The sequence below is a fragment of the Impatiens glandulifera genome, chromosome 3 (genome assembly GCF_907164915.1).
Source record: "Impatiens glandulifera chromosome 3, dImpGla2.1, whole genome shotgun sequence".
NCBI lineage: Eukaryota > Viridiplantae > Streptophyta > Magnoliopsida > Ericales > Balsaminaceae > Impatiens > Impatiens glandulifera.
The window spans coordinates 11,023,180-11,094,316 of record NC_061864.1 but is presented as its reverse complement, the minus strand read 5'-3'; the positions used below and the strand labels follow the sequence as shown (position 1 = coordinate 11,094,316).

Below are 71,137 nucleotides of genomic sequence, written 5' to 3'. Positions count from 1 at the left end.
AAGAAATAATAATAATAAAATCAGTTTGTACAGTTGTTGAGAAGAAATGTCACACTCATAACTTATAGTCATTTCTAGTAATGGAATTTTAGAGAAATTTGAGCAAATGACCTAAAAAATAGGGTGAATTGCTTTTGGTGAGTGTGAATAAATTAAATAGCGCTTGTGACCATTTTTTTTCTAACAAAAATGTCTCTATTTCGTCACGCATCCTCAGGTTGCGTGATGCAATTTTTTTATTTTTTTATTTTTCAAAAAATTTTAATTATGAAATTTTTTGGACGAAAATGCCCCAGTTGCGTCACGCAACCCCAGGTGCGTCACGCAACCGCGAGACGAAAAAAAAAAATCCGGTTGCGTCATGCAACTGGAGTTGCGTTACGCAAGGGTATAATTTTCATTAAAAAAAAAGAGGGTCACTAGCGTTATTTAAATTATTCACCCTCACTTCCCTCAATTCAGCCTATTTTTAGGGTCACATGCTCAAATTCCCCCGAATTTTAAGACCCCGAAAAGTTTCTCTTTTTTTTTTCTGACGAAAATGCCCCTATTGCGTCACGCATCCTCAGGTTGCGTGACGCAATTTTTTATTTTTCAAAAAATTTTAATTATGAAAATTTTTGGACGAAAATGCCCCAGTTGCGTCACGCAACCCCCGTTGCGTTACGCAATCGCGTCACGCAACCGCGAGACGGAACAAAAAATTTGAAAAAAAATAAAAAATAAAATTCGGTTGCGTCACGCAACTGGAGTTGCGTTACGCAAGGGTATAATTGTCATTAAAAAAAAGAGGGTCACCACTATTTAAATTATTCACCCTCACTTCCCTCAATTCAGCCTATTTTTAGGATGACATGCTCAAATTCCCCACTTCTTATGATAGTAATGTTACTTTTTAATTAAAAAAAATTTTAATTTAAGAGTTTATATACATATATTAATAAATAATCTTAGAAAATATTACATATTTACTTCATAATATATATATATATATCAATTTTTTTTAAGACAATTTTTTACTTAAAAACGTCTTAAATTAAAAATATATATATATATATTAAAATAATTAAAATTATTCTCATGTATATATATACATGTATGACTATCTAATCTTGACCTGTGTAAGTCCAAATTCTCTCATACAACACACACTGACACACAGGGTGGTTGAAAATGAAGAGAAAATGAATTTGATTGCAACAATTATGGTGACAAATATATATATATATATATATATATATATATATATATATATTATATACACATATAAAAGTTGTAGGTCAAAAACGGTGGCATGTATAAATTATTAAATAGGTGCATTAATAGGGGGGATTCAATTTAAAATTGTGAGTAGATGAAATGGGAACCCCACGAATTTATTAAGTTCACATGGGCATCTTGTTCCATTGCATTCAATATTACGAGTCCTCCTCACTCACTTCTCATATTTACTAATAAATGACCTTTGTCCATACAAAGAAAAATAAACCAACAGCTAACTTTAGCTCATTTGTAATTAATCTGGAGATAAATTATCCAAATGCTTTTATTGCATTGTTATTTTATAGATGAAGGATATTATTAATTAAGGGATTCTAGATTTCGGGTCGCGGGAAGAAAGAATATATACATATAATTGGTATTCGATAATATAAATTAACGGGTATTGGTCTCCTGGGCATCACTCTTGTCATTTGAGTTATCTTAGTGAGTTGTAGATGCAGTTAAGATTGAAATAGTGATAATAATATAGATCTATGGAAAATCTTATAAAAGGAATTCATGTCTTCCATTTTGTGTCATTAAGAAAATACCAAATTATGAGTAAGACAATTAAATTGCTTGATGAGATAATGAAAGGTGTGATATGAATACTAGCATTAGTTAAGGATTGATTGACCAAAAAGAAACAATGCATTAATAATGCTTTTCTTTTGCTTTGAGAATAACTATATGCCACTATCAATCCATTACCCATTAAGTGACTAGAAAATGATGTTTATGCAAAAAAACGAGTATATATATGTTGTTGATGTTTTGTCTCAAATGGGTTTAACCTCATAATTCTCTATCCATACCAGCTGTCTCAAAGAGATTTACTTGTTATACACATAATTACAAATTAAATAAGATGAATGAGAAACTCCTTTCAAATACAAAATTAAATAAGAGCCATGAAACAAGAAAATTATAAAGGAACTATTATTGTCGCAAAAATTCATGTCATGCTGTCCTTAAAAAGATACAATATTTGTGCATATGCTATAATCTCGGTTCGATCACTAATTAAGGAATCCTAAAACAAACATAACTCAAAGGGAAAAACAATAATAACAATCAAAATAGAGGGTATTTGAACTATGATTCTAAAGTGGACAAGAAAAGAAGTGTAATATCAACAATCAATGAGACCTAGAATTGGTATAAGTTGGTACACACACATTTTAACATTAACCTCTCATCACAATTCCTTTGTTTACTTTGCTTTGACGAGATGGTCATTTATTTTTATCTGGATATTACTATAATTTATGTAACATTCGCGTAAAAAAGTCTTGAAAAACAAATTTTGGGTAGTCAATAAAATTCACTTGTATTAATATTGTTTTGATCATAGCTTGGATTACATAAACTATTTTGCAGTTAGGGTTTAATTGATTGCTTTGGTCAGATTTATTTGAATATCCATTTGAAGATTGTTTCATTCCTTCTTGGTGGTGCATGGCTTCTATCACTCTTCATATCTTGTTTGTCTTAGTTTGATTTATATATTATCCTCTTGCTAATCTTAACTCTTTGAAAATCTTCATTTGAATTATCAAGATTATCGTAAGGACTTGTTTTTTTTGTTTTTTTTTTACTATATTAATTCATAAGATAACTTATATTTAATCTCCTTTTGATTTAATATGTGATTCATATTAATAAAAAAATATAAAGGTACTGACTAAAATGAGGTCCATAAAAGCAAAGGTAAAACAGGTGGGAGGACAATAACAAGATTGTTGTAAATTGACCATAATACCCTCCATCTTGGTATCAATTCAACACAACAATGGGGGTAAAAATGGACTCTTGAAATATTTAATTTTTATTGCATCCGATATCTAACACAGGGGGCACCCTTTGTCTAAAATATTTATTGCTGAAAAATAAAAGCTTTAAAGCTGCCAATGTGTAGCCTCTTATGTTAGGTGCGATTCAATGGCAACATCCTATTTATTTTTTACACTAACTTTATCAATAATAATACTTTTCTGCAAAATATAATTGTTATTAGAATAGCCTCTCTTTTTTTAACATATTGCCCCTTTTTAAAATTTATTTGAAATAATATCAATTTTGTATTTATAATAATATTTCATTTCAAATTTCATTCTTATATATAAATAAAACACATAGAAATGTTTAGACATCAGTCAACTTTTAGAGACAAAACTGGTGAAAAATTGGGTTATTTTTATTTATTTATTTATTTTATAATCCTTAGTTTTATTCCTATTAATCGAGGTATTTCCCTTCATTTATTGACCTACCCTTTCGTCTATATTATTAGACATCCACCAACATTTTAAGACTTCTAATATTGAGCATTATCACTTTTGAGAAAAGAAAAACACATATTGACATAATTGAAGGAATTAACTAATGTATTAAGGCAAGAAGATAATTAATTACATTTGAAGGTGGATATTCATAATGATACACCAAATATAGTTTATTAATTGATTCGAATAGCTTGAAAGTTTCAAACCCTATTTGATGTTTTTCAAACAGAATAAAAATGGTTAGATACTTCAAAAAAAATTATTATAAAATATAAGAAAACAAGGCAAATTCAATAACAAAAGAGAGTGGTGATGATTGAAATGCTATGTTAACCATGATAATCATAGAGCTAAGGGATCAAAGCCCCTCAAGAATGCCACATAATCAAATCAATTAATGTTGATCTAAGTGTTTGCGAGAACCTTGACATTTGTGACCCGATGTTTTGATTTTGATGAGTGGTGAATGATTTGGTTGTCTTGTTTTTTGTTTAATTGTTAATTAATAAATTATCCCCATCTTTTCCCTTTTTGACTTGGTGCTTCGTTACACTTGTATTCTCATTCGAATTATTGCGCAAGTTGTCTTATTGTTTCAAATAAGTTGTATTCTTGTGTAATTTTTTTTTATCAACCTAAGGGTTATTGTCCACGTAGCTAGCTAGCAATCTCTTTGCTTAAAATATTCTCTATAGTTTAAACAATCATGCAATAGTACTATACCAGTTGAATTATGCAATAGTAATTTACAATACATATCCATTGGCATGAGTAATTAAAGTCATCCAAACAACCTCCCAATGGGGGTAGGAATATCATTAATACAATTAACATATAGTTTCCTCCACTCCTCAAATCCTATAAAATCTACTATCAACTTCATTTCTCAATATAACACCACTACCACCTCACATTGCTACCACAAGCTAAAGAGCTCAATTCATTATCTTTATCTTTTCTTTTTTTTTCACCGAATTTCGATAATGGGTAGCTCGAGGGTTTTTTTCGTTCAAACCTTAGCAATGGCGATTGCGGTTATCGCATTGATTGCTACTCCTCGTTTGGTAGACGCAAGAGCTTTTTTCGTGTTTGGTGACTCCTTGGTCGATAATGGAAACAACAATTACCTTGTCACTTCTGCTCGTGCTGACTCCCCGCCTTATGGAATTGACTACCCCACACGTCGCGCCACAGGACGCTTCTCCAACGGTCTCAACATCCCCGATATTCTCAGTTTAGTCCTCTCTCGCCTTAAATTTACATATATTAATAGAGTTCTACACATTAGTTATCAATGAATTATTTACATTTGAATGGCATAATTTAGGCGAGAATATGGGAGCCGAACCTACATTGCCCTATCTTAGTCCTCAACTGAACGGCGAAAACCTACTCGTTGGCGCCAACTTTGCTTCTGCGGGTGTAGGAATCCTCAACGACACTGGAATTCAATTTGTAAGTCTGCTTTTTGTTTTTTTAAAAAAAAAGGCAAAATCGTTTCATTAAACATTTAGTCGTGAATATCGCGACTACTTAGAAATTATGAGATTGTTTCACCTTAAAAGAAGAAAAAAAACCTAGCTAGTTGTCCTCTTCATATCTCATGCATAAAGAAATTATGAGCTATATATTGAATTATTGTGCAAAATGACGTGACATATTTTGATTTATAAAAAGATTATTTATCAGATTTAGTTGGGTATGTTTTCTGTCTCTACCTGATATTAATGTAAAAACATGTATTTTTCTCAAAATAAACAAAAAAATATGAGCAATGTTTTTTTTAATGAAACTTCACTCATTTGTTATTAAAAAGAAGAAGAGGGAATGCAATTATATGCATATATAGGAGTCATCAAAATCACTAGTTTAAATGATTATGCAGGTTAACATAATTCGAATTTTCAAGCAACTCCAATACTTTGAGCAATATCAAAACCGAGTGACTCAACTCATTGGCCCGGAAGAAACTCAACGACTTGTAAATGAAGCGTTGGTCTTGATTACATTGGGGGGTAACGATTTCGTTAACAATTACTACTTGGTCCCTTACTCCGCTAGATCTCGCCAGTTCGCTTTGCCAGATTATGTAAATTACCTCATCTCGGAGTATCGCAAAGTTTTGATGGTAATTAACACTCTCAATCCTTGCTCATTACAATAACTGTCTTTTATCAGTACCCCTAATTAATTTGAATTTCTTGTTTGTACTTGAATCCAAGCCTATATAGTATTATTTCAGCGAATTAAATCCAATAATGGTGAAGGAGGATAGGGTTGGTTGTGACCAAAGGACATGTTTTTATTACGATTCATGTATACTTCATTTTCACCCTAAAGTAGTTAAAAGTTGTTTCCTTAGACCTCCCCTTTATTATAAATCTAACATTAATAATTTTGTTCACATATTATTGAATTTTATTAATTAGAATTTTAGTAGAATATATATATAATGAATGAAGAAGACTCTCTTTGATCTCATTTGATGTGAGTTTTTTTATTTTTTATTTTATCTAAAAATATATTTTAATAATTTAATCAATTAAAAACTCAAATACCATATTTTTTATTTAATAAAACCCATTAAAAACTCTCAAATATCCAAACATTAAACTAGTTTTTTTTTGAGTCAGAATAAATTATATATATTTTTACTAAATAATTTGAATATTCATTAATGTGAATGATGCAACTTTTTTGTGTTGTCTGCAGTTGTACTGAAATGAGCAATTTGATATATATTGTTATTTTTATACTTACATTTCATTATTAATTATGGACATAAAGTATTCACCTAGCTAAATAATTGTCACCTGTTTCCCTGCCAACTAAACTCTAATAAAGGTCATTATTATTATTATTAATGTTTTTAAACAAGTATTAAAATATTTTTAAAAAAAGTTGGTTTTGACATGCAGAGGCTGTATGAGTTGGGATCTAGGAGGGTTTTGGTGACGGGCACAGGACCAATAGGATGCGTGCCGGCTGAGCTAGCACAGAGGAGCCGAGACGGCAACTGCGTGCCGGAGATTACGAGAGCGGCAAACCTCTTCAACCCTCAGCTTCGGGACTTGCTAAGCCAGATCAACGGGGAGATTGGTGCCGACATTTTTATCTATTCTGATGCCTTTCAAATGAACATGAACTTCATAACCGACCCTCAAGCTTATGGTACTCTCTTTTTCTTTTACTTTTATCTATTTATTTATGTATCCTTAATAATTAAATTTGAATATAGGGTTTGTGACGTCAAAGATAGCATGTTGTGGACAAGGGCCGTATAATGGGATTGGGTTTTGTACGTTACTATCGAATTTGTGTCCAAACAGAGATATTTATGCGTTTTGGGATGCATTCCATCCGACCGAGAGGGCCAACAGGATCATAGTCCAAACCATGATGACTGGTTCTACAAAGTACATGAATCCTATGAATCTCAGCACTATTCTCGCATTGGATGCCAACACTTGAGAATCCTATCACTCTCTTCCTCCTTCCAGCTCTTCTCATCTCATCTATCATTATTTTCTTAATTCTTAATTAATTAGTATTGCATTTAATTAGGTTTTTTCATCATCATTATTATTATTATTATTTGGTCTGTTGGTGTGGTTTGGCTGAGGGAGAATGAATTTGATATTATTATTATTGGACTTGATCAGGGGATTTTATATATGATATCATGATGGATATATAAAGTATTTTCTAAGTCAGTGAGTGAGAATTGCATAATAATTGTAGCTAGCTACTGGTCTCATTCACATTTGAGACAACTTTTAATTGCTTCACTTTTGTTCTCTTTTTAATTGGAGTACTTTATTTGAGGATTTTACAAAATATGATATCAGAAATATTATTATTATTATTTAAAGGAGAATTGAAGTTACAGTAAAAATCGAACTTGTAACATTTTGGTCTATTATGTCAATTTTTTCTTGTGTCTATTAATAAACTAATTTTATTTAATTCAACTCCCTACAAAATTAAGTTGAGTTTATACTATAATTATCTAATATCCGAGCCAACTATTATGATTTAAGCACGATTTCTAATAAGCCAAATTAATCGCAGCAAGTCAGTACCTTAAGCTGGAAAACAATTAATGAATATATCCTACACAATTTTTCTTCAGAGATATGCTATGGACATTCATTTGGATTGGATTTATAAAAGTTAATTATAAGTTTTGAATCGAATTCAAATATGACATTCTCCATATTTAAATTAAAAGGCTAAGAAAAGGTTGCCTTAATAGCAGAGAGCATCAATATGTAAAGTAATGAACAAATGTTTTTTTCCTTGGTTTTTGTTATGAGTACAATATATATCTTCTTTAATTTGTGTTAAGATATTAATCAGATATCTTTTATTCTATATGAATGATAATCATGTTTGGTGGAAAATAAATATATTTTTTGCTTAATTAATTCTCAATTACAGTCGTTGATGCGAAAGATTTATTTTTATTTTTTTAATTGGTTCATGTATATATAATTAAAAATGATAAAATTCGTTTAAACACGACGATACAATCCTATCAGGAGAGAAAACATAAATATAAGAAGAGTCAATAGATTACCGAGCCTGTAAATCTTAGGATGTTAACAACCTATATTTACCTTCTTTATTTTTTTTTTAATGTTTGGATATTATTGGCAAACACAAATTATCTTCTATTCCTCTAAAAATATTAATATGTCGTATTTTTAGTAGAAATTTACGAGATAGCTTATTATCAACTTGAATATTTTGTGGGTAAAACCTATTCCCTTTAAAGAATAATTATCAATTGGTTATATTTTTGTTGGTATTTATAGTCATTTAGCCTTTAAAAAATAGAGTGAAGGGTGTTATTACCAGGTCATACTCTCTTTGGTAAAACCCTTTGATCCACCATTTCATGATTTTCAAATGAAAGTATGTCATTCACTAATTATGCATATTCAAAATTATATATTATGAAATATTTTTAATAATTAAAAATATTTTTATTTAATAATTAATATTATTATTATTAAAAAAAGGTAATTATATTATTATATATATTATTAAATAAAAAAAGTTGAATTAAAAAAAATAAATTAGCTCGCAACCATAAAATTGTACCATTTTGACAAACACTAGTTTACATTAAGTTATTTATTTTAAATCAGTTCAAGATGCTGATTTAACTAATTCATTTCTATCTATTTTATTTTATTATTAATTATAAGGGAATAATAGCTGTACAGATTATTATAATTACATTGTTTAATCTTCACCTCTTTTTGTGTATGTCTATCATCTATATATCCTTTAATTCAAGATTCACAATTTGAAAAAAAAAATGAAAAAAAGAAATATCTTCGAATATTTAATCATTTCACCAATTTTTTCAACACACAATAAAAGATCATTATGTGCGGAACAAAAATTGGGCACAAGCCAACTATTATGAGTATTGAGGGGTTTGAATATTTCAGCTGATTTGAGTAAAATAAATAGATATATGTAGTAAAGATAGTATATCTCTCTCTAAAAATTGATTAAAACAAAAATTATGTGAAATCTTGAAACTAATGCCAGTAAATGAAAGTGAAGACCGGAGATATTAGGGTTTTTGGCTAGATTTCACAATTTTATTTTTTTATTTTTCAAACACCCATTTTTTTTTATCAACTGAAACTAAATAAGAATATTTTTTTTTACAATTTTTGTATACAATAAACACAACATTAATATATTAAGATTGTTGAGAGAAAAAAAGTTAAATTAGATTTAAGGACGTTTAATTATTTCGATTTTAAGCATAATATAATGCAGAAGAACTCAATCCCCTTGACATGTCTATTATTTTTATATTTATAGATTTGACACTCCATGTGCCTGTTATTTATTTTATTTTTAATTATTATTTTTAGTTTTTTTTTTTTTTAATATAATTATATAATATATTATCAAGATATAATAAATTTATAAATTTTAATTCAATTTTATTATTTTAAGTTTTGATAAGTTTATAATATATATATATAATATAATATTAAAAGTAGAACTCTTTGTCATGCCAATTTTATTGATTGGACTGGAATTCTCACTTGAGCTTCTCACCTACAAGAATAATTGATACCACACTTAATATTCAAGTTTATAAATTTTGGTATGACCATTAATCCGTTGTGCCGTCACCATTTATTAAAAAATAATTATTTTTTTAGTTTTTATCTTAATTTTGAAATACATTCTAAACTGAATATAATGTAAATATTATTAAGAATATGACTCACTTATGAATTATGGTAATATTGTTGTATAAAAAACTTTATTTTTAATTGTTTATTGGATATGATTACTTACTTTTTTAACCTTTAATTCAAGATTCAGAATTTGAAAAATTATCTCGTACAAAATTTTCAATACACAACAAATGATCATTATGTGCCTAAACAAAAAGGGAAAGCCAACTAATATTAGTATAGAGGGATTTGAATATTTGATTAGCTGTAATTTATATGTATAACTTTAAAATAAGAAGTTATAAGTGAATTTGAGTAGTCTGTGCATATACATTTAATAAGTATGTCTTTAAAAATTAAAAAAAAAATTTGTTTAGATTTGAAACCAAATGCCAGGGAATAGGAAAAGCTAGGAAATTATAAACATCCATTTTTCTTATTACAAATTGGTGAGGTTGAAGAGTGATATAAAAGTAATTAAAAAATATGTATTAATCAATAATTTAGATTTAGCTATTTAAATGAAGTAGCCTTTATCATTTGAGTTATTTATACATAATTGAACGTTATAAGTTTATATTTATCCAAAATACATTTAAAAATGTCGCTCTATCTATTATTTACATTTATAAATTTTGTCACGACTTGCTGTGCTGTCACCATTTTCTGATTTATATATATTTAGTTCTTTTGAATTATTTCTTTTAATTTTCTTCTTATTTTTTTAATATGATTATATAATACATTTTAAATTATACTCAATATTTAATAAATTTAATACAATTCAAATGTTTATATTTATTATAATATATATTATATTATTATTGTTTTGATTTATTATAATAAATATAATATCATTTTTATATATTAATTATTATTATTTTCATTAATATTATTATAATTTAACATTATAAATTAAATTATTAATTAATAATAGTATCTATTTTATATATTATTATAAAAAAACAAAATAATAATGTACAACATTTTATATTTCAAATCAAATAAACAACCATAGTTTATACAACTTAATTACTCATTGATTTTTTTAATTAATATATAACATGGACCTCATAAGCATAACAAATGCTCATATTATACATGAAATTCTAAACAGGAGACTGTATTATAACTTTTTAAAGATCACCATCCTTTTCAAAGGCATTGTACATATTTTATGTTCATCTTCCACATAAAAAGAGGAAATTAAGAATGTATTAGAAGACAATCTAAACCAAGATTGATTATTTCATAAATAAAATTAACATAATATCAGTATTTATAAATTTTAATATATATATATATATTTTTTTAGAGGTGAAGAATAAAGATATATACAATTAATTAAAAAAATGAAATTCTTTATATAAAGTAGGGTTAATAAAATGTTCAATATTTGGGACGACATCTAGTACTATAGTTTCAAAAATTTAGCTACGACATATCTTGAGTTTACTTCCATTATTATATGTAAAAATGTCACAATTAAGAACATGTTTGATCATCGGTCTAGTGGTTTCATTAGTCGAATTAGATATATAAGAAAATTAAACATTATGAAAATTCTCTCCCATAATAGAGTTATACTTTTGGTAGGATGCAAATAAGTGTCACCGTATGAAAAAGACGTTATGCGTTGGATATTGATAATTTATATATGGAGCATTGCTAGAAGTTGTTCGCTAAGATGATTACATATAATTTTTGTTGGAAAAATTTTGAGAGTCAAAGATTTTATTAAAAATCTCGTTCTTTGGATGGAGTGTTATTTATGGTGGAATCTAATGGATGATATGTACATGATAAAATGTTGTATTATAACTAGTCATGAAAAAGTTGAATCAACAACCCACTTATTTTTGTATTGTCGATAGATGACTAATATTTGAAATGTTTTGTGGAATATTAGGTGATGTCTGAGTCTTTGAGTAGTTGATGAGAAGTTTGGATTGATGCGGTTGATATAATAAACCTACATATTTGGGTTATCATTCAAATTAATTTTTGGGGGACTATCTGATTGAAGAGAAATTATCGAATTTTCAATATCGTATTACGATGATTTGTGGCTTAAACGATTTTTTACATATTTATAATATATGAACTTAAAAAAAAAAAAATAGAAGGTTCAATACTAAATTAAGAATATATATAATATTCTGTTTCATTAAAATATATTATTATTATTAAGTAATCTAATAATTTAAGCTTCTAACATTCTTTAATTTGCACTTTAATCACGCCGACTGCAGAAGACAGAAGACAGTCAGCATCTTTGGCGGCACATTGAATAAAGTGAATCCAATTGCGGATTCTGGTGTGGTATCCACCCAGCGGCTAGTGGAAATCGTATGCTCAATATTTAAGGGAAATTTCAGAATCCAGATATCTCACTGAAAAAGGTATCAATCGTGAGAATACTTATAATCGGAGAGATTGATAGATAGAGAGATAGAACGAAGATATGGACGATCTGAAATGGAGGGTTTTGCCGGTTCTAGTGTTGCTTCTTTCCTCTCTGATGTTCTACTTGATGGGCTCTCAAAAGGTTTTCATCTTTCTGCCCTGTTCGTATCAATGTATATGATGTATTTCAATGTTTTAAACTATGTTTCATGCATTATCAAGAAAAATAAAGCTACTATTGTCCTATATCCTGTACTACTGAGAGAATTTGATCAATTACTTGATTTCAGAGGAACTTGGAAGGTTATCGTTTTGCTCTTCACAAGTATGGGATTGCATCATTTGCATGCATACAGACTACATCTAATCAGTTTTTTACTTCAGACATTAAAAATTTAAGAAATTTTATCCTAGCTCTCTCAAATAAAGAAAGTACTAGCCTTCATCAAGAATATGAAACCACAGAACGTTTGGTCCGAGCTTACTTCTTCAAAAAAATAGAATGCTAAGCTGTTTCTTGCCTCCATTAAACCACCAAAAAATATCAAATAATTATGTGTTTGTAAATGGCTTTTGCTCCTAGAGCATCTTCATTTGGTTAGTATTGCCATATTTTGATGAAAATTGTAATACCCTTGTTACAGCCATCAGAGAATGGGTGCAGCCTCCTTGGTGACAGCCATTTCTGGATAGTTAGCAACAATATTGTCACTCCCAAAAGGGTCATTTCAGGATCAGGTCACCTCAATTTTCTTTAATCACTTCATGTAGAAGTAGAACAAAGTAATGTTTTTAAAAGACATTTTAACAGGTATTCATTGTTACCACAGTTTTCTAACTAGTCTGAATATGATAATGTTTGCTAAAGATGTATTCAACTATTCATTATATAAACACGATATTTTGTTTTGTTATCTTTCTGAATCAAAATTTGAAATACACAGTTGAGATAAAAGGAGGGATTATTGTATCTGTGCTTGAAGGATACAAGGCCAGGAACAAGAATCAAAAGGTGATTGATTATGGAGATTCTATTGTAATCCCTGGTTTGGTTGATGTGTAAGTTGCTCAAACCATTTAATCATTCTTTCTTTACTTGTTTGGACTTTTTAAGATTCTGCTCTTTCTTTCCATTGCTTCTTTCAGCATCTGTTTCTTCCACCATATGTTATTGTTAGGTCAATGAAGCTGTTACCGTAACTATTCATATTGACATAGAAAGACATAACAGATGGATAAGCACATAGACTTACACTCTTCTAAGGAATAGATGATTCTGTGATTGAACATGCCTAGCCTTACAATGCTCTATTAATATGCCGTGAATCGGAACTTTAACCATCTGTTTGTTGAACGAATTTCCATGTTCTTCCAATTTTAATTAAGTGATGTATATATGCCCTTTCTAGTTGTTCTTTAGACCATTCTAATAGTCCTCAACAGTATTCTTTTTTCTTTAGACTGTGTTTATTTTTCCTGAAAGGAAAAACTTCGTTAAAGCTACTGTAAACACAATGATCTTGTTGACCGTAGAAATATTACAACCAAATAAAGCACATAATTCCTGATAGTACAATGAAAGAGGAAGAACAAGGGGGTGAAGGAAAAATTGATCAGACATTAAGCTAGCCCTCACCCATCTAAAACAAGGAACCTAACGTCAGAAACACACGTCATCTCAAACAACAAAATCAGAGAGCACCGACCCCAATAATGTGGCTATTAGAAAAACAGTCACCAGGGATCTGTTTAAAATGAAGAATGCATAATTGCTAGATAGCATATTAAACTATCAACTTACACTCATCTTTGTGATAAGATTTTTTTTGTTCTATTAAAAAATAAGGGTGTGTTAACTAAAGAAGTTTATACCTTTCTGAAAAGTTCCTTGTTTCTAAGGCTAAAACTTTCTTACAATGCATAGGATTAAAATACTTTTCTTGGAAGACAAAGGTATATATGTTTCTCTTTAAAGCTCATGGAACAATGTTTTTTTTTTTATAATTTTTCATGTTCTTTTCTTGACAAAGAAGACCAGTTTATCCTTTGGAACAATATGTTCTATGTTAAAAGACCCCTGGTTCCATTCCATCTTTGTTGGCCTTTCAGTTCTTTCTTGTTTCGTTTATCCCTATCTCATGTTCCTCCATCTCTCCTTCTTGGTATTCTTCAAGTGACTGTTACATTACAATGAACAAATGAATTTATACACAAAAGAGATAATGCATCATAAAACTAATGTGAAGTTCCATGATAAGGAATGGAGTTCCACAAAAGAGAGAATGCATCATTGATTCCCTGGAGAACGAAGCAAATTACCGAAAGGGCTAATATAATTAATTCTTCACTCCCCTACAAGTTGGGTAGAACAATGTAAGCAGGCCCAATGTATGATTTAGCATGAGACAAATGAGTCATCCACAAGATGTTGATATCTCCCCTTGTCAGTTGGAACACCATCCTTACATGTTCCAAGTTTGTGCAAGGGTTCCCAATCGACTTAAATAGGCCAGTTTTCTTGCACCTATCATCTTTTCTAGTAATCTCTACAATTTTCTATGAGAAAGAAAGAAATAGTGTTGTGAACATGCTCTAGTTGCTTCAGCTTCCATACACCTAATGCCTTAATCCTTCTTAGCCTTTTGAGAAATGTGAGAAAATTTAATATATTTGAGATTCCACTATATTTTATACATGTGAAAAAAAGAAAGATAACTCATATTTTTTTGTTGCTATATCATTTAGAATATGAGTCCTCGTACAACAAACCGAGTTAACACCTGGAAGATGAAGAGCAATATAGAAATGATTTTCCCCACATTTTTTTTTTTGATTTTCCACACATATAATCTTCAGTTTTCATATTTTAGGAATAATATAGATTATTGAGATTATTATCATGGTTGAACCATTTCAGTAATATAGATATTGCCTTAATGCAGGCATGTTCATCTTGACGATCCTGGAAGAGAAGAATGGGAAGGGTTTCCTTCAGGGACTAGAGCAGCAGCTGCTGGTTAGTAAATTCTCATGTTAATTTTGGACAAAGTTTTTTTTACTTAAAAAAAAAATTTGCATAAAGATTCTTTTTTTTATAGGGGTAATAATTGTATTCACACAAAAAATTGAGAGTAGAATTAGGCTACTCTCATGCCTAATAACAGAAACGTACACCACGAAGACAAAGGCAATGCCAAAAGAACCTCGACAAGTGAAAGGGATATATCAATTGATCATGTCGTTTACAAAAAAGATTTGCTTTATATGATGACTGAGAAATTAGAAATTTATATTTATCTATTCTTCTAAGGACTACTTATATCCTATATGGGTAAAAGGAACCACATGCTATATCTATTTATTCTTTTTACACCTTTCTCATGATTAATCAAATTGCATTCTGAAAATTCTTTAGGAGAAGTTCAACTTATATTTTTTTTCCAATAAATGAATGCTTGGCAGGTGGTTTAACAACATTGATTGATATGCCCCTTAACAGTCACCCGTCAACAGTTTCTGCAGAAACATTTGAACTCAAGGTATTGCTGATGACCAGTTAATTCTTCATTATGGAATTTAAATCTTATCAGCCCTTAGGTTTCCAGTGTGTATGAATGTTTTTTTTTTCTTTTTCAAAACCGATACGTCATGTATAATCAAATTATGTTATTATATAATTAAAAAAAAAAAACTATGTTATTATAAACCTTTTGAATAAATTTTCTTTACCAAGAAGGTCATTTGTAGACAAGAAAAGGTAGCATCATATGTTCATTAGACAAGACAAAGCCTTTAATGCTTAGTTGTCATGAGATCTAAATATGTATTTTTCATCTACTGACAGTTAAAGGCAGCATCAAAGAGGATCTTTGTTGATGTTGGTATGCTCTTGAACCTTGTGTGTGATCTCACTTTTCACATTTCAAGAGCTTGTATTTGCTAAAGTCCATATTTGTAGGTTTTTGGGGTGGTCTTGTTCCTGAGAATGCCTTCAATTCCAGTATGCTGGAGGGGCTTTTAAACGCTGGTGTTCTTGGTTTGAAGGTATCTAATTGAAGTTATTGCCTTTCTATGTAATAATTTTGTTCCCAGGGCGGTTATTTACTTATTAATGAAAGTTCACCTGCTAAAAGTATAAACATGGTGCATTGCTTTTCAAAATTTGGACCTATATTTGGTTGTTTGGAACTGACTAAAGACCCTGGTAGAATTTTAGGATTTGTTTGATGTGGGTTATTTGCATTAAATCCAACATCCTATAAATTATTCCATCAAATCATTAGTTAAAATAATATACCTTTATTTTCTTATTTCTAACACTTTAAAATATCAAATACTAAAGGGTGTTTTGGTCATTTGACTCAAATGATCCACTTTATCATGAACAATATTATTTTCAAATAATCTGATTTAACCCAAATAACCCTACATCAAACAAGCCCTTGGTCATTGCAAGAAAATTCTGCTTGTCTATTTTTTTTAAAGAGAGCGATTATAAATTCTGCAGTCACACTTCCTTGGGCTAAAGTTTTCTAACAGGAAAGAGTTGTTTAAGACTGTAGAGATAGTGGTCTAAGAAAAGCGACAAAAAATCTCATCCATGGTCTATAAAATTTATCAATAGAGGCAATTATTTCCAATCAATTTATTGCTGCACCAGTTTCTTTCATACATCCAATTTGGTTTTGATTTATAGTTCAATTGGAATAAGTTTCGATATGAGAACAATACGTACTATTGGCATACTAATGGAATAAAATATTTGGACCACTTAAAAAAAAGAGAACAGATAGAGTACTATTACGATAACCTTCAGTAGAATATATGACAAGGAAAAAAATAAAAGTCATTACAGTGATTTGGTGTGGGAACACTAGACTTGGAGCATAAAATATTTGTTATCACATGTTACAAGTTATTTACAATATCTGTTCACCTTATGCTCTCTTTTTTCTGCATGTAACGGGTCATATTAAAAAAAATCTCTTTCCAATATGAAGCATTTGAAATTACTTCTTAATGGTGGTCAGTATCAAGCATAAGCTAATAGTTTTTTTTTTCCTTCTGTAGTCGTTTATGTGTCCTTCAGGTATCAATGATTTCCCAATGACAACCGCCAATCATATCAAGGTTAGTTCTTTGTTTGTGGTTTACATGTGATCGCCAATTTTCTTAGGACTGCTAAATCTGTATTCAGTTCTCAGATTTATGTCCTCAAAGATTTCTCTTATTTATTTGTGTGAAAAGATATTCTTATACAAGTGAACTTGTCTTAAAATTCCTATCTCAATGTTTTTTCTATAGGAAGGATTGTTGACACTAGCAAAATACAAAAGACCTTTATTAGTACATGCTGAAATTCAATCAGAAGATAAAGATCTCTTGGATGCGAATCATGATAAAGTTGATCCTCGATCCTACTCAACATATCTCAAGTCTAGGCCCTCTTCATGGTAATATTTGCTTCACTCCGAAAGATGGTGTAAGAGAGGTCAGAAATAGAGAGTAATGTAGCTAAAGGATAAAAACTGTGATTGAGAAAAAAAACTTATATACAACCTTTTCAAAAGTCTAAAGTCCTGTAAGCATAACTTTATAAAAATAAAATTAAGCTTGTATAAATTGAGAAACATATCATGTAAAGCATAAATACTGTAAATAAAATTCCCTATTAGCTACACACTTACACTTACTTATTCATGATAATTATTATGTTAGTAATTAATTAAGTAGTTTAATATTTATCCCCAATCAATAGTTTTATCCTAAAATCTAATTCCTAAATCAGGGTTTGGGATGGAAAGTGGTACAATTTCAAGCGTTTATGCAGGGTCTTGATAGATTTAGAGAGGGAGATGAGAGTTAGGGATATTATGAAGGAAAAGATTAGAATATGTAAACAGTAGTAATATGTATACTCTTTTTTTTTCTTTTTCGTTTTGTTGTTTATAGGTTTCATCACCTCTTTCGATGTTGGGTGCCTCGATTTTGTAAGTGCTGTTGGGATATTCTTTTATTTAACATGGGCGCATCCTCAAACAGAAAATGTCTCACGACCTCATCCTAACAAAAAAATAAATGACAAGAACATTTGCCATTTTTTCCCATGCCAATGACAACTTGTAAGGTATCAAATAGGGCTCTTAGGCTCTGTTTAAAACCATAAGTAACTTAATTCAGTTATCCACTTGAGATTCCCTATTTGCATCATATCCATGAGTACTTTGTATAGACCACCGCAAATAAATCTCAATAAAGAAGGGTGTTGTTTCTACCAAGCTATCCAATGTACTGACCATATCAAAATATTCTAAGTAAAAAAATTGCATACACCTAATATTGCTAGCTTCTCTCTTTTGATAAAGGGAAGAGGCAGCCATTAAAGAGTTATTGACAGTGACAAATAACACAAGGATTGGGGGTCCTGCTGCTGGAGCTCATCTTCATGTTGTTCATTTGTCCGATGCAAGTTCATCGTTAGACCTGATTAAGGTAATGAACTGTGTTTTCGATATCTTTTCCCTTCTTTTTCCGGACCTTATAAATTCTTTGCTAGTTTTGTTTTGTGTATGACTATATATTTTGATTTTGATTCTGATTCTAGTTGATAAACTTAACAAAATTGAAAATTCCTTCACTACTATTTATCCTCATTTAAGTAGCCTGATAATGATGCTATGTTCTCACCTAGATTTCCATGTTTTCTATAGAAAGCAAAAAGTAATGGGGATAGCATATCAGTTGAAACGTGCACACATTACTTGGCTTTCTCCGCCGAAGAAATTCAAGATGGAGATACCCGTTTCAAGTGTGCCCCACCCATCCGCGATGCTGCAAATAGGGAAAGTTTATGGGAAGCTTTAATGGTATATATTCAAAATACACAGCCAAAAAGAAACAATAGTTGTGCCCATATCTTATTGCATCTATTTTTTTTTTCAGAATGGGGATATTGACATGCTAAGCTCTGATCACTCGCCAACAGTACCAGAGCTCAAACTTCTACATGAAGGGAACTTTTTAAAGGCGTGGGGCGGCATATCTTCTTTACAGGTTTGTAAGCCATAACATGACTAAATTGCCTTCATTTTTAACAGGTTTCTCTTTTTCTATGTACTCCGCTCTTGCTCCAACTGTCTTCAGTAGGCTATCTATGCTGTTAAGAGTGAGCATAAACAAAATCATATGTGTGAAACTTCTTCCTTGCAAATGAGATCATATAAATGAGAACATAGTTTTAAGCTTCATCTTTGTTCTTAAACTAGAATGTATCTGTTATGAATACTGGGCCATTTTGGTATGGAAAATTGAATTTGTGATGTAGTCACAAACCCCGTGATAAAAAAAATGATCCGGATAATTATCTAGTTTGTGATCCAGCTTACAATCAAGTACAATGTTTCTTTTGTGAAAGAAACTCAATTTGCTTCTTGAACTTGCATGAAAATGTTGTTTTACTTCCTGGACTTGTAAAAATTGCTCCAAATTATTCCCTGCTGTAATTTTTTGGTTGACATTGTCGAACTCATAAATCAACTCTACACAACATTTGCAGCTTCTTATTCTGTTTCATTATTATTAGTCAATATTTATTTCCTTGTTTTGTGTAACTAACATCTGCACCACTATCTTAATATGTGATTATTTATTAGCACTTGGTTTCTTACAAATTTGACCAATTTGAATTCTTTCAGTTTGTTCTTCCAGTGACTTGGACATATGGGCGCAAGTATGGAGTTGCGTTGGAGCAGTTAGTCTCATGGTGGAGTGAAACACCTGCCAAACTTGCTGGCCTGGATCTCAAAGTAATGATTTCTACTTCCAAGGATTTCTATACAAAAAGAAATGACAAATCTCCAAGCAAATGGCATAAATTTGGAAGTTTTCAGCACATTCATATTGATCAAACTCCTAAATCAGATGAAAATCAATGAATATTTTTGCAGGGGAGTATTGCAGTTGGAAAGCATGCTGATTTGGTAGTATGGGATCCAGAAAAGGAGTTTGACCTTGACGAGGATTATCCGGTTCATACCAAACATCCTGTATGTTTTTCTTTTGTTTAGTTTTCCACATTTGTTTTCTGGGTACTAATCATCTTCATATTTTTTTATTCTCATCATAGAGTATCTCTGCCTACATGGGATCAAGATTATCTGGAAAAGTAATGGCAACGTTTTTGAGAGGTAACCTCGTCTACGAAGATGGGAAGCATGCTCCTGTTGCCTGTGGCAATCTGATTCTAGCAGAAATATGAATAAAGGACAGAACCTTCTGAGAACACAAGAAGAACTTATTTGATGGCTAAGACCAAGGACTTCTATATATAAGGCTGAAATTTGACAAATAAATAAACAGTCTTATGTATTTTTTTTTCTTGCCTCAAATAAGAAATGGTTGCAGCTTATTTAAGTTCTTGGACAAAAAAAGGTAACAATGACTTTCTAAATTTTACATTAAGCAATAGGCAGTGTAGTTTTTGTGACGCTTTGTTAAGTTACATAAGATTCTGAGTTTCATTCCTTAATATTTATTATGTGTTCCACTGGAAGTTTATTGGACAAGAGGGATCATCCTCAAACAAGAAAAAAAAATTGATATTTGATATTTTTGCTTGCTTTTGTTTGAAATTTGATAAATTTCTTATTATAAAATGACTTGAAAATGCAAACATTTTGTTGCGAGGCATCCAGATCTTAAGAGTCCATCAATATGCAATCTAATTCTTTTCAAAAATTAGTATGGTACAAGTAGAATATAAGATACATTATTTTTTTCCTTTTATCTTGAATATTATAAATTTAAGATTATGAAACAAAATGGGGAAATTTGACATAGTGACCTTAATAATGACATCATTTTAGAAAATGATTCAGTCCCGATAAAGTTTGTAAAATGATCATTTCAGACGAAAATACCCATTCGCGTTACACGACGCATGCATTACGTGACGCGAAAGGATGACCTGATAATGTTTGCAAAAATAATTTTTTCGCGATGTAATTTGTACAAACATTATCGCGTCACGTGAGATCATTTTTGCAAACATTATTGTATCACGCGAGATCATTTTTGCAAATATTATTGTGTCACGCAAGGTCATTTTTGTAAACATTATCAGGTCATTTATTCGTGTCATGCGATACATGCGACGCGAAGGACTATTTTCGTTTTTAGATAAGCCGAAAAAGTTATTTTTACAAACTTTAAACTTTATGTGGTCTTAGTCATCTACCAAAAAAAATGGTAATTATTAGAATCATTCCATCAAATTTCCCCGGTAAAAAAATTAAGTTTAAAAGATTTAAAGTATCTTGATGTTAATTTAAGTTTTTATTAGGGCTAATACATAAATTGATCCTTCAATTATGAACAAATTTTAAAATAAGCTTTTAAAGTATGAATATCTTGAATTCACCTTTAAATTATACATTGTTTTGAGATAAACCCTTTTAAACAAATAAAAATATTTTACACTCAATGTATTATGTCATTACTATTTTAACACATAATAAAAAAAAAAGAAATAAATATTTTTTTAAATAAATTATCTACTCTCTCTTTATAGTTCTTTAATTTTTATTATATTCACAATTTCTCTATCATTTCTTTTCAAAAATATTTTATTTATAACTATCGTTTTTTATATTATATTTTATATAATTACTCTTTCTTCTTCTAAAAATTACACAATAAAGAAAGTGAAATTTAAATTTTGAAATATTATTGAAAAGCCTTTTTAATTGAGAATATATTTTAGTGAAAAAAAATATTTCTCTTCACTTTAAAAGATAAGGAACAAAAATATTATTTTCAATCAATTTTTTTACATTCTAGTGAAAAAAAAACTTTTTATGACCATCTAAATATTAATTTAATAAAAATAAGAGTAAATTAACTATATGATTCAATTCCTAATAAGAATAAATTAATAATATAATTTAACTAAGATGGAAGAAATAGTTGCTCAATCCATAAAAGGTTAAATTATATTTACTTTCAAATAATTAAAATTATCTTCAGTTTTAAAAAAGCCCAAGACAGACCCACGGCCCAGTAGCCCATCCCTCTTTCTTTCTTTTTCAGTCGCGCCTCTTCTATCTAGTCTTGTTCATTCTTGACGGTCTTCTTCGAATCTTCGTTTCTTACTTCCTTAATCTTCTGAATCCAGGCTCTAGTTCCCGAATCTCCGGCAGAAGGCAGAACCACGGAAGTCGGTAGAACGTATCAACCTTAAAGACTCGGTCCTCACCTAAGGAAAGTCACGTCCGGGACAGCCGCATACCAGATAGGTTTTTATTAAACATCACATTTTCAGATCGCTTCTTTATCACAAGACAAGTATGGCCAAAGTCATCTGCAGAAGACTTCGCGATGGAGTATCCGAAGGTGAACATGCTCCAGCTCTCATGATAATGGATTCAATCACCTCGCCTTTTGGAACACGGCTTCTCGATCACATCCTTGCCCAACTTTTTAACAACATACTGGAGGGGAAATCACAAGCGCAGTTCAGTTGAATTCATCCATCCTCTCTGACTAAACAAGAATTTTGCAAATTAATAATCTCCATTCATTAGTAGTAGTTCTAAAATTATGTTGTTTTTCTTTCAGATGTCTCGTGATCGTCGCCTTTTCTCGCATCCCAGCTTTGTATAGGGATATATTTGAAAGAATAAGCGGAAATGGAGACTCTCTGAATACGCGGTTAGAATAATATTTCTTTAAAGTGATTATTTTTCGTGTCAAAATGTATGTGAACTCTTGGATGTAAATGTTAAGGCAGCATCCGGATATTAGATTGTTACACGGATCCTCTTGGTTGGAAGGAACGATTGGGTGAATCTGGAGTTGTTTCAAATATATATTCACAAGCTTCAAAGATGGTGAGGCCCTGCAAGAGTGTGAGGGACTCGAACAACTTGTTTTGCTCAATTACTGAGCTAGGGAAAGGTAGCACTGAAGTTACAGATGAATATTGATTTTTGGCTCAGCAAATTTTGGTCTTTCCTTTGTTTTGAAAAATTCTTTTGACCAATGATTTTGAATGCCAAAGTTTCTCTGATAGAAATTTATGTGCTCGGAAGGGTTAATAATTTGTATGCATGGATCTTATGTTTGCAGAATTGGTTGGGAATGGAAAAGAGCGTTTCTTGGTTGCCATTGACTCGGTAATCCTTCATGTTTTGACTCTGTAATTTTGAGAAAAAAACTTGTATTTCTCTACTGTGAAGCTTATTTACTAGAGCATGATCATGCCTGGTTTGATCTAGGGTGATTAGAATAACCAAGTGACGCCGGTTATTGAAAATCAGTTTTTTGGGGGGTAAAAGGACATTAAAGGTATATAAATATAATGATATTTTTTAATAAGCGACATTTTGGTGGATGATTTGAATGATGAGTAGATTGTTGATTGGATAGTGAATTATTTGAACTTTAAATAACTCACATCAAACAAGGCAAGTAGATATAACTGATACTGGAATCTTTATCTGAATACTACCATCGATATCAACCTTGTGCTCCATCTAATAGTTGGTTGCCAAACTTCTATCTGACATGATGTCCACAAAGAAATTGTGGCTTATCTTAAAAGAGGTGCAAAACAACATCTACTGCAAAACAAAAGAGACCTGTCTGAAAATTTAGAAGGGACTATATTTTATGGGTAAATTCAATCAAGTATATATTGGATATATGGATCATGCCCATAATTTCTAGGAGTGATAGATGGAAACCTCTTATTGTGGATATGGCACCAAATTGAGAATTAATCATGGAAGAAGTAGTGTGTAACCAAATCTTCTAATTTGACTATGACAATCCTTAGTAATGTTCTATAGTTGTGTTGTTTGGTTGTATAAGATATCCACACCAATTCTTTATTTATGCCATTCGGAAGACTGAAATAAAAGCACATGGTGATTGTATGGATGTGTGTCCTCAATTGACTATCAATTTAGACTAATGATTTCATCCTTGTTTTCTCATACCTGTTTTGTTTGATTGCATGCATTATGATGATTTCTTGTGTATAATACTTTAGGTATCAGACATGTTAAGACATACACCGACATCTTCAGTTGCTAGCCTTTTATCTAATCTTCGGAGCCATGGTACGTATTACTATTAGTTATTTTCTTGTAATAATTCTTCGTACAAATTAAAGTATGAAAATTTGAAATCTACCCTTCTTAAATTGGAAAAGAATAGTGGCCAAGTTTCCTTCTACTACCTTATAGGATGCCAAATATATTGACACAGCACATTTTTTAATCAGTCTATACAATGAGTTTTTATGTGCTTGAGAAATGACTTACTATGCGTGTTAACATGAAACACAATTTCATGCATGAAGTATAAAAATGGTTTGAGTTATAATTTTCCTTTATCATACTTTGTATTGCAGACAAAGTCTCTTCTCTAGTTGGTTTAGTTCATTCAGATCTTCATGATAGCAAGGCCAGTGCGGTTCTTGAATATTTATCCTCTATGGTGGCTTCTGTTGAATCTGTTTCAACAACAATGGATGGATTGCAAGGTAATACTGAAGATTACTGCAGAGGGAGGCTTCTAGTTCGGATGCAGCTCAGAACTGGAAGAGTTAGAGTACTGGTATCTCTCTTTCCACTTGTCCAATTATGATTGTATAATTTGCCAATAAATTTCTGGATACAAATTCAGATGCCTTATGTATGAAAGGTCTGGTGTAACCTAGATACAATTTAGATGTATCTGAATCTGGGCTGAAATAAGTAAAAACCTAAAAATGAGATAAAAGGGTGTTTTTAAATGAAGCCTATGTGTGCATATACAGCTTATCTCCATGCTATTGCCTTAGTCTCTATTTTAGTTACATAACCGAATCCCTTGTTTGGGAACTTGTTTTGTGTCGATATTCATATTTCCCAGTTCCATTGTCTCATCTGATATCATTTCTTTGTGTTCTTTGTGTTATAGAATGAAGATTTCTGTATTGAACAATCAGACATCAAGTTTATGGATACTGCTGTTGACAATGGTGGGATTACTACTGCTCAAAGTCTAGTTCCCAAGGTTTGTTATGTTTCCTAAGATGTGACATTAACATCCATATGCTATTGCAATTCTTGTAATTTGAAAATACTTCCTGTTTCTTTTGAATCTGAATCCTGATCCAGATATCACCCATAAATTGTGTATGATTATGTCTTTTCCAAAGATCTCATATAAAGTCCGTGGATATATGACATAAAAGGTGTTTCCACTATTATTTCTTTTTCCAATTGTCATCGCGTTGTTTGGCAGGTACAATTTAATTTGCAACTGTCAGAAAAAGAGAGGATGGAAAGGGCAAAAGTGGTACTTCCATTTGAACACCAAGGTAAGAAAGTGAAGTAAATTTCCATAAACTTTCCATGTTGAATTTCAGTTTAACTTGTTATTTATGTTTTGTCTTTTCATTATTTACATAGGAAATGGCAAACCAATTGACATCTACGATGGCCGGAGATCTCTGATAGAGAACACAATGACGGAGAACAAGTCGTCTGTACTTCCTAAGAAATTGGAAGGAAATGATGACAATGGAAAAGGTGGTGAGATAATCTATTTCCGTGATTCAGATGATGAGATGCCAGATTCGGACGAGGACCCAGATGATGATTTAGACATATGATTAGTTAGTACATGCACTTTGAAGAAGAGGATCTGAACTGGGTTGTGATAATTTTGTTGTGTAAATTATTGTTAGCTATGAACAATTAGGTTATTATTGAAGAAGGGTTTTTGCTCAAAGTGTTTGTAAAGCTGCTCTGCATTACAAAAGGGAGATGTTTGGCTTACTTTAAAAATGAACATTACCAACATTCCAGTGGGAATGAATGATATAAGGCTTAATTAGAGGGTAAGTTCTAACATTTAAAGGAGACAGTGACGCTGTGTACGTGACCTCCTTAATTAATTCAATGTTTGTTAAGACTAGCCAACAAAAGTTCATGTTATAATGAGTGATTGAGACTTCTAAATGATAACAAAGAAAATGAAATTCAGATTTAAAATATCTTGAACAATATCTACTTAACATACCTAGAATAAGATCTGTAACTCACTATAGTCCAATCATCAATTTTTAAAACTTAATTTTAGAAATAAAAAATTCCTGGGTATTGTAGATTAATAAAAGATTTGTGTTACAATCATATAGCCAAAAGAGCTCGATGATAGCAATAACATTCACTCATGAAATAGAACCTAAATCACCTTTTTAATAGATTGAAAATATTCTTATTTGCTAGGGATTTTTTGGAGTCGGTTCCTAATGGGGTAGGTATCATTATGATTGGTTTGTCTCTATGTGGGTATTGGAATGAAAGTACTATGTGTTGAGCCTTGTTTGATCTGGGGTTATTCCAATAATTATATGATTATGAAAAATTAGGTTCTTTGAATTTAATAAAGGGGTTATTTCAGTAAAAAGATTAAGGTTAGTATAAAATGATTATTTAATGAAGACAAAGAATATTTTAGTACTTAGTAGATTCTTAATCTATTTAATGAAGGACCCATCTTGATAAGTGATGGCTTACTTACTCACAGACAAATCCATAAATTGATACCCTTAAATCATACCCTTTTTTTTTATACTAAAAGCAGCAGCTACCTAATCAAGATTATAATTCTGTCCTATATTGGTCGGGGGCCCATGTACACTACAGTCACTATCATAAGCAAGGAAATAAACCAGAATAATCAGAGAGAAAAAAACAGAACAAGTTCAAATCCTCAAAAGGAAACAAGATTCTATAGCAAACAATCATACTGATTAATAATATATAATACTCCAGCCATAAATCCCAACAAAATGCACCTTTCATTGGTTTCAATATTTACTATTTACCTCTTCTCATAAAGCCTCATATACAATTCCAATATAATGGGTATGGACAACATTTAACTATATAGATAAACTCATGTGGTATATGCATTACTTTTCTAAGAAGAAAAACAAGGAAAGAAGAGAAAGCGTATCTGTAAATGGTGGGCGAGAATATATACGATTAGATTATACAAGCATTTGCCTTAAAGAAGCCTCTCTAGGATCCCATGTGCCTTCCTTTTAGCCCTTGAAGTCCCACTTGTTAAAAGCCCTGATATCAAACCATTAGCATTTTCTTCCTTCTTAATAGCCAACATCACTGATTTATCTTTTAAGCAAATCGCATATATTATTGCAATAGCGTTCTCTTTGTTTCCTTCGCTAGTTGTCTCTTTTATAACTCTAAGCAAGTGAGGAACAACACCAAGCTCAATCAATTCCTTAACTGCCTTCATTCGGGTTGAAAGACTTGCAAGAATTGCTAAAAGCTCGTCAACTAGAATACCATCCTCGATTATCATCCATATAATATGAACAGCCCCTTCTTGTATTGCCCTTCCTTTATTCTCATATAATAGGCATAAATTAAAGATAGCTGAGGCAGCATCTTTCATAACCAATTCATTTCTTTCGTCTAAAAGGTTGAGTAAATGTTTCATAGCACCCGATTTCCCAATAAGAATCTTGTTGGAATCCAAGGCTGAAAGCGTAAAAAGAGTTGCAGCAGCATTTCTCCTAGTACCATCTGTTTCGAGACACAGCGAATCGACGAGGAATGGAATGACGAGTGGATGTTCTGCAACCGGCTTCTTATTGTCCTCGTGAATTGAGATATTTAATATTGTTGTGATCAAATCCTCACGAAGATCGAGATGTGCGATCACACTATCAGAGGAAGACATAGGACTCAATAGTTTTGACAATGAATTGGGGGACTCGCAAAATAAGGCACGGAATTGTGGCATCCGTTTTGTTAGAGATCGAAGCTCTTTCGCAGCTTCTTTCTTGTCGTGGAGAGAAGATGATGATAGTCTGAGCAAGAGTGAATCCAAACGGGCTCGATGGGATCCCATTATTGCTTCATCATCAATAGTAGGAGATGTGTTTGAGAGGTCAATGTCGTTCTCCTTGCACCACTGCAAAATCAATTCTCTTACCAAGTGATTAGGGGTAAGGTTTGGATCGTTGAGCATTTTTTGAGTTAAAGGACACGTTCTCTTTCCATGCTTCAGCCACTTCTGAATAAATGGCCGGTCATAAGTCTGAAAAGGATTCAAATAACTTGATATAAGAAGAACTATGTCAGGAATAAAGCAAAGGCAATATGATTTATATGATATCTTCCTTCAGCATCAAGCTATACTATTGATTCCATTTCCTTCTTCGTGATATATGAGTAAGTAGAATAACTTTATAGCCTTGTATTGTGCAATTCAAATCAAAATCAGCTTCAGATTGCTAGGGTTTTACATGCAAATTACTCAAATATACAGTATAACTTCGATTTCAAGTCATAAGACAAACAAGTAAGTTAATCGAAGAAATGAAACCTCAATTTAAGCACGTATTATACAGTTTCCGATCATCAAAGAATTTCCGAGAGAGACATTCTAATATAATATACATAAAAGAAAACAATCAACCTGTCCGGAGGCCAAAACGACAGGTTCCATCATGAGTTCGCCGGAAATTGGGCAGCGGAATACTTCAGGAACAGCGGTGGAAACGACAGGGATAGAAGGTGAAGCTTCGGTGGAGAAAATGCGTCGGCTATCTTGTTCTGGATTTGCAGAGAAATGCAGAAGAGAATCCTCCGGTTGGCGGTTCGAATTCCTGAGAGAGGATAATACTCGAATAGCATGATCGATGGTGTCGATACTGTAGTCGGCGGTTTCAGTGATAACATCAACGAGTTTTGTGAGTTGAAATTTCAGGTCCGACGCCTGGTTGGGTGGCGCCACCGTTTCGTCGGCCATAACCACCACCACCACCGCCCGTGGTTTTAACTTTTAACTAGACTGGGAATTTAGAGAGAGAAAGTTAATATTTGAAAAAAAAAAAAAAAAGATGGTAAAGTGGTTTCTTTAGACGTGATGGGCTTGAGTTTTAGTGACAAATGTGCTCCATTTTGACTTTGATATTTTCTAATTTCTCACGTTTTATTTTCCTTTAATAATAATAAATTATTCTTTCTTTTAAAAACAGGGAAATTATACACTAGTCATCATTATATGTGACCACCCGTTCAGAAATAGTAGTAATTTGAGTTATCCTAGTCAATTCTAGTGAATTTACAAACTGTTAAATTTTCCTTTTTTAGATTTTAATTTTTATATATATATATATTTTTTGTATTATTTTTGAAAATTATGAATTAACTTTATTTATATATATATATATATATATATATATATATATATATATATATATATATATTTGACAATCCTTATTAAATATGTGCCAATAAAACAATAGCACTAAATAACAAATTTGTTACCTAGACAAAATCTTTTATTATCAAAGAATCTTACCTAGACATTATTGCAAAAGTTTTTTTCTTTTAAGTTATAAAAAGTTTTAGTTTTTTACTTAGATTAGGTTTTTAAGTGTCTTTAGTTTCTTTTTTACCATTTAAATTTAAGTTGGTACGGTGTATTTTTCAATGTGATATTTTATTTAAATGGATTGGATTTTTCATTTTAAAATTTTATAATTATATCTTCTCATCCGATTTTTTTCATTAGAATTTTAGTTCTATTCTATTAATAATATTAAGTTGTTTTGATTTTAATAATGTTATTTTGAAAAAAAAAGAAAAAAGATGTAACTCATTATTTTAATTAATAATAATTAATTCTTTAAAAAATAAAATTTTGTCTTGACAATTAATAGAGAATTCAGAAAAACATTGAAAATTATTTCTCATATGACAATTGTAATTTATACCATTTTGGAGGTAAAAATAGTAACATGATGTACAAATAAGTATATTGAAAGAGCAAAAGATTCTGGACAAGTACAACATTCAGTCAAGAAACCAAAACTAAATCATAACATAATGAACATTTCTCAATTGTCAATTGAAAGATTAGAAGCAAAATAGAAGAAATCCAAAGCATCAGTTTACATCCACATTTAATGTGCAAAATTATATACACATTTCTCATCGACATGATATACAACATATACAGCTCTAAATCACAAAATATGTGATCTGACTACAAAACTTCCAGATCCTTATCTTGTTGTTTTCATTACAGCAGGGAAGAACTTCTATGTATGTACCAAATACAAGGTGCCAACTAGATGACGATAACCTGAAACATTACCAAACATAGCTGCATCCAAAGTTTTTTTTTTTATTTGATGCGTTTATGTGGTTGAAGATGTGGCTTTGGATGTGAAGTCGCTAATCATAGTATGAGCGGCAGCTAACTCATCCCTTAGCTTGACATTATATTCATATAGATTTTGGAAATTCTTATGAATCTCTGACATACTTATTTCAGAACCATCCTTCATATCTGACAAAAAGACAAGTATTTAAATGTGGAATTTCTTAGAGAATTTGTAAAGACACTTATCCTATTGCAAAATATATTATAGACCAAATTATCGTAGAGAATGAAAGCTTTTACCTAATATAGGAGGTGGAGGCAAAGAATAATTGTTAGTTCCTCGATAATGAGAATTGCTATCAATTTCCCGAGAAGGATGATGTTGCCTCCTCTTATCATCCTTTACATTTCCAACCATATTGTTTTCCAGATCCTGGAAATGTTTTTACGTCAGAAAGTAAGAATTCCAACCTCGAAAGAAAAGTTTTCCACTAAATTATGTACTCAGAAAGAAACTTATACCTCCAGTTCCCATTTTTATTTATTTTTTTAAATGTTAAAGTTTCGTATTAACATATATGTCCTAATAATGCAAACAATGAATATACCAAGTCTTGAACACGTGAGGAATGGTATTTATTCAACAACTCCTCAAGTCTCATTTTATTGTGTCATTATAAACAAAATAAGTCCCATTCTTATTGTATCAGTTTCAGGCATTTCCAACATATCCTTAAAGCTGGATAGATGGAGAAGGATAGTGCGACAAAATGCTTGCTGAGACACTATGTTGATCTCTTATTTCAATTGTATGAAAAAGAACATACTTTTAGCAACAAAAAAAGAAAGAAAGAACATACCAGCATCTCAATCTTGGACAATGTTTGAGCACTTTGTGTTGATGCAGTTTCCTGTAGGCGAAATTTGATTGTAAAAAAATTGAAGATCGTTAAATCATTGCAAGATGCGTAATTCATGTTGATTATCACATGATGACATAACTATTACCTTCTCACTTTTCATGTTGATTTTCTTGTTAAATCTGATAGAATCCATTCTGATTAGCTGACCCCTTTTAACTGATGATCCGGTTCTCTTATGTAACGCACCAACCATTAGGCCAGTGCAACATGGCCCTTCTTGGACATTGTTGTACTTCTCTTCCAATGCATTGCAACCCCATGTAAACATCACATATTTTCTCAACTATATTTTGAATATAAATAAATATCAGTAGAGGATCATAAACAAGTAACAGCCAATGCGCTGCAGAAACTTGAAGAAGGAAAAGGATTAGACAAGAAGATGCTTTCTCATAGAAGAAGAAAAAAAGTACTTTATCCCAATTATCTTGAGCTCTTCGATGACTTCTAATATTCCTCATAGTGCTATCCTCATTACGCAGCCTCTTGATCCTGTACTCACACTGTAAACTGATAAAGTGAGAAGGCATATGAAACAACAAAATGCCTTCAAATTTAAGGAAATTATATTCAGGACTATGTTTTGCAATATATTGAAGTGGATCTATACAGAATTGCTTAGCAGTGGTTAAGCTAGCACTGTATGAGACAATGGCTCGGTGTTGCTTTTCTTATAATTTTTTCTTTTTTAGTCATATAAATAAACTTTATTATTTTGTAAGTGACTTTATCTTTCATTTATTATATTAGCCCCAGCTTTCACAAATAAAAAGAATGAACTTTCACAAATTAACAGAAAACTTTAAACATAAAAACCACAAAAGAACATAATAAGTAATCAAGAAATAATATTATGCATGTTCAAACATTATCCACGACAAGTTGCAGCAATTCAACATTATGATTTAAATTTTAAATGATATAGGGAGAAGTAACATACTTGCACCAAGAAGTAGAAAAAAATGCCAATACTAATGCAGTAAAGGCCACCAAGGTCTGCGAGAAAGCTCACTGCATTTTTGGAGAGGAAAAAGAAAGACAGCATAGATGTCAAACCTAGACTATGACTTAGTTTAAGGAATGCCAAGTATAATGATAACTATATCCACATGATGTGTTACTTTTCTCTTGCAAGATAACAAAGTTAAACATAACTAATATCCTCAAACAGTAATTTCTTCATGAATAGGTATTACTGAAAAGTTTGTATGCAATCAAATGACTTGTACATGCAAAAATGAGCTTCAACAGCATTTCTACATAAACAGTTTAAGCAGTACTTCTTTTTAAAGAACCAGTTAAATGTAAATAGAAAGATAACATTGCATAATTTAGAATGTCAAACACATACACATATATATGCTATATTGTAGGGTTTAGGGTCTCTCAAGAAGGCTAAAGATCAAGTGTTTAAGTAGTCCATAAATTTTACTATCAATTCATTACACTTGGGAAATTGTAAAATGCTACAGAAAGTGGAATCTGAAGTTGCGAAGAGAATGTCCTTTAAAGTTCACAATCCCAACAATTTTAAAGCAAAAAAAGAAGTAGATCAAAACCATCTTTTCCTACAAATTCATCACTAGACTCAACTAAATCCAACAATCTATTAGACGCCATAGAGTTAAACTCTTTTTTCATAGCATTATACTATAAATTTGATTCCTCAGAACTTATAGCTTGTGAAAACGTTTCACGGTCATTTTCGGCTCCAATATTATATTCTGATTCTTGTAAATACTTGATTTTCAAGTAGATCTTAATGTTGTTTTGTCATATTGAAAAACTTGTTCTTCAACATTTTCTTGATATTCTCAAGAACAATTTTATCTACTGGATAATGTGAACAGCTTGTGGAACACCCATTTCAACTTGAGTGGTGTGAACGACAATGGATCAGAGGAAAGAGTTTCAGAATTATCCTTTTCAATATTTACTTTCCTAATTGACCCCTCCGACACGCAGAAATTTTGCATTTTTGTATTCCACAATCCTAGTGGTATGAGATAGACAATTCCAAGAATTTTGAAATAGGTCATAAGGATTAAAGGAGGCACATATTTTTTTATGAATGCAGCTAAAGCACTAGTTCAAAAGAAACTAGGTTGACTACTCACTATATGCCTTGAAAACTGTTGATAAGACTCAACAAATTGTTAGGTAGGAAAATACTAGCTAAAAGGATAAAGAGTTCATAATTAATACAATATGGTCTATAACATGAGATCATCAATCAGAAATACTATATGAATGGGGGCATTGGTAAAATATTCATTCACTCACCAGGGCCCAAAATATTCTGATTGTCGATCTCCACAATGTAGTCAGACAGATAATTCACGTACAATGTAGTATTTATCAGCCCTTCACTAGAGACTTGTAGGGAAGCTTGAAGCTGACTCATTTCACTATATGATGTACCCGGAACAAACTCATGAAACAGAGGTTGGATGAGCTTAAGATTATGTAGATTGTGATAAATGCGGGGAAATAGATTAAATTTGAATATGTTCGGCACAGATCCCCTAAAAGTTGTTGGCATGTTATCGTCATTACTCCCATTGCTAAGTGTGCCTCCGACAAGGCTTACATGTTTTTTCACCCCATGGCTATTTGCAGTGAGGTTGAACTCGAATCCAACTGCCATAGCAGGATCATTAGGAAGATCAACAAATTGCCATGAAATGTAGGCACTATCCCGAATATGACACTTGCTGCACTTGAGATTGATTTTTGGCCCTTTAGTCGTGTTCTGGCATGTATAATTAGCAAATGTTACTAGTGGAGCGGTTCTGTAGTCAATATATCCCGGGTTCCCAATTACTAAAATACCCAACTGACGAAGATGTGCACAGCTCATGCTTGATATGGTGATTATATTAAATTCTATGTCGTTTTGGAAAGCAGCTAGATCAGGTGCATTTGAAGCTCTGATGGTATGAACTTCAATGGCTCTCTTTGATATGATTTGGTAGAGCAACCTGTTAAAGTTGTAATAAAGAGAACAAATAGATCATTATATTTTGTTAAATATCCTCAAAGGATGTGATTGCTTTTAAAATGGAAAAGATATGTATTATGTTACAAAATGATGCAACATTATCAAACGGAATGTGTACTTACGCAGCAAATAAACCGAGAAAAACAATCCAACTTGCTATAGAGAAAGCTCCACCAAGTTCTGTTTTACGCTTCACAACTATCTTCTGATCATCCTACACAAACCATTATCACAAAAGAATAAAAAAAAAGATAACAAAGCCACGGAAAAGGTAACAAAAGGCAATGCCATCATTGTTTAGAAAGAAGAAAAAGGTAATTTCATCATTGTCTAGTTTTTTATTTCATATTTTGCATCAATCGACAATTAAAAATGATCCCTTTCGAAAAAAAATAAAGAAAGATAGACATAGCTACACTATCACACAGGTAGCACCTCAAGCTACACTATTTCTATAGAAGTTTTACCCAATAGAGAAGAGTTACAATTAACTGAATACCTAATATGATTTTACCAGGTCTGGACAAATTACCTTTTTGCCAAAGCACATGCAAATAAGGGGAATTTTTCTTGAGACTTTATTACAATTGAATCTTTGTTAAATTAGTGATAATTAATACATAAGCTTACTGAGCTTATGCATAATTCCCTTATGTATAATTATAGTTAGCCAGTTTTTATTCCAGAGGTAAAAAACATCATCAACAAATAGCAAAAAATGTCATTTTACAGTGTTTCTTAATAGTTGGTCTTCTACCATGTCAATTCACCTAAGCCATAACTCCATTTTGTCACATCATAATCCAATAAATAGCATTCACATTGAATTTCTCAGGCAAATTCGATTACCACCAAAGTTAGTCATGAAAATTCATGTGAATGAATGAGTGATTTGAGAAAAGGGTTGGTACCAGCCAATGACGTGTAGAAAAACTGATGTCCAGCCGACTAATCCACCACCGGATCCGGAACCAGATCGAGCGTCCATCGTCAAGCTTTCTAAACCGAACGAACAAGCAGAAGCATAGCCAAGAAACAAGAAGAACAGCAGTAGCCTCGAGGAAAACAGCCTGCGACTGTGTGAACTTCTTGATGGAATCGAATGAAAATATAGTCTCTGGGAAGTTAATTGAATAATCCACTCCAGAATTAACTACCAGACTTTGACTATCGCTTGCAAATAGCTCGCAGGTCTTGTTGTTGTTGCCGGCTGCAATGAAGTAACCAGGGTTGCAGGCGCAAAGGGTTGAATTGTAAATGAACGAATTCGCCGGACATGAAAAGGGAGATGCCATTATTCAATTTAGCTAGAAACTAGGCAATTCTAGATGGGTAACATAACGTTAAAGACGAGAGTTTGGATCTTGGAAAAGTTTTGAAATTGGGAAGAAAGCTTGTTACTTCTGAATAGGGTTTGGTCAACGTGAAGGAAGGAAGAATGAAACGTAGCTGCCCAGCTGGGTTACCTTTGGTGGCTATGGACTGGATATTTGGTTGAAGAATCTACCTTTGATGGCTTCACTGTATATCTTCTACAAAATAAATTAAGGAATAAATGTTCTTTTCTTTTATTTAATTTTTAATTACCATTACTTGTTATTATTATTTTGTCATTATATATTTCCAAATTTAGGTATTATTTGAATTTAATATAAATAATTGAGTATAAATTATATATTCTTGTTGTACCTTTTCCAGAAGCATAGAGATAGATGTTCAAAGTTCTGGACTATTTGAGAAGAAATATTATATTCCTCAATAATGAAGAATAAGCCCTTGAACTTAACAAAATAACAAATTAACCCATGAACTAAATGGGCATGAATTAATTTTTTTTTTTTACGGGAAATTTGACGAAATGACCCATTATAATGAGTCGGTGACCAGCGCATAATTTTAAATGCGCTGGTGACCACTTCATATTTTTTTGACGAAATTGTTCTTGTCGCGAGACGCAACCGGATGCCATATGAAAAGTCCACAATCGCGAGACGCATCTCCGGTTACGAGAAGAAACCGGCATTCGCGAGACGCAACCGGCATTCTCGAGATGCCTTCGTGGGACGCAACCGGCAATTGCGAGACGCATTCGCGAGACACAATTCAATCGCAAGACGCAACCGACAATTCGATTGTGGACTTTTCACATGGCATCCGGTTGCGTTTTACGACATGGACAATTTCGTAAAAAAAATGAAGTGGTCACCCGCGCATTTAAAATTATGCGTTGGTCACCCACTTATTTACTTTCATTTTTAGGATCATTTTGTCACATTGTCAAAAATAGTAATTTAGAAAAGAATCTGAATATTATTAAGAAAAATGTCAATATAAAATAAAAAATATTAAACGATGATTCATAAAATAAATTTTATACTAAATAAAATAAAATAAAGTGAAATATAAACTTTGTATTATATTAATTATAATCATTTTTTTTTACATCAAACCCAAAAATTCACTTTCAATATTTTGTCGTTCTTACATTACTATTATTTTGGGCAATACATCTTCCATCTCTCAAGAAAGGAATATTAATTTTAAGAACTTTAAACAAAATAAAGTTTGAAATGAAAAAAGTATTCCCTTATCACTAGTACAATCCTTTCTTTACAAAATAAAGTGAAAATATTGCCACTTAAATGAGATTCACTTTGGAAAATAAATAAAGTTCATCCACTGTGAAAGGAGATCAATATTTGGGGACTTTTATTGAGTTTTAAAAAAATAAAATTTTCAATCAAATATATAGATTATTTGGATTTTTAATTAATTGAATTATTATAATATATTTAAGAATTAAATTTTATTAAAATAAAATAAATATATTTTAGTTGATGAATTAATTGACATAATAGTTAAAAAAATGTGATATATAAATTTTGAATAAAATTTTAAGATCAAACAACCACTAATAATTCAAGTTTATTTAGCTGAGCCAAAAAAAAGTCTTTTTTTTTTTCATTTAAAGTAGTTTTAAATTAATCAATCTTATGAATATAGTATTTGAAAAATTGTGTGAATAAGAAAAAAACAAATACTTGTGGAAGTCAGTCAATTATAAAAGATAAATTGATGGAACATAAAATTGAAAAAGATGATGATCTCAAATTGAGATTTTTTTATTAGATAAAGTGATAATAGTTATATTCACAAAAAAGAAAATAGACATTACAATGTTATAATTCATTTAAAGTTAAAATGAAAATACAAATCAGAAAATCCATTAAGAGGAAATGTAGGTAAAACTTTGGAAGTCCCAGCTTCAGTCCTGGGACAATTTTTTTTTATTTACATCAAAGACTATTAATTTAGATAATTTTTTAAAATTAGGTATATATTAATTTATTCAATTAAATTCAAATATTCCACTATTTATAAAATAAAAAAAGATGAGCTTTAAAGATACAGTTTGAAATGATTTATTAATTCTCAATATCTTTTCAAATTCTTATTTTTAAAGGCAGGTATCTTATGTTTTTTTAATTAGTTAAAAAAATAAATCAGACAAAAAGTCTATATAGAAAGTATCTTATTTTGACATATAACCAGGAACTCATTTAGTAAAATAATATTTTTTAAATATGACAAAATTATAGTGCCAATATTATTTGATATAAAGATTTCTTTAGATAATAATTTATATTATTGTGTGATTTTTTTTCTTTTGTTTAGCATAATTGTTTAAAAAAATAATAATTCAAACATAAGAAAATGTAATTTATTTTACAGATCATTATCTGGTTCATAAAATAACATCATATTCATAAAAATATAATAACAAATAGGTCACCTAAATTAGTGCACAAATTAAATACCCTTTTCTTTATTGATCATTTCGATTCCAAATTAAAATAAATAAATTATGAAGCCTCCAAATAGAAATTTTTTAACAGAACATGCTACTATAATTTACACTACATTAGAACCCCCAAAATAAAGGCAAATGCTAAGAAGAAAGAAAAATGTTTAGCAAACAAAATTGCCCATTATTCTGAGGTAAAAAATAATAATTTTACACTCTTTTTTTTTCCTTTCAATATTTGAGTTATGGCTAACCTGAGAAAATGAAATCAATAATCTCCCCTTCTGCTGTTGACAAGATCACTAGAAAAATCATCCTTCTCATTCTCGCACTGAGCCAAGAGATCGCTATAAGCAGAGTCATATGCAACTGCATGTCGCAAGTACTTAGCAGCTTCGGCCTTCCTACCCACTCTGTATAATGCACTGATAATCCAATTCATCCGATAATTAGCAAAATATTTATAAGAAAAATGTCATCTCATTAATATAATCAATCTGTTTAATGTATTCCTCAAAAGTTGACTGATTACTAGCAAATAAAATAACTTAAACTACCTTGCAAGCATCACTATCCCGTCATAGTAATGAGCTTTGCTTTTTGGATCCTCCGGTTCTTTCAGATGCGCCAATCTCTCCAGATGTCTAAGTCCCTCGTTTTCTTTTCCCTGAATGTGTGTGTAAAGGGCAAAAAAAAGTCATTAAAGAGACCCCTAATGCTTGCTTGTTGTGTGGCATGCTTTTGTTTTGGAATGATTTTGTCGTGATTTGCTTAAATGAATTCTTATAAAATGAAGTTCGCTTAAAATAAAATAAAAAACAAAAGGATTTTGTCTAATTGTTTTAATTTGAAATTAACGTATATTAAATAAAAGCTCAGACTAACCTGACGAATATATGCTGCACCAGCCCATATGGATGCAAGAATTAAGTGATCGATCTCTTCTGTTTCTGTTGGCTGGCCCAGAAGAAACAGCTGTCGAGAGAGTATAAACATTAAGCATATGTCTTCTAGTTAGTAAATAAAGAAACAAATCTCAAACAAGAACGACGTTATGAAAAAAAGTGACAAAGTTCTCGATTCAAACCTTGGAGATGGCGCGCTCGAAGTACTCAACTGCCTCTGCTGGCTTTTCACTTTGCAATAGTGCTTGGCCCATAAGAATCATTGGTCCAACATATTCAGGATCCTTGTCCAAAGCAAGTCTGCACGTTATTCATTTATGTTATAACTAGGACGGACAGTAATAAGGCAGAGAAATAAGGATGTTACCTTAGTAAAGAAATGGCTTTATCCTTTTGGCCTTCCGTTAGACGTTTTACTGATAACTGTTAAGTACAAAAGTAAGAAATTTAATAATAGGTTAGAGTAGAAAGGCTCACAAGCAAACACACAAATTAATACAGACATTTAGATCCTGTTTGTTTGTTTTCCATTATTTTTAAAAGTAAAAACAACTTTTCTCTTAGATGTTGACTTCATTAGGAAATACTCTTTCAGCCAATTTTTGTTATCACGTATCTAAATGATCCAGATGTGCCTACAAAAATGAGTGATGGTAGAAATTTTCTTCCATGGGGAGGTGAGGGCTAAAAAATTTTATATATTTTTTTTAGCAAATTTCCGTCGGATCTATATAAAAAAGAAAGACCATTGTGGTTTCTCATCTAAATTCTCATCTAGATACACAAAAGTATTTTCAAATAATCCCATTGTTTTGTTCTCTTAATGGTTTCAGTGTGGTGCTGGGTCTGAAAGACGCCATCATCAATCTGATCTACTTTTTTCACTTCCCCTTTACATTCTATAATTTTGTTTTTCATCATGTAATCAACTTAAAAGTTTAAGCGAACAAAAAACATATAAAGCCATATAATACTCACAGCAAGGAGTTCTGGAGGAGACAAATCCATAACAGAAATTTTCCGCTGCCCTGTCCCTGTTACTGTGACCAAAGAAGTTGCGTCTTGTTCTCTCGAGTTCCTAGCTGTTACTACAGCATCTTTGTTTGGTAATCCTAACTTTTCACGGACACTTGGATGTTTCAGTATCAGTTGCTGCCAAAATTAAATATAGAACCATGAGTTCTTTGATGTAGAATACAAGAGTTGTTTCATCAGAACTTTAAGTACACCAAAAGAATTATTGTAAAATAGTAAAATGTACTATTTATCTAAGAAATGCATATAGTACTTTACAAATACAAAGCAAAACTAACTTCAGACCATAGACGTTTTGTGATGTGCCTCGTTGAAAATCATATGAAAATATGACAACTTTTTTTTTATTAAAGGGTAAACTTTTCATTAAAGAGAAAATGGTTGTGAATGCGAGAAGCATTTAAACAGAAACAAAAAGAACTGAAAAAAAGGGAACAAAATATGACACCCTTATTTGTGTGAGCCTAATAGACTATAAATTCCTTCACATATATCTTTCTGGGCTTGTGTTGTGGTGGCCCAGTTGTTGCCTAATGTATTTATAGTCTATTTTTCTCGCAAGTTCATAGAAATAAAAAAAATTACTTTTTCAATAGATTAAAGGTAGTATTCACGTTTTAGGTACCAATACTCCCATTGGAAGTTTTAAAATGTGGAGGGCAATCAAACGACTTTAATAATGTGTTAACAACCTGAATGAGAGACAAGGAACTGTTGGTTACCCAATAGACTAAACTCCCCTGCAAAACAAAAGAAAAACAAACTCAACATATATCAGTAGGACGAAAGACTATGAGCAAACATCAGAGATTGGCAAAATAAGCTGAATAAAATATAGAACAGCAATATAGGCATAAAGCACATAGATATCTTCTCCAGATAATGTAAATGAAGAATGGAAGATCCTCAGAGAAGTGCACAACTGCACATACTTCATACTACATGCATGCCTCTTCGGATACATTCGAGTTGAAAATGCGAACAATATGCTTTTCTCTTGTATGAGCTTTCGTTTATCAATTTTCTATGTGAAGAAAACCACATCATATCTCAATAACTTACGAGTTATGTAGATTGAGAAGCACCATACCTGGGGGAGCATAAAACCAGTGAAAAGTAGAGGCACTGTCAAAAAATTAAGGTATTGGCGATACAACTGCAAGAAGAAATGCATTGTTAAAACTCCATCGAAATATTAAGTTGTAAGCAATAATATATGGAGCAGACGAAGTAGTTCGGAGATGAATCAGTTGTTTATAATTCATCAAAAACAAAGAATTTCTCAAAAATTTCGGAGTTCAGTTTTAGTACTTTTGAAAGACGTCATAAGCATCTAGTATTTACTCACTTTAGCCAGTGAGCTGAACTGGCCAGTCACCTTGCCAACTGATGACCCCTGAAAAGATATCTGACAAACACAGAGTGATAGACAATGAGTTTTAGCATCACCATACAGTAAGATGTGATCTCAGCACCCCAATAGAGTAACAAATTCCACACAACAAAAAGTGCCGGTCAATTGATAATTCTAACAGATTTGGACGAAGCTTGAAGCCCATCTCAGTAAAAAAAAGATTAATGTAACATTGTACGCAGATGTTCCATACTAAATAAACAAGCAAGCTCAATGATTCAGTAAATGTCATTTGTGAAATATTATACAATGAACGTCTTCTATAAGAATTTGAGTTGGCATTGTAATCATGCCTGAACATATATTTTTTCCAAAGTCTCGTCACTCAATTCAATTTACCATGAAAACCTTAAAAAAAGAGATGTTCACAAAACTAGATGCGACTAGGAAAATCATAATACGTTTTATTGGATGAGACTAATTAATCGGGTCTCAGATGGATGTTAGTTGTACATTATTTGGAATGAATTGGTGCATAAGAAACTATTGATCTTTGTCAATGCCTTGGAACATCAAAGAGCTGGTGTACAAAATAAACATCAAAAGGTACATCTATAGGAACAGGTAACCTCCATTTTTTTTGTTTTGAGAAAAATAATTAAATGAAGATGCGGATCGATACAAGGACTTCCCAGTCTCCCAGATAGTAACCAAGGAAGCCTCCATCTTTGCAATGTCTCAGAGCTTATTTAGACATTGGTATTTTCTCACAATCTACCACAATCACGATCACATTGAAAAATCGCCAAAATTAAAATGAAATTATTATTTTTTCACTTGGTATATGATATTTTTTTATACTTTTTTGCTGATGATGATCCAGATTATTTTCTAGATCATGATGTAGATTATAGTTTATTTTTTTGCGTCTACACCACTTCATTTGGTATAAAAAATATTTTTTGGATTGTGATCAAATCAAAGATTGTAGTGTGATTTTTGGCTTCATTGTTGATATACATATTATTTTCTGGATCATGATTCAGACTATTTTCTAAATTATCGTGATTTTTTTTTGCAAACATATGTAGATTTTTTTTGGATCATGATCCAAATTATAAATTGTAATAACAAATAGGCTCATAATACTTCAGTCATAGGTTCAAAACTAATATTGCACTAATATATGTATGCTCACTGTCATTGTTTTAAATGATAAAAATGGATATCACCAAGACAATCAAACATTCAACAGAGAGCACTGGTTTGACATACCAAAAATTGATAAGAATAAAATACTCTTAAAGAGATCAGAATACCATGATGGGTAGACTAATTCAAAAGAGAATTCGTATCAGAAGTAGTTCTATCTGCTAAACATACAAACCATGCATACCAACAGTTTTGAGAGGTCATTATGATGAACCAAAATAAATGAGAATCAACAGTTTGATGATAATCACCCATTAAAAATGATAATAGTAACTTTGCATACCATAAGCACATCAGACATGATCATAACACATATGAGCACTGACCTACATACCTGAACATTAAGAAAATGCAAACCACCAATAAGAAAAGGAAAGATAATTCCTAGAACACCATGGGGAACTTGAGTCAAATTCTCAAACCAAAATGCACCACCCTGAAACATGAGAAACATATATATCAATACTGAGGGAGTAGCAGCTCACATTGCAGGCACATTTAATCAAAAAAAATCAAGTAACATTTCTTAGCAGATCATGAAATATTATTCAAAGCAAAAATATTGTGATAGCAGCATTTACTATGAAAACAATGAAAAACTATAAAAATAATATATTGTGAATTATTCTACACCACTTTGATTTATTTCAAGATAAATAAGGATACAGAAAAATTAAATACGGAAAGTATATTTCATGATAATCCATTCAATCCATTAATAGAGTAATCTAGTACCTAAGATTATGCTACATAATATTTTATCTTTTGACATCTTCATCAAGTTAAGAGTATAAATATCAATCATGTCCAATTTGTTGAAAATGTTCTTGACTTTAGTTGTGAATTTCAGCCTCACATAGGTCTTAGAAGCCACTCACTCAGACCAAAGTACTTCACTAAGTTACTCGAGCTCCCTTGAGTCAGTGTCCACAATCAGAACAATTTCTTTTTCAATTGAGATTAAAACTAGGAACCCACTGAAATACCATAACAACAATTAAGACATACAAAAATAATCTTGCATTATTCAATAGAATTGTGATTTAGTACAAAATATAGAACTGTGATTAAAGAAAAATACATAAACACACAAATTTCAAGCTATTTCATTCAAATGCTCAATTGAGAAATCTTACCCCCTAATTTTCTCAAATTAATCTTACATTCTTCAACAATTATTATTTATAAAAATAATGCACCATAATGCCATTAGCGTTTTGATCATTAACCCTCGCTGTATGACCAAGAGACGAGTTTAGAGTACAACTTAAGGATGTAAATGAGTATGAGTTGGGTATGTAAGAAAAGAATAAGTAACAATTATAAATGAGAATCAAGGGGAGTACACTATTTTAAATGATCATATTGAATGTATAATGGAGCACGATCTGAAATTATATTGTTTAAACTACATGTAAATTACCATATGACCAACATACATTTATTTCTAACAAATAGTTTCAAGAAAACAAGAGGAGACCAACATACTTTGTCCACCTTGATCTGAACATACTGACATTCTCTTACATATTTTCCTCACTATGGAAGTTAACAATGAAACAGGAAAATACATCAAGAGTAATAGAAGAACAAAAACATGCTCCAAAGTTTTCTGCTCCATCTTATGATAACTGTAATTTTGGATCTCTTTTTTTAATCACATCCTTCCAACATAAAATAGCTCTTTAGACCAATGTTTCAGCAAACAAGTGGACATGATTCAAAGTATGAAAAACTAATAAAATAGTAAATCATCTCTCCAATGGAGGACATTTGGGTTTGTGAACCCTTTTTGTGCATCCAGTTTCAAATAACTTAGCATCTACAAAGACTAACAAAGAGAAAAAAATATAAAAGTAATGCTGCTTTGCAAGAGCTTTACCATACAAATAATGTAACCTGAACAAGAAACATAACTAACAATGAAACAAAAGAAAAGCAAATTCTGATTCTTAAGACCTTTATCTTTTTGAGTAAAACAATCACCCATAAAAATTCATATATTAAGCATCAACATACATGGTCAAACCCAGGATGAGCCTCTAGTGACATTCGTCGGATTGTTGTCATCCACAAGAGGAAGCATGGGACCTGTAATAAGGAGATATATTCATGAGAGAACATGTAAATTCTAACTTCCTTTATTCCATTTTCCTTTGATCAGTCAATAGGTATAATGATAGCAGAAAACAAGTTACTCCAATAAACAATTTACGAGTATAGGTATTAGCTGAACCTCAAACATGAGAACAGCTAAAATCCAGCGGGTTAGAGAAACACCAAACAGAAATAACAATTATACCAGGGGTTCCAGACAACAATCTCAATAAAGGTATATAAAGCATGCCACTTTATAAATAATTGGAACCTCTAATAACATAAGTTAATACTTAAATATAAATAAGCGTCGCATGTTGTGACTGTTGTAAAGCAACTTTATTACATGCAAGTCATTAATCAAAGAAAAAGAAAAGACAAGTGTTCTAAGGATGTATGAAATACCTCTAAACAATAGGCCAGGAAGTATCCTTGGTTGCAAGGAGAGACGCATCAAACATTTAGTTGTATAAAAGAAATACATAATAATAAAAATTGTATGGCAACCGGAAGTCTTCATACAGCTGTCACAGAATTATTTCTCATTTCTCCGAAAGATATTTGGTTTGCGTTTGCTTGAATTTCTTCCGAAAAATCTCTTACCACACATAATTTCCCCCTAATTAACATCGAATATGCCTTTCAAACAATATATTTATACCACATCACTCATAAAGCAAGGCATGACTATTAGTTCTCTAGAGTAAAATGTTGGAGTGTCTTATGGTCTCAAGAGCTCCCATAACAAGGACTGAATTAAACAATGGGTGGAGGATGAGGCAGATGGAAGAACATCCTTTGAGGGTCAGCATCTTGTAGCATTGTTGTTTCTTGGTCAATTCAAGAGAAAACAAAACATATTTATCAATATTGCCTCCTTTTTCGTGGTTGTTTCTCTTTTTTTGGAAGCGTGGTTGGTTCCCTTGATTAGGGTCTTTTGTACACATGTAGAGTATTGTATATGTTTAACCTTAATTTAATTTTATTTGTTTCCTTTAGATGTGATGTGAAATTTCATGTAGCACCTCGTATGATCCCAGAGAAAAGAAGATATACACGATAAGTCACCAATGATGCACATGATTCTTGGGAAGAAAAAAATTGTTCTTTTTGATTAATACATACCAAATGCATCACCAGGGAGAGATTATCACCTGAACACAAACATATGCTAGTGACCACAAATATGAAGGACACCCAATTGCTCGTCTTTCTCTGCGGAAGAACAAAAGTTGGTTGATATAGCTTCTTCCTGAGAGAGGTGGTGGTATAGGAGGAGGCACTGCAAAGAAATGTACGTGAAATCAAGGTAAAACTGTACAGGTGAAAAAGGGGCTAGTATAGGAATACACCAAACCATGAGAAATACCAAGAAACTACATCTTGTAATAATAAAAGAGTATGCAGGAAAATGATACTACTACATGTCACAAATTACAAGTGAAATCGACTGCATTAAAGGTACAATGAAATATTTTAGGGTTCTTATTGAATCCCTAAGCATCTTTGTGGGTGGAATAGCTATGGAAAAATTAGTAAGGACAATTATTTGTTGATTACTGGATGTTGGGTTCTTAAGTTATAAGAAAATAAGCACTACCATGTGTGTCATGGAAATGTTACCCCATCTTGAAATTTATGCACGACTTTGACCTCTAAAGGTTTTACATATCAGCTTAGGATCTCCAAAAGTACATGAATGATTGTATTCCTATTATCCCCTAGTCTACTGAGCTAATCTGAATCTAACTTCATATATGCCTAGATTCTAACAACTAGAGAAGAATAAGTTATCTCATATATACCCTTCGGCCATTATAATGCTTTTAGGGGCATTTTTCAAATGGTTCTTGATGACAAAGAAGCGTAAATGTTTCTTTTCCATATGTTGTTTACTATCATGGAGTAAATTATGCGGAATACCTGGTCTAGATGAAATTAAGTTCCATTTAAGTCATTAAACATAACTACTGCATATATCACCATTGAACAACCAAATAAGGCTTACATAGACTAGAACCAAACAGTTAATCATTTAGGTAGTTCATTGTAGACACAAGGTCAACTGAACATTTATCTCTGATTTGATCTAACAAAAATGAATGGGATGAACCAAAAGCTTAAAACTATAACTCCTTGTAGCTCCTTAAGAAAAGTGACCATCTGAAGACATCAGAACTACATATGTATGCACAGATACATAATTACTGAAATTAACTACCAAGAACCAAAATATAAGAGATCTTAAATACATGTACATATTACATCAATTAAAGACTTACATTTTGGGAAGAATTCTGATATTTTCTTAATCTTGCTGAATTGCAACATAAGCATAGGAAGCAATGCAATTCTAAGAGCCAAAGTTGAGGAAGCAATTACTATCCACCTGCAAAGTAAATAAAAAAGAATGAAAGATAAGATGGCAGTTATCGTGGTCATAACTTTGACAATAGTTCCTCCCTATGATCCAATGACAAAAGTTCCACTGTAAAAAACATGATTTATTATTTTCTTCCTAAGAATTTGACTAGAAGCAGTTGATTCATACCATGTCAGGAACAATAGAAAAGTACTATAGTCCTCCCAAATAACATTAGTCAGCCAATTCGTTTCAGTTACTAAAGAGCAGATTTCGTCAAAATCAGTTTAACTCATATTTGAACTTGAAGATAAGTAATAATGTGTACCCAATCATAAAAAAACTGAAAATGTATAAGCTTTATGTCTCAAGATGACATTTTGGTTCCAGAGATTGGTCGTCGTTTGATAGAAAACGATTTAAAATACTTACCAAGGGAAACCCGTTACATCATGGTAGGAATCGAGCACAGAAACTAGGACGCGAATGGGGAGAATCCGTTCCTCCACTTCACCATCGGCTGCGGCGGCGGCGGCACTAACCAGCGTCTCAACAATTCCCGATTGATCACCATCCCCGTCGTCATTAAGCTCGAGATTGGAGAACCCAGATTGAGCTGAGGGATCAAAGTCAAGATTTAGAGACTTGGAATCACCAGAAGCGGCGGAACGAGTAGATACCGAGCGTACATAAAAGTGAGAAGCAAAAAGTGAGGAAGATAGATGGGCACTTGAAGTTTTAACGCCACAATCCAAGTGAGAGTATGGAGAGGAAATAGAAGACGAGAGAGATGAAATTAAGTAAATGGATGTTCGCCGGCGGCTTCGAAGAGCTCCGGTCAGAAGCTTGGCAATCACCATTCTTGAGGCATAATTAAGCAGACAAACCGGCCCTCAACTCCCATGACTACAATACAGAGTTTGTCAATTTGTTGAATCATTGGGTCGGATATATTCCGGTTCGGTTGCGATCCGATCCGATTGTAGTAAAATGTCTTCAAAATATAAATTATTTGTTATAAATTTTAAACTTAATATATATATTTGATAAAAATTAATTCTTTATGTATAAAAATTTAATTAGTAACTAAAATAAAATAATGTCTATCAAATTATAACTAATTAATTTGACTTCTTAAAAACTATGGTTGAAATAAAAAAGTTGAACGAATTAATAAAAATTATTGAATTTTTTTTTACAAATATTTAGAAATGTAATGATAGGGGAGCGAAAGATTTGTAAAGAATGGGGCAGCGAAACACGTGGAGTGCTGATTAGACAAATATTTATTTATTTTTCTCTTTTATATTTATTAATGATATTCTCTTTCTTCTCATTAATTACATTTTCTCTCACTTTTAAATAAGATGTATCCAATAAAAAAAATTATTTTTTATTATTAAAAAAAACTTAATGATTTATCTCTTTAATTTTTATTATTATAAATATTTTTTTTTAATTATTGTAAATGTCATTATAAACTTATTTTAATTATTTTTCTCTCTCAATGTTTTCTTTTATTTATTAAAAAAAATAAATTTTATTTTCAACATGGTGGGCTAGTTGAATAACTAATATGGTGTGCTAGTTGAATGTTGTTGTATTTAGAATGCAGTTAAAATTATCATTATTTAGTTGATAAGCAATGTTAAAAAATATATAATATCAAATGATGATAATATACTGAGTATATGGTCAAAATAATAAAAAAAAATCAAACAAATCATGGTATGATATTTATAAAAAAGTCTTCCTATAAAAAAAATAAAAACAGTTCTAGTACTCTTTATTGAATGATTTATATTCTATTAGTTTGTCTTAAAAAGAGGCGGGATACAAATTCGATAAAAAAAAAAAAAAACAGTAACACAATTTGATGATATGAACATCAAATGATCCACCAACAATTGAGAGTATTATTGAGATTACAAAATAAAAAATAAAAAATCCGATACGATTAAACATGATATCTAACTGAATAAAGTGTATAATACTAATTTTTGAGTTATGCAAAGACAAAAAATAGTTCATTTGTGTTAAAAAGTTTATGAGATGGACTTTTCAACTCCTCTAAACATTTTATTTAGTAGGAGGATTGGAAAATTTTGTCTTAATAACCTAATTTATATATATTTTGTGTTAATCATGATACTTACCAAAAAAAAAAGTAAGGATATAAAGAATTTTTTTTCTTTAATTCAATAAAGGGATTATACTTTTTTTTTATTAATAATTTTATTCTCACTATTATTTAAATTCTATATATAATTATTTAATATTATTAATTATTATACGAAACATTAATATATTTTAAATTATTTAAATATTAATAGCTGAATCAATAAAAACATATTATAAAAGAATATTAATATATATTTTTGTAAGTAATCATCTAGGTGCTTATTAATTTACTGTGTTAATTGAATTTTTAAAATAATTTTTTTTCTTATTTTAAGATTCTAATTTATAATATGTTTTTAAGTGAGAATCCATATTAAGATTTTTTATCTCTTATTTTAAAAAAAATCCTATTTAAAATAATTAAAAAATTAAACAAAGTCAAACAAATAATATCTAATTATCTATGACTCTTACCCGTGAGACCTAACAAAATCACACATGGGAGGTTCATAGGGACCATTAAGAATGTATATACGGCGACTAGTCTAAAAATACAGTCTGTTACGAAACTGCTTATGTGCACCCTTATTGTGAGAGCATATGAACGATTTCCTAACAGAGAATCTCAGATGCTAAAAATGAACCATATTAACTAAGAACACTTAATATTGTGAGTTGTGACCCAAAAACACATTCCCATCTGTGCTAGTGCACTGGTATTTATCGACGCCAAAGGGTGCCAATCCCATTCCGGTAAACATGATATACCAAGTGTTGATTTCTAAGATTAGAAAGCGAGAAGATTATATTAACCGTAAGCATATAAATTAAATAATCAAAGTTGCATAAAGAAATACACAAACTTCACATGTTCTATGCTCTTCTTAATTCATCCCCTCTAAGAAAATTGAACTTTAAACATACCTTCTCTTTTCATATCTTTAATTTAGAGCTTTAATTTTGAATATTTTATAAGGACTCCATTTTTATATATATTCAATTTTAATTTTTTACCAATAATGTTAACTTGTATTTGTAATGTTTTTGATTAAAAACTTGTTTATATATTATTAAATTTATTTAACTCACTAAATAGCTAAAATCATGTCTAATAAGGTTTTAAATTGTTGTTAGAGGTTATAACAATAATGATCTGGACTAGTTTTTTAAAATAAAAATATATCATTTTTTTTCTCTTTCCTTACAAGGTTTTAAATTATATACAGTCAAGTAATGCTTCAAAAAAAATTTAATCCATTAAAAATGAAAGCTGAAGCAACACTTTCTTAATTTGGTGAGAGGAATGACAAAAGTAAAAAAGAATTAAGGTTGCTTTTAATTAATCTGTGAGGTGGGAAACTAAAGAGTTTATCCTAATTCCACCAATGTTGTCTGTCGACATCTCACCAACCATGGCTGCTAGCTAGAGGTTGATCATCAACTCTTGTAAGTTGTAACCCTAACAATTAATCTTTTTCTCTCTCTCTTTCTCACATACATAACCTAGTTAAGATGATCAATTCCTTCTCCTTATATTACCCATCATTATGAAACCCTCTTTCTCCCCCATTTTACCCATGGCTCCATTTCTATGTTCACTTCTTTCCATAGTAATACTATTCTATGTTTCTCCTACAATCTCTACATCACGGGACCCATCCCTCCATAGCCAACCCTATAAGCAAACCAGTTTTCGGGTCAGCCTGAGTCATGTTGACTCCGGATCAAACCTCACCAAGTTCGAGCGTATACAACGAGCAATGAAACGAGGACAATACAGGCTAAGCCAGCTCAACGCCATGGTCTTGGCAACCGATGGTTCATCCTCAGAAGATGTCAAGTCTTCAGTCTATCCAGGAAGCGGCGAGTTCTTGATGAAGTTAGCCATAGGGACTCCGCCTGAGGAATTCTCTGCTATAATGGACACAGGAAGTGACCTAATATGGACTCAATGCAAGCCTTGCCAAAACTGTTATGATCAGCCCACTCCCATCTTTGATCCCAAGAAATCTTCCTCTTTCTCCCAGCTATCTTGTTCTAGTAAGCTTTGTGGTGCCCTCCCCGCATCCCACTGTCGATCAGACAGTTGTGAATATTTGTACGCCTACGGGGATTATTCCTCTTCTCAAGGGATTATGGCCACGGAAACGTTCAGTTTTGGTGGGAATGTTTCCGTGGCCAATCTAGGGTTTGGATGTGGGGAGGATAACGAAGGAAGTGGGTTTAGCCAGGGAGCAGGCCTGGTGGGTCTGGGTCGAGGCCCGCTCTCTCTTGTCTCACAACTCGAGGAACCTACTTTCTCGTATTGTTTGACGTCCATTGACGACACAAAAACTAGTAGCTTGTTAGTGGGTTCATTGGATTCGAACAAGATTGATACTAGCAAGATGAGTTATAAGACCACTCCTTTGATCAAGAACCCGTCTCAACCTTCTTTTTATTACCTAAATCTCGAAGGCATTACTGTTGGTGGCAGTTCCTTGCCAATCAAGAAATCTACGTTTGCTCTAAATAAGGATGGTAGCGGAGGTATGATCATAGACTCCGGCACGACGATAACATACCTAGAAAATAGCGCATTTCGCCTTGTCAAGAAAGAGTTTGTCAATCATGTGAACCTTAAAGTTGACAAATCTGGCTCGACTGGGCTTGACTTGTGCTTTGAATTGCCAACCGGGACATCCTCTGTGGAGGTGCCGAAGCTCGTGTTCCATTTCGAGAATGCGGATTTGGAACTCCCCGTCGAAAATTACATGATAGCAGATTCAAGCGTCGGTTTGATGTGCTTGGCCATGGGGGGATCGAGCGGGATGTCCATTCTTGGAAATGTACAACAACAAAACATATTGATTGTTCATGATTTGTCCAAAGAAACCCTATCATTCATACCTACTCAATGTGATCAATTGTGATAATGATGATGATCATATCCCAGCTTGCTTATTCCATTGGAACTCATTATTATTTTCCATGAAATTAATCATATGTTTAATTTCCATCATCATGTATGCAATATTGGTAATGTACATTGGGTTGTTGAGTAACACTTGCATTTTCTTTTTTCCTTTCTCATTTCATATCATATCTTGATTGCTTGTTTAATTTATGTTATATTTTTCAAATGACATACCTCCATTTTGACATGACAAATTGAGATAAATAAATTATAACAACAATGCTAGAGCTAGCTAGCTTGCAAGAAGTGGATTAACAGTATCTCCAAGACTCCAAGTTAAATATCTAGTGATCCATTTGATTAGCAAACAAAAGAAGGGTTTTTCATTAAATATTAAAAAGAAAGGCTTTTTTAAGGTACCAAATCCATCTTGTTAGGTTTGATTCTTAAAAGAAACAATGATTATGTTCTTCTTTTAATAACAACAAGCGGAGGCTTCAAGCAATTCCAAGAGTGAGCTTTCAATCACAAACATACAATATAGTAATCATATATAGGTTACCAAATCTCCATCATGTTGTATCATATATTATTGTTTGAATCTAAGGTTGCTCACCTTCTCAACAACTATTATATAGTATTGGATCATTGTTATAGATTATTAACTCTTTGTTTTTTAATATTTTTAAAAAATATTCTTTCATGAAACAGTACACTAAGTAATTATGACATAAGTGCATTGAGTTAGTCAAGTTAAAAATAATTAATAGGGTCCAACATTGCCCTAAAATCTAAATACATCAAATCAAATTTGTTAAAAAAACACTACAATTTATTTTCTATGGAAGGGTCTTTAATCAATTTGTTCCTTCATTATTTTTATTCTTCTATTTCTATTCTTTGATGTATTTAATTAGTATATGTTCATCTTTTTTTGAACTGATTTTTTTTTGTTAAAACAGAAATCTTTTTACTCAATTCATTAATTTTAACTTCTCCTAAGATGTCAACTTGAAGCTGAAATTCATTGATCATAGAGATCAACATGTCACGATCATATTCATATTTTATTTCTTTTGATTTTTTACCATCATAGTTTACCCACTAAAAAGACAACATTTTTCTTTATTGAAATTTGCCTATCTTTCATTTTTTCCCACTTTCTCTTCGCCAACTCCCCTGCATGTATAATTTTTTTCATTGAGAACAGTACTTCTTTCATTAAAATGTCTCATTAATCAAAAACTATTTTTTTTTATAAAAAAATTGTTAATAATTTATAAACTCGTAAAATAAATAGCTACGTCATATCCTATGAGTTTATTTAAAAAATATTAATTATATTATTATTATATATAAGATTAATTAAAAAAAGAAAAAGAAATTATAGTTATAAAATTATATATATAGGAAGGAAAACGAGCTCAAATTGGAAAAGCTGAGACATATTTAATTTAACTGCATCTTAACCTTATATATTAACAATAAGAAAGCTTGATGATGCATGCCAAATATGAGACTTAGTCAAGCAAATTTGATTAATTAATGTTGTTGGCATAAAGGGCCGGGAAAAGAGAAAGAAACCTCGGATTTCCTTTGATCTTTAGATTATTTGGGTTAATTTGTAAGATTTTAGGTTTTTACAAATTTAGTATATAGCTATTTCATTATTATCCTCTCAACTATCAAATTACTTCATTTATAAATAGAAATATCACAATACATTTACTTGTTCTTATTAAAAAAAACTCATTTTCATTGAGTCACCTACTCGTAAAGATCAGAAGTAATCATTGACCAATGCCATGGACTAAAGAAGTAAATTTGAAACTGTCATGCGTTAATCGAACTAAATTGTCCCGTTTAGGGCGAGTTTTCTCTAGTTTGACCGGTAATTGATCGAGAATTGGGTGGGATAATATTTGTGTCCCCACTTCAATCTCACCGATTATGCCCGATCACTATAAACACAATTAAATATATAAAATTACCGATATATTTATTTATTCATTATATTTTATATGAGTTTTAAGTTTATTTTTTATAATAATATAAAATTTTAATATATTAAAATATATATTATATTAAAAAAAATCCGTTTATATAATTTGTATATTTTTAGAGAATATGGTATAAAAAGTGCCATGCGAGAATTTTTTGAAACCGAACAGGGCGGAGATAATAGTAAAATAATCTTTAAAATAAAACTGGCAAAAATGGTAAATAAATTCTCCGCTTATTGCCATCCCTATCGCGAACCATAACAAAAATGAAACTATTCGAATAAATAAAAACAAGATCATGATCACAAGTGGTATGTACTAAAATCAATATTGTATATAGTTTTTTTTTTTTAGAACGCTTTTATGGAGTACGACGAATCCTCGCGGGTTAAGCACATAGCCCGCAAATACACTTAAGCATTTAACCAAACACAGAACTTGTCGTCTAACAGGCTCGAACCCATGACTTCATGGAGGCACGAGGGATATCAACCTCTTGTTATCGCTAGGCTATAAGAGGGATCAATATTGAACATAAAAGTAGATTTTAATAATTTATTTTAAACAATCTCAAATAACTCCCATTATCAAATAAGTTTTTTTTTTTATAAAAAAAAACCTAAGCTACTTACCGATAAATATAGAAATGAGAGATGAGAGTTGCTCAACATGCAATCACACAAATATAAAACAAATTGAACATTATGATGAGATGATGAAGAATGCTCATATAAAACAAGAACCTAAGTAAGAGGATCTCCTCTAAAACAACCATACAAATGTTTTTTTTTTCCACTCAATATTTAATTAACTAACTTCCATGGAAAACAAATCACTTAAAGAAATTAATTAATCTACAAAATTCATAAATCACTAAGTGTTAAATTTGATTCAAAATCTGTAATAATAAAACACAACCTCCCAAAGGGGAGAAGCAACCATATAGAAAGAAAGAAAGCATATACATTCTTTCCACCATAACTTGCACACGCTTTTCTAAAAGGGGAATTAATTAATCTTATGGAAGAAGAGAATGTATACATGGAAAAAAAGAAGGGTTATAAAATGGGAATTTAATTTACTTAAAACTCTTTGCTTGCCATTCATTATCTTTGCTTTCTTTCCCGGGCTTGATATTCACCATAGTACTTTTAATTCTACGTACCTCAGCATTTTCACTTTCTTTAGTCTTTCCACCACCTTTCTTAACTTTTTTAGAAGCTGGACGACTTATCTTCAAAGAATTTCCACCTTGGAAATCATACTCAATTGTGTCACTTCCATGGCTCGATGAAGTACTAGTTGTTCTCTTTGAATTTCTTCTATTGCTCTTTGCATGTTTCTTAGATATTGCCCCCGGTTCTTCTCTTAATTCATCCTCATCACTCTCGGACGAATCCGAATCATCCGAACTATCCTCCTCTTCCTCCTCCTCTTCCTCTTCGTCGCTGTCACTTTCTTCGTCGTTTTTGTCCTCTTCTTGATGGCCATTACTCGAAGATTGGCCTGCGTTGTCATTACTCGGAGTGGGGGCTGGAACAGCTGCTACAGGCGGATCAAGGTTTTCGCCGACCAATTTTAGACAACTAAGGGCCACCACGACGTCACTAATCAAAGGACGGACACAAGGCTCCTCTTGAAGGCACATGGCTGTCACTCCCACCACTTGATTCAGGTCCGTCACTGGGTATTTGTTTTTAAGATTGGGATCCGCTATCTCCGGGAATTTCTTAGGGTTCTTAAAATATGGTTGAGCCTACAAAATCAAATTAGAAGTTTTAAACTTTAATAGCTTGTTTGAAGAACCCGTAAAGATCACATGTTACCGTGGACCATTACAAACCAAGTTATGACAAAAATTGTCACAAATTTAACAAAATAAAACTACTTAGATCAGATCAAAACAAAAAAATCTTGATAAGTAGATCAAGTCAAGTCATATGTACTAAGATCAATAATACTGACGGTAGCACTCTTATTCTTACTAAATCAAGAAGTTATGGTAAATTAGTAAGAAATTTACTTACCCATGCAACAAGATTTTGGTCATTGGTGGGGAGGGAAGTGTCGATAGCTCGTCTGCCAGTGACGAGTTCTAGTAAAACAACTCCAAAACTATAAATATCCGATTTCAAAGTCAATTCACCAGATCGTTCATATTCAGGTGCGCTATATCCATAAGTACCGGTTACTCTTGGAGCTAAGTGCATTTTGCCACCTTCACTTTGGCCACCGATGTTAGACAAGCCATAATCGAACAACTTCGCGTTGTATTCATCGTCCAACAACACGTTTGATGATTTCAATTCGCGATACACAACCGGAGGTTTTGCTTTTTCGTGTAAGTATTCGAGACCTGCAGCTATTCCTTCAGCTACTTTCATCCTCGATCTCCAATCCAGTGCTTCTTTATCAGCAGGAACATCTATTAATTTTGATGGAAATTCAATTAGTACATAAATCATTTTCACAAAATTCAAATCTGAAATGAATGTTTACCGAGTAAATGTGAATCAAGTGGTCCTTTAGACATGAATTCGTAAACGAGAAGCCTTTGATCTCCATCAGCGCAAAAGCCAATGAGTTCAACCAAACTCTTATGCCGGAGGAGACTGATAGCCGTTACCTCCGCTTGGAATTCCTTGTTTCCTTGCATTCCATTGCGATCCAATTGCTTTACTAATACAACCTGTTTTTTTGTTTTTGTTGAAAACCCTAGTTTTAGAACAGCTACCACCTCCTTAATTACATCAAAACAGAAAAATGTAAAAATGTAAAAATTACTTGGCTCTGTAATGTGCCCTTATAGACTTTTCCGAATCCACCTTCGCCTAGAAGATATTCTTGCCGGAAATTCTTAGTGGCAGATGCCAGCTCCCGGAAATTGAATGCCTTTAGCTCCGGCGGTGGGTCTGCTCCTTCAACTGCAATGCATACATTATACATAGATCGAGATATAAAAGGAATAAATTCTTCTTATTTTTTTGTGTTTAAGCCAGATCTTGACGATATTTCTTTCAATATATATATATATATATACCTGCTTGATCTGGGGCATCGATTGCTTGAGCAACAGGGACGTCCTGTCCATTTTCTTCTTCTGGTTTATCGAAACATGGTAAACAACTCATATTGAAGAAACGACAGACCAGAGATGGATGATTGTAACAATGATTATATTAATATTATTATTATTAGATTGTCGTCCAAGCATGGAATTGAAATTGGTTAGAGGAAACCCAGAAAAAAGATCAAAGCTTGGCATGCAGGGAATGCATTCGAGATGAATACAAGAAGAAGAAATAATTAAAAAGTATGAAGATCTTCTTCTTGTTGTTGTTCTTGTTGGGATGCCCAATTAGGCAAAAGAGAGAAGGAGAGAGATCTGGGGGGACCCCCTGAGATGATGAAGATGATGAGAGAGAGGAAGAAGTGGAGAGAGAAGGTCCCCCAGAGAGGTGGAGAAATGGAGGTTTATGGGAAGAACGTTGAATTTGATGACAACAAAGCATTAGGTGAAGAAGATGAAGAAGAAGAAGAAAGAGAGAAAGAAAGAAATGGAGATGTTTCGGGTTGTTCAAGTTGAGGAGGTGTGATGGAGGCCATGTTTTTCTTTCTTTTTGGGGGTTTGATTTTTTCTTTCCATTTTAATACTCCGTTAAATGTGGAGGTGGTGTAAATAAACATTGGCTGATGCTTTTCCTTTTATTCTCTTCTTCATAATGTTCTTTATTTATTTATTTATTATTAATAATAAATATATATAACACTATTTCACAACCCCTTAACTTAATAATATAATGAATTCTTTTGTTTTCACAAAAATATTGTTACTATGATTGCACCACTACCAAAGATCTTTTCAATGTCCAATGTGATCGTGGATTATTTTGATTTAGATTCTCTACGGATTCCCCTCTTTATATTCAATTATTTAGTAACTCATCTAAACAAAAGTTTACATGATCTCTACACTGTCACAAATGAACAAGCTGTATATTAAAGAACAAATTAATCATATTAAGTCTTAGATAAGGTTACTCATTGTTTTTATATTTTGTCAAAGTTATAATTATAAGGTTAAATATTTTAAGGATAATGGAATTGGGTTGTTGAGATATTGTTTTTTTAAATAAGGTTCTTCAATTGAAATGATGTTCTAAATTGGTTTAAGGTTTTGATCTTGGTGGGGAGTAAACAAATATCTTTATCTGGCCATTACATTATATGTTGGAAATACATTTATGTTTGGTAACATGTAATTGGAATTGGGGTCAATTTTAATTCTCTATTTGTTAAGGTTGATATACTTTTAAATTAATATTAAAAATTAGAATTTTAATTTTAATAAAATTTTAATCTAGTATAAATTTATAGTTCTCAATTCTACTCTTTTTAGTTCGGAATTGTAATTCCAATTTTTTTATGTTTTTTAACAAAAATAACTTATTATTTTATTATTTAAAACACGAATAAATTTTTTTTATGTAAGTTAACATTTTGATAATATGTTGAACCGATATTTTGTTTTAAATTTAGAAAGTTAAAATGTTGAATCGATATTTCCTTTTTAATATATGAAGTTAATATGTTGTTTAATGAAACTCAAAACAAAAAAAAAATCTCTTGACACTTGACACTTGAGATATCTTACAAGTTACAATTAGTTATGTTAAACTAATATTTAAATAAAATAGATAATATAAATTATAAAAAAATTTATTATATTTTTTTTCAAACATAGGAATTGAGATTTAATTATAATTATATAGTTTCTCCAACATTGGAATTGAATTGTACTTTAATTCCAATTTTAATAGAATTGGAATTAAAATTTCAGTGCCAATTTTAATTCCAATTCCACTATTTCAAACATACCTAATAGTTTTTATGTGAGATATTGTTACAATGTATTCGATAGTATGATTTTTGTTATGAAAAGTTTTGAGAGTCTAAGACTCACTCCAAGATCTTGTATTTTGGGTAGAGCGATATTCATGGTCTAATCTTATAGATGATGGCATGAAAACAAATATAATATGACAAGTTTTGTGAGCATTAAGGAACTGAAATCAACGTCTTACCTTCTTTTACATTGTTCGGGTGACTAATATTTGACGTCTCATGTGAATATGATTGAGATTTACGGGATAGTACCCGAGTCCTTAAACCGTTGATGGAAAGTTATGATTGAGACGTCTATTTTCTTATAACCATTCCGATCATTTTATAAATGTACTATCTAGTATGAAAGAAATAAACATATCTTCAATGATGGTAATCGTCAAATATGTATCATTTATAATAATATTATTATTATTATTATTATTATTATATATTATGTTTTTATATTCGTTTTAAAAAGTTAGTGAAGTCTTATTTTTTTCGATAATGTATGTGCTTAATAATATGTTGGGTGACGTATTTTTGTTCTAATTTTCATGTTTTGTAACATTTTTATTTTATTTTTTCTTTATTGTCATGCTTAACTACTGTCACCATTTTTCATTATACATAAACCATTTTAAAAATAAGCATTTGAAAAAAATTATAATATTAACTAAAATCAAGAAAAAAACTAATGAATTGAGTGTTACAATATTTTTCATTTTGTCAAAAATCAAAATCAATCGTGAGATCAATTTTTCTTTTTATCAAAGTTACATTTAATGTATTTTTAAATTGCATCTAATTCAATCACATCTTTTATATCAAATTGAAAATAAAATCACTTTAACTTTTGTATGTGATGGTAATAGTGACAAAATAAAGTTTTCAAACTAGTATTAGTGTATATCTTGACCGTTTAATAATATATAGGGATAATGGGTGACAACCCAACCCTTGTAACATACTACGGCCTCAGATGGCGAAGTTGTATTTTTTATTTTTATTTTTTTCATTTTTTTTCTCTCCTGTCATATTTGCATCTTCGTGCTTAAATAACTCTAATTGTTTTATTTGATCGAATTGTCTAATTATGGCTCCTTTTAGGAACCAAGTGAGATTTCAGACTTTTCTTTCAAATCTTACAATTTATGGCTCCTTATTGTTAAAGTTATACAAAACGAGATGGTGTATTAACGTTTTTAAACACCGTTAACTTATTATCTACATGACATTTATAAATAAATAAAAGATTAATATCACTAATTTAACTACCGAATTTTAGCGGAGTAAAAGTTTTAACCACCAATTTTCAGAAATTCGATATTCACAACCCTTCATTCGCTGAAATTTGATAGTTAAAATAGTGGCATGGATCTTTTATTTATTTGTTTATAAATGTCACAGTAACCCCCGGAAAAAACCCTTTATTTCAGTTTTTTACGGAAAAGCTCGAGGTTCGAGAATTTCAACCTCGTTTTGTGTGTTAGGAACTTCTTTTAAAATAAAATATTATTTTTTAAAAGATTTTAAATTATCCCTGACAACTTTTAAAATTAATTAAAAATAATTAATTTGGGGTTCAATTTTAAATAATCCTGGGATTTACGTTAATCAAATTACAATTTGATTTTTAGAAATACGTTGTTTAAATTAATTAAACATAATTAATTTAAAAGATTATTTGTTTTGAAATAAAGTCGTCAATTGATTTTTGAAAATCAATAAAAATTGATATACGTGTACAAATTTATTGGCCAAAGTTTATTTTAGTTTGTAGATTGGTGATACTTGGGAAAGGACTTTCGCGCTCCATTTTTCGTGCCCGTTTTAAAACGGTCTCTACCTGAAAATTTATAACGTTTAAGTTTTAACCGATTATTCTTTTAGTCCTAGTCATGTTTCTAGGTTTTAGCGTTATTTAAAATATTGAAACAACAATATTTAAGTGTTGGTACATGTTGTTGATGATAACTAGTGATGAGTATACCTGAAGAACATCAGTTATTTTAAAAGTGTTAAGTTTTAGAAATAAACACCAAACATGCCTTAGTCAAAATATTTTTTTATGGAAATATCCTAAAAATATTTTGAAATCATTTTCTAATTATTTGGATTTTTAGAAAATGGTTTGGGATTCCAAAATTACAAAAATAATTTTGGGTTTTGAAAAGTGAAACCAAATAGGCCTTAGGATCGGAGTTCTACGCCTTGGGTTCGTTTTTGTCGGTCGAGTCAAAAAACCCTTGGTCTGGGTCGAGGAGCCACTCGGTCGGGGCTTGGGATCTTTGGTCGGGGTGTCGAAGTCCTTCGGTCGAGGTGCTAAGGACTCTCGATCCTTTGCTAAATTCACTGGCCATGGTGTATAAACTCATCAGTCCTGGGTTAGCTTTAGGCTAACCTCATCGGTCCTAGACTTCGAAATTCTCGGTCAGGGTCAAGATTCCTCGGTCCTAGGCTAGACATTTAGGTCTTGAATATAAAATCATCGGTCGGACCACTCGGTCCTAGCTCAAGAACATTGGTCAGACTTGTCGATCTTATTGAATTTATCGGTCGGACCTCTCGATCCTGGGTTTGAATTTCTCGGTCCTATGTCTTAGTCTGGACCGATGATTATCAGTCGGACCTCTAAGTCCTTAAGAACACAAAAGTTGTAGGTTTTGTAATTTTCATGTAAGCTTGGATTCTTTGATTTAAGAGCTTGAGTAGCTTCACAGAGCTCTTAAGAACATGTTGATAATTATCTCAAGGTATCAATCGACATGGATGATGATCAAATCGTTCAAAACAGTTTTTGATCAAAAAATAGATTTTTGGTTTTAAAATTGTTTTGAGGAGAAATGAGTTATCCAATAGCTTCTTTATATCTCATGTACTTGATTCGTACCAAAATAAGAACACTGGTTGTTTGTTTTTATCAAATCAAAACTCAAAATTTTCAATTATTTTGAAATTTTAATTTTGATCAAACATGATCGAAATGGATCAAACATGATTTAAACAGTTGCCCAATATGATTACAATCATGTTGGGAAGCTTTTTAGGTTTTGTTCTTCAAAGATTAGCTCAAGAACAACAAACTCTTTTTTATTTTTAAAATTCAAATTTGGGATTTTCTATTTAAAGTTGATTGATTATTTCTAACATATACGTAAAGTTCATAAATGATCCTAGATTGATTCCCGGCCATAAAACATCATAACTAGACAACATACAAGCTTTTGCAATTTGAAATATAAAAATTTCAAATTCAAATTAGAAATATGAATTAGAGGGTGATTGAATCTTATCAATGATTAGAGAACACTCATAGGACCTTAGGGAAGCTTTTGGGATGCTCAGATCCAAACTTTAAAGCTTTATACGAAATTTTCAAAAAATCTGAAATCTTGAAGCTTTAATGGCGGATTTCTTAATTTTATTGATTTGAAGTTGGAGAGTGGATCTCTTGGATTCGAATTTGTTCAGGAAAGCTATTTATAGTTGTCTGGAGTCGGTTGATCCATCCAAGTGGATCGAATTAGCCAAAAATCATTAATGGTGTTTTGACTGTTATTAAACCAACTGGTTGGAATATGGGTAATTCATCCATATTCTTGTAGGGGAAATGATCACTGTGGTAGGGTAATCATTTCACCTTTTGAATCAGTCGCAAAGATGAATTGTGGAGAAAGTTTCATCTTTGAAAAATGAAAGATGAGACTTTGTTCTTATCTTATCTGGCGTTGCGATAAAGACGATGGTGACGATCAAAGCGACGTCGTTCGGAGTGTAAACGCGGACGCGGAGCGTTACATCCGCGTTTTATCCATTCCGTCGCGTTCCAGTTGACGGAACTAACGTCCGCGTTTGGGTTCGCTGCTTCACGGGTGCACGGTCCTTCCGTTGCAACGGGCTACGCGGACTGTCTAGGACTTTGAATGAAAATTCAGCGCTCATCTAGCGGATGCGGTTTTGGCTGTAGATTTCTTTTCGGATTTCGGCTACACCTGATTGCGAATTTAATTTTTTATTAAAACTTTAAGAGATTGTTTGAAATTGATTTTTTTTTCACCTTTTTTGTTTTAATTTTTTAAAATACACAAAATATTAAAATAAATATGACAAATTTTAGGGTTAAATAAATAATTTTGGGGATGAAATATGTACTTCATTTCATCTTTAATTATTTATTTTAATACTTTGATTTTTTTTTCTTAAAATTATTTTATGATAAAATGAGTATAACATTTATTCCAAATAATTTTATTTTTTATTTTGAACATGTTCCTTAATTAATTAGGTTTTAATTATCACACTAATTAATTTAATTAATTGTTTAATTGGATTTTTGGCCTTGGGTTAATTATTTTAGTTTTAATTATTTTAAAAATAAATTAAAATAATTATTTTATTTTTATAAATTAGTTTGTAGATTTTTAGTGCTTACAATAACATAGATAATAAATTTAACAACTTTTAAAAACGTTAAAATAAAATCTCGTTTTGTATAATTTTAACAATAAAGCGTATCAAATTATGAGGTTAGAAAAATATGTTCGAAATCTCAATTGATATTTAATTGATAAGAAACTCCAATTTAACAATTTAGTTTTTTATTTTATTTTATATGAAAATTATTTAAAAATTATAAATATTAAACCTGTTGAATTAATATATATATTTTTTTAATAAGTAGTGCTTATAAAGTTGTAAAAGAAACAAAATAATTGAAACTTAATTTAGTGGTAGATTACACAAACTTACATATTCGTTATTATGTTCAGTAAATTACTAGTTAATTTTATTCCAAACAAAAAAAATACATCTAAAACATTTATTTGAGACCATGTAAGTTATAATTAATGAATAACATCACTCATTTTTTTTTATTTGTGCTTCAGAAAGCATGACACAAAACCATGACAGGTTATTTACACTGTCAAGAGCACAATTTGTCATTTTCTGATATCTTGGCACCATGATATCTTGGCACCATGACGAGCAAACAATTGAGTTAGGCTTTGTTTAAAATATATATATTTATAATTATATTATATAAAAAACAGATCAAAATATTTAAAATAAAGAAGTTTATTTGAAATTTATTAAATTTCTTTTGTCTTAGTGTATATAATTTAAAATGTATTAAACTTTTTATGGCTTAGTGAATATATAAATTGAAATATAATAAGAAAATATATATAAAAAAAACTGGAAAAATAAATTCAAGAAAATTGAAAAGATAATCTTTAATGTATTATGAAAACAGGGTAAATGGACTCGGCCAATATAGGGTCGGAACCGTTAAAAGAACCGATAGACTTGTCCACTAAAAATAATTTATCAGTTTCTCTTTTGAAGTCATTCTTTCTCTGCAGTCTGCCTCCCTCACAGTCTGCGCCCGCTCACAATTTATAAAAAAAAATATTTACAGGACTAGTTTGATTAAGATATTTGTCATGACTTTGTATCTAGCGGTATATATATATTAATAAAAAAATAATGGAATCAATAAAAACAAATTATACCGATTAAAAAATGTTTAACTAGTAAAAAAATTAATTAAAAATAAATAAATTAAAACAATTGGGGCCTTATAAAAATATCGGGCTCGAACCGATCTGTTTATGTCATTTAGTACCAAATATTTGGGACAGATTTAGATTCGGGTCAGGTCGGGTCGCCCGAGTCGCTAAATTTTGCTATGCGTAGCTGCACCGCAAAAGGCCTATTCACTGTGCCAAAAATTATAATTTAAATAGAATGACTAGTATCGTGTCATGCCTAATCACAAAACAAACTCTCATCCATTATCTTAATTTTCTAGCCTTATTTTGTGATAGTTTATATCTTTCTTGTAACATTATTTTCGAAATAAATTCTAATGTGCAATGTTGAAATTACATATTCTTACCATAAATTGAACCCACTTTTAACAATTTTTAAAATAATATGCAGTTAATTGATAGAGACAAATTAGAAGTGATCGTATCATGTTCGAAAGCTGTATGTGAACATATGTACGTGTTAGTAAATAGTAGATTTATTAATTTCAAAAGATCTATTTGATTTCATTATATTACAAATTTTTACCCTCTTCAAATATAACAATTGAGATATACTCAAAAGTTTAAAATTTTATAATTGAGTGAAATTAAATTAAATTTTTAATTTTTCTTTTATTTTTTCAATATTATTCATAATCCTAACCATAAGTTCTTAATTAATAATAATTTTTATTACGATTTAAAAAATATTATAATTTTAATATTCAAAACATAGCTTGTCCTGTTTTAAATAATTTAACATTAATTTTTTTAATAATAACAAATATTATAATAATTATTTTTTATTTACTAAAAATAATTATTTATCTTATCATAATTAACTTAAACGGTCAAAATAATATTTATAAGTCAAATTTTTAAATTTATATACACAACTTTATAAAACAAACTAAACCTTTTATAAATTCAGTAAAAATTTATAAAATATTAATTTTTTAAAATTTTATAATATATATGGTTGTGACCAAAAATTTGGAGACAATGAGGTACCCGTTTTTCAGCGTAAGTTCGGATCCAATTCAGATTACCCGATAGAATTTGACATGCGTATGCATATATAGCAATGAATCGGGCTCAACAATGGGAACCCAAACCCGCAAAAGGTATGAGAATCTGTCACTAATAAAAATGTCTCCTTTAGGAATATTCAACTACGGGCAATCATACTCTTGGCTAATTCTTGGATGTTTAATAATTATTTTTTACTAAATTGTTGGAACCTCACTAATCTGACTAGAGGTTGCAATCATACTCTTGGCTAATTCTTGGATGTTTAATAATTATTTTTTACTAAATTGTTGGAACCTCACTAATCTGACTAGAGGTTTTTTTACTTTCAAAAAATTGTTAATTTTTTTTTATTAATTAATAGAGGACATCTCTTGATTGAGAGCATGCTGTGTGGATGAATATATGTTATTAATCACATTTTTCCTATTGGTGATGTTGATTTTATATTAGACCTAAGTTTAACTAAGGAAGGTGGGTCATTAGCTTAGGGATTGTAATGATTTTCTAAAAAAAAAAATGTTTTTCTTTTAAACTAAATAAATAGAAAATGTCAAAGTGTTAAACTCTTGGCCATTTATTAAACAATTCAAATTTATTGCTCTATAAGATTAAGGGCAACAAACTTTTATATTAGAAGCCAAAATTTTATACTATATCATGAATCTTTATTTCAATTTTTTTCAAACCTTTACACAACTAAACAAAATAAAATATGTGATGATTCAAACTTCAAATTAGCACTCAACCTAGGAAATTGGAAGATAGTTAAAAGGACATTATTAGTATTGTGATGTTATTTCCACCCCAAAGATCCTAACAACATTCTTCAAACCATCTTCAAAAATTGCTTCATTTTCGCTCCCTTCATGATCCACCTTAGGCTCAACAACATTGTTTGGTTCAAGTCCACCACCATCAATATGTAGTTCCTCTCGTTGAGCATATTCGTGGCTAGAATCAACTGTCCCAACTGCAAGATTGTGATCCATTTGATCATGACCATTAGTAACTCCAATCATGAAAAACGTGTGACCCTTATCTTGTCCATCCAAGTACTTGCACGAAGAGAACACAACCATGTCTTTTTCCTTGAGCTTGTTCTCCTTCACAAATCTATTCCATCCCTTAGTCAACACATAGCTTTGGCTACTCTTCCAATAACAGTAACGAAACCGCCATGTCCTCATTTTCATGTCCAAAAAAGTAAGTATGGTTTCATCTGCCCTAGTATTCTCATCCTCGTGTTCCTCGGAAATACTAGGAAAGTACCTAATTGCATAACGTTTAGGTATTACTAGCCGGTTTAGCTTGCCCACGTCGCTTAGAGTCAACTCTTTTTGAAACATTAATGTTTGACTAACATACCCATTTTCATCATGCATTGACTCATCACGTGATTTACTTGTCTTTTCTTGATATCTCTTATTAGTCAAGAAATCAGCAAACTTCAAAGGGTAGGATCCATCCTTGATCATTTGAAGGATCATTTCAGTTGTGTAGTCATTTTGGAAGAGAGGTTCTTGTTGGGTTGTGTCAGTCCACGGGAAATTCCTTTGGCTGTCACCCTCCCTAAGCCTAATGGCAGCACTGTCATAAGCTCTAGCCGCTTCATTCTCCGTTTTAAAAGTCCCTAGCCAAACTCGATGGTGGTTTGCGTAAATTTGGGCACCCCAATGGCCATTTGGCTTAATGACAACTCCTTTAAACTTGGTGTGGCGAGAAAATTGAATATTGCGACCAACGGGGTCCAAAGCTTCCCCCATTGACGCCATTATGCGGCTTGATGTAATGTTTATCCCGACTAATAAACAACAAATTATCAAAATGAAAGTTGAAAAAGTTGATATGATCTTTAAAATAAAATATTATTACAATAAGAATACACAAATTTCACATATTAACTAAATCTTGTTAGAATTGAAATTGATGTTCCTAGCATATAGATGCTATGATCCACAAAATTCAAAAAACTTTACTATCTAGACATTCACAACCTTTAGGAGTCTAATCAATCCAATATTGATTTAAATAATATGTAAAAAATTACTACCAAGTCCCATTTTATGTGATTTTTAGTTTTGAAAAACAATACCAAAATGTTTTGATTTCTTGTGTCAATTGATATACCTTTTAACAATACAATTTGTAAATTATTATTATCTACTTTTTTACTCAAGAAATATTTTCTCTATAAGAAAATATATAGTTCAATATTATTATAATTATTCTTGTGATAGCCCACCTAGCCAACGTTTGTTCTTGTTGATCAAAGACTAATTGAATCAACCAAAGGTATATATCAAATTAGGATCCGGGATTGTGTGGCTCAACTCCATTGTTGTGTCGTAGAAACCGGGGTGAAAGCAGCACCCTTGAATTGGAGCGCATGCACCCTTCAAGAAGTTGATGATAATAGAGTGGAGAACCCTTGGAATATTAATCCAAGGATGAGAACACAATTCGAATAGAGTAGAGGAGACACATTTCTAGTGAAGGGATGTTATTGATGGCGAGAATATTAATCTCCACTTTTGACAGAATATATAAGAACAAATAAGTGATCAACAAACATGGACAATTATTGGAATCGATGTAAAAACAGAAAAAAGCAAGTTGAGATTACTAATGCAAAGCTTAGAAAGTCTACATAAGCTTGGTCTGATGATGTAAAGAAGTCCAGCTCCAAATTGACCTCAGCTCATTTGAGAATCTCAAATTTGAACAATAAAATTTAGTTTTTGAAGTGTTTTTGTTTTGTTTGATTGTATATTGATTAACTTATGAAAAACAATATCATGATTTTTGATATTTCTCACATTATATATTACTTTTTGAGTTTAAATTAAGAATGTTTATTTGATAAAGTGTTTATTCATTTAAGAAAGTTAACACATCATTTGTATACGTATTGTATGAAAGACTTATTTCAATCAAGATATTTAAATAACTTCTTAAAAGAAATAAAAAAGTAAAACGCGTAAAATAGTGGTCAACCCAACTTACATTTAATAAAGAACACAAAAATAAATATTAAACTTATTACCTACTTTTCAAAAACATTTTAAATTAAAACAATTTCATATCATCCCCAACTTAAAATTTTCCTCAAAACTGTAAAAATCTTATATAATGATAGGAAAAGGCTACAATAGTTTGGTTAATTAAGCAAAAAAAAAATATAATTTAAAACTGTGTTAACATCAAAATGAAAGTTTTTAGTCATATGGGCATAGCTTTCCAATATTAAATTTTACAATTCTTACCTAAAATATCTAATTAAAGTGTGAGTCATTATTTAAAAATATTTGGTCTAATATATAGAATGTGTCGTGTCTTTTTTTGAAAATCCTATACACATCTTCAATATGGTTTGAGCACAAGTACTTAATCTTGTAGAGCATCTGCGTGCATTTAAGACTGATTTATATACTTTTGACTCAACTTTGGGTTAATAATAAATTCTAATGTTTATTTTAAATATAAGAGAGAGAAAAAAAAAGGTTATGAAATAAATAATATTATTTGAGATTTGTTTTAAACAAAAAGAATTAGTAAACTATTGTTAAAATAGTTTGGTTGTGGTAAAATTGAGATTTTTTTCATTTATTTTAATACTTGTTAGGCTATATTTAAATTTAGTTCTATTCATTAATAATTGAAACTGAATAATAATTCAATTTGGATCTTCAAATTTTATGATTTATTACATCTAATATTCTTTCATTAATTCTTTTATTTAAGGTAGAAAATGTTTTAAATGTGAATAGAACTTGTAACCTATAGTCTCTTAGACATCAATTTTTTTTTAAATAAACGGTTAAAACTATTTTATTAAAATTTTAAAAGTGGGAAGGTCAGAAATTAAAATTAGACAAATCATAACTATAATTAAGAATGACAATTAAAAAACCTTAAAAAACGATTAGTAGCATTCATACATTCTAGAAAAATAGAGATTACAAACAGAAAATACTACATTCAAACTTAATCATTCCTGTCTGACATTTTTGCATGTCATTCGTATTCATTGAGAGACCTTCTTCCTTCTTCCTTTTCCTTTTCCTTTTCCTTTTCCTTTTCCTTTTCCTTTTCCTTTTCCTTTTCCTTTTCCTTTTCCTTTTCCTCTTCCCCTTCCTCTGGCGATGAAAGGAGATTGTATTGAAGAGGATAATGAGTATGGTTGTTTCTCATTTTGAATTCTCTCTTTGTACGAGCTCGTTCTAATTTGATAGATAAAATTGTTTTTTGAGAATTTCAAGGCTTTTACCTTTGTTATCTTCAACGTGAATTTTTGTGCTCTTGTCTTCCTTATCTTCGGTTTCAGCTTCAGACTCCACATATGTTTTGAAACCTTCTTTATCGGCTTTAGAATTCTCTATTTTCTGGGTGTCTTCCTCTTGAGTTTTTCAACAATAACTTGAGGTTGATCTTCTATTTCCATCCTGATCTTTTGCATTATAGCAAATTTTCTTTTCCTCTTCACCTTGATTCTCTTTACTTTCTTTCCTTCAATACTTTCCTTTTTCCCATAATCTTTCTTGACTTCTTCTACAATTGTTTGATCTTTGAGTTTAGTCTCCTCTATTTCTTTCTTATTCTCTTCTGTTTTATGGCTTTTCTAATTTTTCTACTCTTCTTCTTTATTTTTATCACATTTATTGTGCATAAAAGTGTTACATAAAGCACACATTTTTAGTTTTCATTCATAAGAGATCTCCATGACATTGTGCTTTCCTTTCCTATCAATAACTGCCGTTTTCATTGACAAGACACTCCTAAGATGCACTTCAATGTTAATTCTAACAAATGACAAATGCTCTCCTACTTCAGTTATTGGGTCCATATATAGCGGTTTCTCAATTGTACCTGCAAAATGACTAATTGCTTCAGCATTGTACATGTGAGCTGGAATGTTCTAGAGTTTGAACTAAATCTGGGTCGTTTCTTTTGGTCTGCTCTGTAGATCATCTCTTCTTATCACTTTTTCAGCTTCATGTAATTTGATCATATGTAAGTATGCCTTTTTTTCAGGATTTCTTTCAGATTTGAGCCTTTTTTGAACTGCAAGAAGAAGAGGTCATTCAGACATCAAATTTACATATAATTGTAGGGGTGTTCATCGATTCGGTTTTTGGGTTATTCAAGTTCCTCGGTTCGGTTTCTTCAAATTTTTATTTTTGTAGCTAATTCGAAAATCGAACCGAATTCAAATAAATTCTAATAAAACCGAACATAATTCGATATTCGGTTCGAATTTCGAATAATTCGAATTTGAACCAAATTTAATTTTCTTTTTTCTTTTATTGTCAAATCTTGAATTCAAAATATTCTAACTCTAAACAAATTTTGAATTAAGATGTTAAAAGATGGATATAGATGTTGAACGACGAAGATAGATCTTGAATTCAAAATAAGTGGTGAACGACGTATATAGATAAAGACTTAATAGTCTTGACAAATAAGAATCTCCAGAAATATCGAGATTATATAACAAATGGCAAGATTAGATCAATAGTCTAATGTTTGAGGTGGGCGGCTAGACGGGAGGTGGGCAATTGAAGACACTTTTATATGAGAGAGGTGGTGGTTGAACTGGAGTATTAGGT

The 71,137-nt window shown here is 31.1% G+C and overlaps 9 protein-coding genes across 9 annotated transcripts; 4 read left to right on the top strand and 5 right to left on the bottom strand.

Annotated features, from left to right (window-relative positions):
* The first annotated feature begins 4,434 nt into the window (after window positions 1-4,434).
* LOC124932110 (GDSL esterase/lipase LTL1-like) lies at window positions 4,435-7,336 on the top strand. Its single transcript, XM_047472715.1, has 5 exons — window positions 4,435-4,781; window positions 4,876-5,003; window positions 5,434-5,676; window positions 6,467-6,719; window positions 6,787-7,336. The coding sequence occupies exons 1-5, from the start codon at window positions 4,532-4,534 to the stop codon at window positions 7,017-7,019; spliced, it is 1,107 nt and encodes a 368-aa protein (XP_047328671.1). The 5' UTR covers window positions 4,435-4,531; the 3' UTR covers window positions 7,020-7,336.
* Window positions 7,337-12,076: 4,740 nt separating this feature from the next.
* On the top strand, window positions 12,077-20,669 carry LOC124931883 (allantoinase). The gene is made up of 15 exons (XM_047472462.1): window positions 12,077-12,311; window positions 12,814-12,907; window positions 13,114-13,228; window positions 15,112-15,185; window positions 15,632-15,708; window positions 16,014-16,050; window positions 16,128-16,213; window positions 17,240-17,299; window positions 17,474-17,622; window positions 18,535-18,661; window positions 18,880-19,035; window positions 19,112-19,222; window positions 19,864-19,974; window positions 20,116-20,214; window positions 20,295-20,669. The coding sequence occupies exons 1-15, from the start codon at window positions 12,228-12,230 to the stop codon at window positions 20,424-20,426; spliced, it is 1,512 nt and encodes a 503-aa protein (XP_047328418.1). The 5' UTR covers window positions 12,077-12,227; the 3' UTR covers window positions 20,427-20,669.
* A 1,618-nt stretch (window positions 20,670-22,287) lies between these two features.
* LOC124932673 (elongator complex protein 5) lies at window positions 22,288-26,022 on the top strand. The gene is made up of 9 exons (XM_047473338.1): window positions 22,288-22,679; window positions 22,784-22,876; window positions 22,956-23,122; window positions 23,294-23,340; window positions 24,219-24,288; window positions 24,582-24,787; window positions 25,133-25,228; window positions 25,460-25,535; window positions 25,627-26,022. The coding sequence occupies exons 1-9, from the start codon at window positions 22,513-22,515 to the stop codon at window positions 25,827-25,829; spliced, it is 1,125 nt and encodes a 374-aa protein (XP_047329294.1). The 5' UTR covers window positions 22,288-22,512; the 3' UTR covers window positions 25,830-26,022.
* Window positions 26,023-26,932: 910 nt separating this feature from the next.
* On the bottom strand, window positions 26,933-29,069 carry LOC124931476 (U-box domain-containing protein 9-like). The gene is made up of 2 exons (XM_047471949.1): window positions 28,673-29,069; window positions 26,933-28,291 (listed from the first exon to the last, which is right to left on the bottom strand). Exons 1-2 carry the CDS (start codon window positions 29,003-29,005, stop codon window positions 27,233-27,235), a joined length of 1,392 nt encoding a protein of 463 aa, XP_047327905.1. The 5' UTR covers window positions 29,006-29,069; the 3' UTR covers window positions 26,933-27,232.
* Window positions 29,070-30,073: 1,004 nt separating this feature from the next.
* LOC124931529 lies at window positions 30,074-35,797 on the bottom strand. Its single transcript, XM_047472013.1, has 9 exons — window positions 35,203-35,797; window positions 34,414-34,505; window positions 33,574-34,271; window positions 32,231-32,301; window positions 31,704-31,793; window positions 31,376-31,573; window positions 31,228-31,278; window positions 30,668-30,800; window positions 30,074-30,553 (listed from the first exon to the last, which is right to left on the bottom strand). Exons 1-9 carry the CDS (start codon window positions 35,584-35,586, stop codon window positions 30,402-30,404), a joined length of 1,869 nt encoding a protein of 622 aa, XP_047327969.1. The 5' UTR covers window positions 35,587-35,797; the 3' UTR covers window positions 30,074-30,401.
* A 2,297-nt stretch (window positions 35,798-38,094) lies between these two features.
* LOC124931946 (ALBINO3-like protein 2, chloroplastic) lies at window positions 38,095-47,987 on the bottom strand. Its single transcript, XM_047472533.1, has 14 exons — window positions 47,494-47,987; window positions 46,982-47,088; window positions 45,854-45,981; window positions 44,622-44,693; window positions 42,937-43,038; window positions 41,385-41,444; window positions 41,127-41,192; window positions 40,729-40,776; window positions 39,980-40,153; window positions 39,369-39,424; window positions 39,184-39,301; window positions 38,982-39,071; window positions 38,654-38,763; window positions 38,095-38,521 (listed from the first exon to the last, which is right to left on the bottom strand). Exons 1-14 carry the CDS (start codon window positions 47,919-47,921, stop codon window positions 38,365-38,367), a joined length of 1,716 nt encoding a protein of 571 aa, XP_047328489.1. The 5' UTR covers window positions 47,922-47,987; the 3' UTR covers window positions 38,095-38,364.
* Window positions 47,988-50,510: 2,523 nt separating this feature from the next.
* Window positions 50,511-52,208, top strand: LOC124931804 (aspartic proteinase nepenthesin-1). The gene has a single exon (XM_047472365.1). The coding sequence runs from the start codon at window positions 50,730-50,732 to the stop codon at window positions 52,092-52,094; it is 1,365 nt and encodes a 454-aa protein (XP_047328321.1). The 5' UTR covers window positions 50,511-50,729; the 3' UTR covers window positions 52,095-52,208.
* Window positions 52,209-55,144: 2,936 nt separating this feature from the next.
* LOC124929708 (probable serine/threonine-protein kinase PBL25) lies at window positions 55,145-57,212 on the bottom strand. Its single transcript, XM_047470103.1, has 5 exons — window positions 57,122-57,212; window positions 56,866-57,005; window positions 56,581-56,770; window positions 56,109-56,506; window positions 55,145-55,837 (listed from the first exon to the last, which is right to left on the bottom strand). The coding sequence occupies exons 1-5, from the start codon at window positions 57,210-57,212 to the stop codon at window positions 55,160-55,162; spliced, it is 1,497 nt and encodes a 498-aa protein (XP_047326059.1). The 3' UTR covers window positions 55,145-55,159.
* A 9,098-nt stretch (window positions 57,213-66,310) lies between these two features.
* Window positions 66,311-67,303, bottom strand: LOC124929707 (AP2/ERF and B3 domain-containing transcription factor At1g51120-like). The gene has a single exon (XM_047470102.1). It carries the CDS (start codon window positions 67,301-67,303, stop codon window positions 66,311-66,313), a length of 993 nt encoding a protein of 330 aa, XP_047326058.1.
* Window positions 67,304-71,137: the final 3,834 nt, after the last annotated feature.

Bases quoted from the DNA above. Each gene is read 5' to 3' on its own strand.
- LOC124932110 (XM_047472715.1), top strand. From the start codon at position 4,532: ATGGGTAGCTCGAGGGTTTTTTTCGTTCAAACCTTAGCAATGGCGATT. The intron at 4,782-4,875 runs GTTTAGTCCTCT...GGCATAATTTAG, and splicing joins CAACATCCCCGATATTCTCA to GCGAGAATATGGGAGCCGAA. The intron at 6,720-6,786 runs GTACTCTCTTTT...ATTTGAATATAG, and splicing joins AACCGACCCTCAAGCTTATG to GGTTTGTGACGTCAAAGATA.
- LOC124931883 (XM_047472462.1), top strand. From the start codon at position 12,228: ATGGACGATCTGAAATGGAGGGTTTTGCCGGTTCTAGTGTTGCTTCTT. The intron at 12,312-12,813 runs GTTTTCATCTTT...CCCTTGTTACAG, and splicing joins ACTTGATGGGCTCTCAAAAG to CCATCAGAGAATGGGTGCAG. The intron at 17,300-17,473 runs GTTAGTTCTTTG...TTTTTTCTATAG, and splicing joins CAACCGCCAATCATATCAAG to GAAGGATTGTTGACACTAGC.
- LOC124932673 (XM_047473338.1), top strand. From the start codon at position 22,513: ATGGCCAAAGTCATCTGCAGAAGACTTCGCGATGGAGTATCCGAAGGT. The intron at 23,123-23,293 runs GTAGCACTGAAG...TTATGTTTGCAG, and splicing joins AATTACTGAGCTAGGGAAAG to AATTGGTTGGGAATGGAAAA. The intron at 25,229-25,459 runs GTTTGTTATGTT...GTTGTTTGGCAG, and splicing joins CTCAAAGTCTAGTTCCCAAG to GTACAATTTAATTTGCAACT.
- LOC124931476 (XM_047471949.1), bottom strand. From the start codon at position 29,005: ATGGCCGACGAAACGGTGGCGCCACCCAACCAGGCGTCGGACCTGAAA. The intron at 28,292-28,672 runs GTTGATTGTTTT...AATCCTTTTCAG, and splicing joins TCGTTTTGGCCTCCGGACAG to ACTTATGACCGGCCATTTAT.
- LOC124931529 (XM_047472013.1), bottom strand. From the start codon at position 35,586: ATGGCATCTCCCTTTTCATGTCCGGCGAATTCGTTCATTTACAATTCA. The intron at 34,272-34,413 runs GTAAGTACACAT...CAACTTTAACAG, and splicing joins TTTCTCGGTTTATTTGCTGC to GTTGCTCTACCAAATCATAT. The intron at 30,801-31,227 runs GTATGTTCTTTC...AAACATTTCCAG, and splicing joins TGTCCAAGATTGAGATGCTG to GATCTGGAAAACAATATGGT.
- LOC124931946 (XM_047472533.1), bottom strand. From the start codon at position 47,921: ATGGTGATTGCCAAGCTTCTGACCGGAGCTCTTCGAAGCCGCCGGCGA. The intron at 40,154-40,728 runs GTTGTTAACACA...TAATTTTGGCAG, and splicing joins GTTCCTTGTCTCTCATTCAG to CAACTGATACTGAAACATCC. The intron at 39,072-39,183 runs GTTTGAATCGAG...CTCTCTCGACAG, and splicing joins TCGAGCGCGCCATCTCCAAG to CTGTTTCTTCTGGGCCAGCC.
- LOC124931804 (XM_047472365.1), top strand. From the start codon at position 50,730: ATGAAACCCTCTTTCTCCCCCATTTTACCCATGGCTCCATTTCTATGT.
- LOC124929708 (XM_047470103.1), bottom strand. From the start codon at position 57,212: ATGAGTTGTTTACCATGTTTCGATAAACCAGAAGAAGAAAATGGACAG. The intron at 56,507-56,580 runs GTAAACATTCAT...CAAAATTAATAG, and splicing joins ACTTGATTCACATTTACTCG to ATGTTCCTGCTGATAAAGAA. The intron at 55,838-56,108 runs GTAAGTAAATTT...TTGATTTTGTAG, and splicing joins ACCAAAATCTTGTTGCATGG to GCTCAACCATATTTTAAGAA.
- LOC124929707 (XM_047470102.1), bottom strand. From the start codon at position 67,303: ATGGCGTCAATGGGGGAAGCTTTGGACCCCGTTGGTCGCAATATTCAA.